Source organism: Equus caballus, chromosome 13 (genome assembly GCF_041296265.1).
Source record: "Equus caballus isolate H_3958 breed thoroughbred chromosome 13, TB-T2T, whole genome shotgun sequence".
In the NCBI taxonomy this organism is placed as follows: domain Eukaryota; kingdom Metazoa; phylum Chordata; class Mammalia; order Perissodactyla; family Equidae; genus Equus; species Equus caballus.
This window is the reverse complement of record NC_091696.1, coordinates 30,870,597-30,933,311: the sequence shown is the minus strand read 5'-3', so window position 1 is coordinate 30,933,311 and position 62,715 is coordinate 30,870,597. Positions and strand designations below refer to the sequence as shown.

At 53.7% G+C, this 62,715-nt stretch overlaps 5 protein-coding genes and 2 long non-coding RNA genes across 69 annotated transcripts in view; 4 read left to right on the top strand and 3 right to left on the bottom strand.

The window, feature by feature from the left end:
* The first annotated feature begins 2,415 nt into the window (after nucleotides 1–2,415).
* Nucleotides 2,416–14,039, top strand: RABEP2 (rabaptin, RAB GTPase binding effector protein 2). Of its 2 annotated transcripts, XM_023616070.2 has the most exons (13): nucleotides 2,416–3,092; nucleotides 3,593–3,802; nucleotides 5,762–5,919; nucleotides 7,883–7,993; nucleotides 8,081–8,434; nucleotides 9,332–9,427; nucleotides 9,519–9,617; nucleotides 10,885–11,040; nucleotides 12,127–12,304; nucleotides 12,426–12,437; nucleotides 12,524–12,579; nucleotides 12,839–12,955; nucleotides 13,395–14,039. In XM_023616070.2, exons 1-13 carry the CDS (start codon nucleotides 3,032–3,034, stop codon nucleotides 13,494–13,496), a joined length of 1,710 nt encoding a protein of 569 aa, XP_023471838.2. In that variant the 5' UTR covers nucleotides 2,416–3,031; the 3' UTR covers nucleotides 13,497–14,039. The 2 variants fall into 2 exon arrangements, with proteins under 2 accessions (XP_023471838.2, XP_023471839.2); XM_023616071.2 differs by lacking the exon at nucleotides 12,426–12,437.
* On the bottom strand, nucleotides 13,994–32,979 carry ATP2A1 (ATPase sarcoplasmic/endoplasmic reticulum Ca2+ transporting 1). The gene is made up of 23 exons (XM_001502262.7): nucleotides 29,409–32,979; nucleotides 28,969–28,986; nucleotides 28,486–28,568; nucleotides 27,003–27,107; nucleotides 26,148–26,286; nucleotides 24,104–24,184; nucleotides 23,140–23,225; nucleotides 22,691–22,988; nucleotides 22,302–22,468; nucleotides 20,329–20,417; nucleotides 19,962–20,064; nucleotides 19,587–19,718; nucleotides 18,220–18,342; nucleotides 17,875–18,093; nucleotides 16,869–17,204; nucleotides 16,421–16,641; nucleotides 16,117–16,319; nucleotides 15,842–15,927; nucleotides 15,614–15,747; nucleotides 15,362–15,479; nucleotides 15,029–15,146; nucleotides 14,713–14,757; nucleotides 13,994–14,288 (listed from the first exon to the last, which is right to left on the bottom strand). The coding sequence occupies exons 1-22, from the start codon at nucleotides 29,524–29,526 to the stop codon at nucleotides 14,753–14,755; spliced, it is 2,982 nt and encodes a 993-aa protein (XP_001502312.2). The 5' UTR covers nucleotides 29,527–32,979; the 3' UTR covers nucleotides 13,994–14,288; nucleotides 14,713–14,752.
* LOC111767516 (uncharacterized) lies at nucleotides 28,954–33,766 on the top strand. Its single transcript, XR_002799235.2, has 2 exons — nucleotides 28,954–29,068; nucleotides 33,436–33,766. It is a non-coding gene; the product is annotated as an uncharacterized lncRNA (long non-coding RNA).
* SH2B1 (SH2B adaptor protein 1) lies at nucleotides 33,737–42,393 on the bottom strand. Of its 30 annotated transcripts, none has more exons than XM_070232036.1 (11): nucleotides 42,249–42,393; nucleotides 42,057–42,141; nucleotides 38,864–39,891; nucleotides 38,493–38,594; nucleotides 38,157–38,248; nucleotides 37,877–38,052; nucleotides 35,994–36,197; nucleotides 35,588–35,799; nucleotides 35,277–35,448; nucleotides 34,710–34,809; nucleotides 33,737–34,529 (listed from the first exon to the last, which is right to left on the bottom strand). In XM_070232036.1, the coding sequence occupies exons 3-11, from the start codon at nucleotides 39,800–39,802 to the stop codon at nucleotides 34,511–34,513; spliced, it is 2,016 nt and encodes a 671-aa protein (XP_070088137.1). In that variant the 5' UTR covers nucleotides 39,803–39,891; nucleotides 42,057–42,141; nucleotides 42,249–42,393; the 3' UTR covers nucleotides 33,737–34,510. The 30 variants fall into 30 exon arrangements, 28 of the variants coding, with proteins under 28 accessions (XP_070088137.1, XP_070088142.1, XP_070088126.1 ...); XM_070232041.1 differs by having other exon boundaries at nucleotides 37,877–37,983; nucleotides 42,249–42,298; XR_011424690.1 differs by lacking the exons at nucleotides 42,057–42,141; nucleotides 42,249–42,393 and adding an exon at nucleotides 41,873–42,016 and having other exon boundaries at nucleotides 34,710–34,989; nucleotides 35,221–35,448.
* Nucleotides 42,394–52,385: 9,992 nt separating this feature from the next.
* TUFM (Tu translation elongation factor, mitochondrial) lies at nucleotides 52,386–56,833 on the top strand. The gene is made up of 10 exons (XM_001502226.5): nucleotides 52,386–53,395; nucleotides 53,499–53,693; nucleotides 54,158–54,324; nucleotides 54,576–54,680; nucleotides 54,769–54,933; nucleotides 55,081–55,213; nucleotides 55,298–55,402; nucleotides 55,518–55,669; nucleotides 55,767–55,886; nucleotides 56,463–56,833. Exons 1-10 carry the CDS (start codon nucleotides 53,356–53,358, stop codon nucleotides 56,634–56,636), a joined length of 1,356 nt encoding a protein of 451 aa, XP_001502276.1. The 5' UTR covers nucleotides 52,386–53,355; the 3' UTR covers nucleotides 56,637–56,833.
* A 713-nt stretch (nucleotides 56,834–57,546) lies between these two features.
* LOC138917142 (uncharacterized) lies at nucleotides 57,547–60,991 on the top strand. The gene is made up of 3 exons (XR_011424689.1): nucleotides 57,547–57,757; nucleotides 58,108–58,296; nucleotides 60,824–60,991. It is a non-coding gene; the product is annotated as an uncharacterized lncRNA (long non-coding RNA).
* ATXN2L (ataxin 2 like) overlaps nucleotides 59,049–62,715 on the bottom strand; it is a 12,322-nt gene continuing 8,655 nt past the window's right edge. For 8 of the 33 annotated variants that reach the window (XM_023616053.2, XM_023616052.2, XM_070232008.1 and 5 more), the window contains exons 16-22: nucleotides 62,043–62,189; nucleotides 61,845–61,917; nucleotides 61,565–61,752; nucleotides 61,080–61,209; nucleotides 60,869–60,990; nucleotides 60,488–60,700; nucleotides 59,049–60,353 (exon numbers count right to left, since the gene is read on the bottom strand). In XM_023616053.2, the coding sequence (XP_023471821.1) occupies nucleotides 60,021–60,353; nucleotides 60,488–60,700; nucleotides 60,869–60,990; nucleotides 61,080–61,209; nucleotides 61,565–61,752; nucleotides 61,845–61,917; nucleotides 62,043–62,189 (1,206 nt within the window). In that variant the 3' untranslated portion in view covers nucleotides 59,049–60,020. The remainder of the gene's footprint in view (nucleotides 60,354–60,487; nucleotides 60,701–60,868; nucleotides 60,991–61,079; nucleotides 61,210–61,564; nucleotides 61,753–61,844; nucleotides 61,918–62,042; nucleotides 62,190–62,715) is intronic. The other 25 variants (XM_023616061.2, XM_023616059.2, XM_070232014.1 and 22 more) reach the window with 10 other exon arrangements.

Genomic DNA, 62,715 nt, shown 5'->3' with positions numbered 1-62,715 from the left:
TTGGGTTGGCTGGGAGGGGGGATGAGTGGGGCATCGGGGATTGGAGAGGGTGAGATGGCAAGACCCCATTTGCCTTTCATTCCATGAAATCTCTCTAACCCGGTCATTGGCTTCCCAGCTGCCTCACGCGCAGACTCCTCTTGCTTAGAGCGTGTCAGTCCCCTGCTTAGAACATTTCAGTGGCTTTTCATCTACTTAAAATAAACACACTAAAACATGGCCTCCAAAGGCCTGAGTGAGGCCACCCCTATCTACGTTTCCCAGCTCTTCGCTCCACTGGCTCCTTTTCTTTACTCAGGTCTCAGTTCAAGTGTTACTTTCTCAGAGTGGCCTTCCCTGACCCCACCCCCTTACCCCCCCCCCCCACCTCGGGGTACTTTTGATCTCACACCCCTGTTTTATTTCCTTCTCAGCATTTGCCCAATCCAAAAGCATGCTCCTTTATTTGTTAGTCTTCTCATCTGCCTCCTGCCCCAGAATGTTCCCTCTGCGACAGCAGGGATCTTTACTGTCTTGTTCAATGGCATCTAGCAGGTGCTTAATAACTATTTGTTGTATAAAAGAAGGAAGTTAGGAAGAATGAAAGAAAACTTTCTTTTCTCTTCCCCCTGTGCCCTCAGTCACCAAGGCTAGCCCATTTTCTACCCTAAATATTTCCAGAATCAACTTTCTCCTCTTTTTGGTCTCTTCCCTTCCCAACCAGAACCATCTCAGGGGCTGGCCCGGTGGCGCAGTGGTTAAGTTCGCACATTCTGCTTCTCGGCGGCCCGGGTTCACCGGTTTGGATCCCAGGTGCAGACATAGCACCGTTTGGCAAAAGCCATGCTGTGGCAGGCGTCCCACGTTTAAACTAGAGGAAGATGGGCATGGATGTTGGCTCAGGGCCAGTCTTCCTCAGCAAAACAAGGAGGATTGGCAGTAGTTAGCTCAGGACTAATCTTCCTCAAAAAAAAAAAAAAAAAAAAACCATCTCAGCAGTTTCTTTTGTGGGCTATCTTCTCTCTCTTTTGCTTCCCACCTGCGCGCTACACAGAGAGAGCTTCCTCAGTATTAGTCATGTGCTCAACAGCCTTCAGCATCTCCCAGGGCCTCAGGATAAAATCTAAGCCTGATAGTTGACTGGAGCCTTATTTACAGTCATCCCTTCCCAAGACCCTGCCACATACACAGAGAGTGTGAGGACAGGAAACTAGCTACTGAGGGCAGTAAGCTACTGGGGATCCCTAAGCCAGGAGTTGACCTGGCCTGATTTGCATTTTCTAAAACTCCCCCTGGCTACAGTGTGGACAGGCAATTGGAGGGAGGCCAGAGAGATAAGTAAGGAAAGTGTTTGTTCATTCATTCACCAGATGTTTATTTACTACTATGTTTATTTATCAGGCACTGGGCTAGGAGCTGGGCGAACAGCAAGAGACAAGCAAGACAAGGTTCCTAATCTTAGGGAGCTTCGATTCAAGTTTTGGGGCCACAGAAGGGTTAAGCGGGACAAGTACTAAGCGAGCTAGCCAATGAACAGCTTCAGATGGTAAGAAGTCTCTGATATGCTTAATGGCAGACAGGTGACAGAGGTGGCTAATTTAGACACGGCAGTCAAGGAAGGCCGTGCTGAGGAGGTGACTTCTGAGCTGAGACCTGAGGTGGGGAAAAGCTTGGTCGGTTCAAGTAAGATCATGTTTAGTTTTGTTAGAGACTGTCATACTCTTTTCCAGAGTGGCTAGACTATCTTACATTCCCATCTGGAATGTATGAGAAACCCAATTTCTCCATATTCTCACCAGCAATTGGTATTATCACTCTTTTTTCATTTTGACCATCCTGGTAGATGTGTAGTGCTACCTCCTGATGGTTTGAATTTGCATTTCCCTAATGGCTAATGATGTTGAACATCTTTTCGTGCACATATTTGCCATCTGTGACATCAGTGAAATGCCCATTCGTGTCCTTCGCCCATTTTCAAATTGGATTGAACCAGAAGATTCTAAGCAGCTATGAGACACGATCTGTGTTTTACGAAGATCACTCTAGTTGCTTTGAGAATTAACTGAAGGGGCCAAAAGGCGACACAGGGGCAACAGTGAGGAAGCACTGTGGAAGTTCAGGAGAGAAGATGGAGACCGGGGCTGGGTGTTAGCGCTGGAGATGAACCAAAACGGACACGTTCTGGAATATGCAGTCCTCTGGAGGCAGAGCTTACAGGACTTGCAGGAGGACACGAAGAGTCAAGGACCTCCAGGCTCCTGGAGTGGACTTCAGAGAGGGAGAGACGGGTTTGGGAGAAGAGGAGTCAAGGCTCTGGGCTTAAGTTTGAGCGGCCTGTCGCCGGCCACGGGGGGATGTCAGGTCGGCTCTTGGAGGGAGAGGCCACAGCTAATGAGAGTTTGACCTAGGGCAGTGCCCGAGGTAAGAGGGATTTGAGAGGCGCTGGGAGTGGGGGAGGGACGAGCAGGGAGCAGTGACTGGTGGAACGTCAAAGTGGCAGTGGGGACGTGGAAGTTTCCGATTTCTACAACTAACTACGCGGAGACTCAGGCGCCCAGACAAGTGCAGCCAACCCAGCCCTGCGGCGGGGGGACGCTTCAGGAGGGCGGAGGCCACAGTTCGCTGTAATGTGAACCAGGCTCCGGCGGAAGGGCGGCCAGGCACCGATCAAGGGACCGGCTCCGGGGCTCGGGAGAGAACGCGAGAGCTTCGCCCTCCTTAGGCTGAGGCCGGCGGGCGTCCCGGAGGAGGTGTAATTTGAGTAGAGCTTCTGAGGTCACACGGAGACACCAGAAGGCCTTTGATGAAAGAATTTTTTCACAAAGCGCTGCCCAGGAAAGAAGGCAGAGAGGGGCGGGGCCTGGAGCTGCGGCCCGGAGTGCACTCGGAAATCTTCGGCTGAGGCTCGGCAATCCTCCTCAACTCTGGCTTCGGCCTGGAGCCCGGGGCTGATCCGGAAACAGCCGAGCGGATCCGGAAACAGCCGAGAGGCCCCGGAAGCGGTGAGGGCCGTCACCAAGGAGTGCGGGAACCCGCCGTTTGCGCAGAGGCGATGGCGGCAGCTGCGCCCACGGCCGCGGGCGAGGACGGCCAGGGATGGCGGCCGGGGGCCGGTACGTGAGGGTGCGTCCATGCACGCTAGGGGCGGTGAAGCCGGAGGCGGGGCCGAGCTCAGCAGCCGGCGGATGCGGGGAGGGGGGAGGGGAAGGGGAGGCTGGAGAGAGGGGCGGGGCCACGCCTCCGGGAAAGAGGGGGCGGGGCCGGGGGGGGGTACTGGCGGAGGGGGCGTGGTCGGGAGATTCAAGGGGTTGGGCCAGTGGCAGGTGAGAGGCGGGACCCAGCGCGGGAAGCAGCGGGACCGGGGGGTAAGGGGCGGGGCCATTGGAAGGAAGGGGGGCCGGAAAGAGGCGGGGCTATAGGCGACACTGCGCAGAGCTAAGTGACAGGCGGGAAGGGGTGGGGCCAGGTGAGCGGGGCGGGGCTAGGTGCAGGTTGGGATGGATGGTGGGGACCGTGGCTGCCGTACTAGATTGTAGGACCTGCGAATTTGGTGGCCTGAGGTTTTGGGGATCCGGGAGTGATGGGAAGAGAGGCTGATCCCTGTCCTCCGCAGCTCTGGGTCCCCAGCCCCAGGATGGGGCAAGGGTTGAGGCTGAGTCCGGGGAGCTCGGCCGGCTTCGGGCTGAACTGGCAGGCGCCCTGGCAGAAATGGAGACCATGAAGGCTGTGGCGGAGGTGAGCGAGAGCACGAAGGCCGAGGCTGTGGCTGCAGTGCAGCGGCACTGCCAAGAAGAGGTGGCCTCGCTGCAGGCCATCCTGAAAGGTGAGGTGGGGACTCCTCCCAGATCCCCCAGCAGCCCCATAAGGAGGAGTGCATGACGAGAAAGGGGTCGGGAGCACAGATAAGCTATGGAGTAGGTTAGCAGGGCTGCCTAGCACCGGGCCGGCCTCTGGGCCCAGAGGAAGGGGCGCCCTTTTCTAATTTGCATAGAGGCGCTGCCTGTGCTAGCAACAGCTCTGTCAGTTCTAGCTAAGTTTAGCTCGGAGCTTCTCCCTGTTCTTTTGCCCCGTTTCTTTTCTTGTCCCTCACTGATGACTGATCAACCCTGAAGATGAGCAACTTCTCAGTTCCCTGAACCGGTCTAATCCTCTGGTTTCCTTCCTTCCCCAGGCACCCCTTAATGGGCACCCCGCCCCCACATGCACCGACTTCCCTCCCTCCCTCATATCCTCTCTTGGTCTATGCACCAGCTCCGTTTGCCCCAGATCCTCCAGCTCCTTTCTGGAATTTTCCTTTCCCTTCTCCTCTAGTCAGGCCGTAGTCTCCAAAAGAGCTTCCAGTCCCGTTCCACTCCTCTGCTGCCACTCCCCTGGATGGTTGCGCCAGCCTTCTCACAGGTCTCTTTCTACAGTCTGGTCTTGACATTGGCTTCCAGAGTAAACGTCCTAAAACCCCATTTCACCATGTCATTTCCCTTTCTAACCGCTGTGTTTGGCTCTGGATTTCTCACATTTCAGACATCTGCGTACAACCTGTGCAGTGCGGTTGTCTCCTCGGACGACTTACCCTATTATCTACTTAATATTTGTTCTTTAAGTAGACCCACTTTTTAAAAACTTGTATACATTTACTTAAAGGAAATTCCTGTCCCTGTAAGAGAAACTGTGTCCTAAATATTAATAATAATTAACATTTATTGAGCACTTACTATATGCCAGGCACTGAGCTAAATGCTTTATGAGTATTTAGTCTTCATAACAATCTCTGTGAAGGAGGAACTATGGTCCATCTCCATTTTACAGAGGCAGCTCTAAGGCCCAAAGAGGTTAGATGATTTGCTGAGCTCATACAGCAAGAAAGCAGCAGAAGATTTGAACCCAGGAAGTCTGGCAGCAGAACCTTTACTTCTAGTGTTAGTACACATTAAAATAAATAATTAAGCAAATAAAAAAATGACTGCGTTCCACCCAACATCATCTCCACCTCCCACTGACCTGTAGGATAAATTCCAAACTCCTTGGGGTGACATTCAAGGCCTCAGGAGCCATCTCCTGCCACCCTCTCCACCCTTTCCAGCATCTCTCCTCATGCACCTTCACTCCAGCTCTGTCAACATGCCCACCGTGCCTCAGACATACCATCCACTTTCCCACCCCTGAGCCTCGGCTCACACTGGTCCTGTGGCCTCATGTGTCTGTTCCCTCCTTCACCACCTGCTGCTGTCCTCTCCTGGCCAGGCAGGCAGCGAGGGGCTCCTTCCTCTGGGATCTGCAAGCCCAGGAATGGTCCTCTCACAGCTCTTCTCGCACTGCCTCGTAACTATTTCCACAGCAGCCTTCCCCACTGGACTGTGAGCTCCTGGTGTCAGGGTTTGTGTTTGATTAATTTCTCTATTTCCAGAGCCCAGCTCAGAGTGTGGTCGAGAGTAAATATTTATCACTATTATTAGATATTGATTGTTATTGGTACATATTAATAGGAATAGATACCATATTTTCTACATTTATTATGTACCAGGAAGAGGGCTGAAAACCTTCCAGGTGTCATCTCATTTGATCCTGTAACCGCCCACTGGGGTAATCATAAATGTCCCCATTTTGTGGCTGAAGACACTGATGCAGAGAGGCTAACTGGTTGCCCAGGGTCGTCTCTCCACAAAGCCCCCTGTCTTAACTGCTATGGTAAATTGCCTTGTAGAGAGCGTCCGTGATGGAGAGCCCTCTACTTGCCCACACGTAGGGCCGGGGCACTGACTCTTCTCTGCCCTTCCTGCCCCACCAGACTCCATCAGCAGCTATGAAGCGCAGATCGCTTCTCTGAAGCAGGAGCAGCAGCAGCAGCAGCAGGATTGCGAGGAGAAGGAGCGGGAGCTGGGCCGCCTCAAGCAGCTGCTGTCCCGGGCTCACCCCCTGGACTCCTTAGAGAAGCAGATGGAAAAGGTTGGGGTTGGGATGGCCTACCTGCCCCACCCCCACCCCTCCGGGATTTGGAAAGATGTTGAGGCAGCCAAAGGTGACTGGGGGGCAGAGGGATTGTTGGTGTCCCTTCCCAGATCACTGGGAGCAGGGTACCCAGTAATAAATATAGTATAGCACATACCAGCTCCATACTCAGCAGGGTCCTGGCTTGCCACTTACTTGTCGGGGGGCCAGGTTTGTTTACCTCCAAAATTGGGGAAAGTCATGTAGGGGGAGGGGAGCTAACACTTAAGGATACCTCTCATGCACTAGGCGCTGTGCTGACCGCCTGACAGACCTAGTCTCCCCAGTCTTTCTCCTGATAGGGAAGTCCATTATATCCACTTAACAGATGAGTAAGGTGAGGCTCAGAGAAGTTCCGTCCTTCCCGGGTTATGCACATAAAAAGGAGCAGATATGGGATTTAAAAATCTAGGCAGTCTGGTTCTAAAATTCTTGTTCTTAATCTCTATGGTATATCACCTTTCTTATTGTTGTTGTTATTAATGATAGTGGAAAGGACATATTCCCAAAGTTCATCTTTCAAAGTGAGTTCACATCGTTCCCTCGTTTGATCCTCACAGCAGCCCGGTGAGGTAGATACTTACCTCATTTTATGCGTGAGGAAACTGAGGTTCGGAGAGATGGAGGAAATCGCCTGGTTGGAAAGACAGAGATCAAAACGGAAGCCCGAGAAAGGAAAGCTGCCGAGCCACGGCTTCCCAGCAGAGGCTGCTGCTTGCGTTCAGTGTTCCTTAGGGAACAGCTACACAGGGTGGTGAAGGAGGGGGCTCAGCTAAATTAGAGGCACCTGGTATGGCAGAAGGGGCAGCAGGCCTGGCAGCGGGCAGTGCCAGTCCTGGCCCAGCATCTGCAGGCTTCAAAGGTGTTCTGTTTGGGCCGCCTTACCCTGCCTGTTGTAACTGTTCACATAGGACAATTGGAGAGTTAAATGGAACTTGTTTGAGACAAGTTTTTGAGTGATTCAAGAGGTAGAAATGGCCTGAATTGGAAGAGGATGGGTGACTGGCAGATTTCTGCCCTGGACAGCTGGGTGGATAGCAGGGCCGTTCTCCCTGACCTAGTGTTTGTGAGAGAAATGGTGTCATGAACTGGTTCAGATTTGGCTGTATGGTAGAGATGTCCAGAGGCTGTTGGCTACGCAAGTTCAGCAAATTCCCAAACCTGAAGAGACCAAAAGGAAATGGCCAGCAATATGGTGATGGGAGTGTGGGAGGTCATATCAGTTAGGATGAGGTTTGAAAACCCAAGTCATCAGTGGCTTAGGTAAGACAGAAGTTTATTTTTCTAAAATTCCAGAGGTAGACATTTCCAGGACTGATGTGGTAGCTCAATAGTCATTAGGAACCCAGGCTCCTCATGTGTTGCTGTTTTGCCATACGTAGCTTACTGTCTCATGGTCCAAAATGACTGCTTGAGTGCCAGCCATCATGTCCACATTCCAGCCAGCAGGTGAAGGAGGAACAGTAAAGAAAAGCACACCCTCTCCCTTTAAGGAGCTATCTTGGAAGTTGCACGTGGCACATCTGCTTACATCTCATTAGCTGGAACTTAGTCATGTGACCATGCTTAGTTACAGGAAAGCCAAGAAAGAGATAGTAGTCTAGAATTTAGGTCATGTGTCCAACTAAAAACATGAGGTTCTATGATAAAAGAAGAAATGGATGCTGGGGAAGAAGTATATCATGAGCAAGTGGGCAACAGGAAGATAGTTGTGACCTTGGCCCCTTTACCTACCATGTGTCCTGGGGCAAGTCCTGCAAGCTCTCTGAGCCTCTGTGTTCTTATCTCTAAAATGGGGGTGGACAGTGCCTTCTTGGGAGGATTAGAGAGTTGATGTGCTTGGAGAGAGAGCTCTGAACAGACATGAGGGGTCCTGCAATCAGGGTGGGGGACTGTCACTGCCCAACCCCCCTTCCTCCAGGCCCATGAGGACTCGGAGAAGCTGCGGGAGATTGTGCTGCCCATGGAGCAGGAGATCGAGGAGCTGAAGGCGAAACTGCTGAGGGCAGAGGAGCTGATTCAAGAGATCCAGGTGAGGGGCCGGCCAGGGGCCACTGATGGAAGACAGGGTGCCACAGGACCCTGACCCCCCAGCCTCTTCCCTGCCCCCTTTCCCTAGAGACGGCCCCGGCATCCCCCTTCCCTGCACGGCTCCGCGGAGTTGCTGCCCCTGTCCCGGGACCCATCTCCCCCACTGGAGCCTCTCGAGGAGCTGAGTGGAGACGGGGGTGCAGCGGCTGAGGCCTTCGCCCACAACTGTGATGACAGCGCCTCCATCTCCTCCTTCTCCCTTGGCGGCGGGGCCAGCAGCAGCAGCACCTCCCTGCCCCGTAGCCGCCAGGGCCTGAGCCCCGAGCAGGAAGAGACAGCCTCCCTGGTGTCCACGGGCACCCTAGTACCCGAAGGCATCTACTTGCCCCCCCCTGGTTACCAGCTTGTCCCAGACAACCAGTGGGAGCAGCTGCAAATGGAGGTGAGTGTGTGGGTAAGTGGCCTGCCTGCACGCAGCCATCTCTCCCTGCACCAGATACTCACTGAGCACTGCTGTGTCCAGGCTCTGAGCTAGGGCTGGGGGTGCCACGGGGAAGACAGAACTCCCACCCTCTGGGAGCTTCCTCCGAGTGAGGGAGCCAGACCCAGCCATGCACATGAGCACGTGAGGAAGACAGTGTCCCTGGGTGGGGCGCCCAGAGAAGACTGAGTAGGGTCAGAGGGTAGAGACTGGGAGTACAGGAGACCGAGACCCGGATAGTGACAAAGCGGTGCTCTTCGAAGATCAGGGCCAGAGCAACTGCAAGTTCAAAGGCCCTGAGGATGGACAGACTATAGTATCTGAGAAACAGGAAGACCACAGAGGAGGAGGACAGAGATGAGATCAGAAAAGAAGGCAGAGTCCATAGGAGGTCAGCCCTCGGGCTGCTGTGGCATTTGCATTTTAGACAAGGAGCAGTGGGAAGCCTCTGCAGGGTTGAAGCCAAGGAGAGGCCTGCTCTGCTTTAGGCTTTTAAAAGATCACTTGGGTCTCTGTAGGAAAGGACTGTAATGGGGGGAGGGGACAACAGGAGAAGCGGGGCAGCTAGTTGGGAGGTGCTGGACAGTTTAGCAGAAGGTAGTGACTGGGCCTGGGAGACGGCAGCAAAGATGGATCTGGAATCCACTTTGGAGGCAGAACGGGCAGGGCCTGCCGATGGATTGGTTGTGGGGAGTGGAGGAAAGAGAAGAGTCAGCCTCAGTTCCTGGGCTTTTGGCTTGAGCAACTGCCTGGATGATGGTGCCACCCACTGAGATGCAAAAGGCAAGGCACGAGGGGCATGGTGAGGAGGGAAGGCCTCCCCTTGGAGGTTGAGCCTGAGGCCAGGGTCTGTGGCAGGGGCGGCAGCTGCAGAAGGACCTGGAGACTATCAGCCGTGAGAGGGACGAGCTGCAAGAGGGTCTGAGACGGAGCAACGAGGACTGCGCCAAACAGGTGGGTCCAGCCTCTGCTCCAGCCCCAGCAGGGCCTCTGGCCCCCTGTCTCCTCCTGGACCCCAATTTCACCCTTGCCCTTCCACACACAGATGCAAGTGCTCCTGGCCCAGGTCCAGAACTCAGAGCAGCTGCTGCGGACCCTGCAGGGGACCATGAGCCAGGCCCAGGAACGGGTTCAGCTGCAGATGGTGAGGAACCAGGGTGTGACAGGAATTGGTTGAGGGGGGCATATGGAGGGCTGAGGCACCTGTCCTGCCCCCAAGTCGCTCAGGCTTCACCCTGGAGTTGGTGCCAGGTGGATAAAAGGGTTTCCAGGGCACCTGGCACTGTGGCCAGAGCAGAGGCTCTGCATTCAGACAGAGCCCACCATGTACTCACTCTGTGAACTTGAGCTGATCCCACAGCTCTGAGCCTCAGCCTTCCCACCTTAAAAGTGAGATAATGAGACCTAGCTTGCAGAGTCATGAGGATTAAAAGCAGGGATTGCAAAATCAGATACTTCCCAAGGCCAGATGGAAGATGTAAATGATTGAACTGAGGGGCTGGCCCCGTGGCCGAGTGGTTAAGTTTGCGCGCTCCGCTGCAGGCGGCCCAGTGTTTCGTCGGTTCGAATCCTGGGCGCGGACATGGCACTGCTCGTCAGACCACGCTGAGGCGGCGTCCCACATGCCACAACTAGAGGAACCCACAATGAAGAATACACAGCTGTGTACCGGGGGGCTTTGGGGAGAAAAAGGAAAAAATAAAATCTTTAAAAAAAAAAAAAAAAAAAATGATTGAACTGAGCCAGGTGTGAGCCTGGAAGGAGCAGTGTGGCAAAGCAAGAGTGTGTGCAAAGGAGCTGAGCTGCTCCTCAGCTCCCCGAACTACAGCCTCGTGGGAATGTGGGCTTGGTGCTGCCAGGGTTTCTGACTTGTCAAGAGAAACCAGAAATCTGCGTGTTTGTGTGTACAGTAGTCTCCCAATTTTTAAAGTTAGCAGCAAATTTAAGGTTTTTTTTTTTTTCCTTTTTCTCCCCAAAGCCCCCCAGTACATAGTTGTATATTCTTCGTTGTGGGTCCCTCTAGTTGTGGCATGTGGGACACTGCCTCAGCGTGGCTCGATGAGCAGTGCTATGTCTGCACCCAGGATTCGAACCAATGAAACACTGGGCTGCCTGCAGCGGAGCATGCGAACTTAACCACTCGGCCACTGGGCCGGCCCCTAATTTGAGGTTTAACGAAACGTTTGACATGGCCTGTGGCTGCCACTGTGTGACCCCCAAGTCATCAAGGAGGGTGTGCTTGGGAGCCAAAGACGCTTCACAAAGGGTGTTTCTTCCTTTCTCAGTAGAGAAGGAGGGCACGGGCTTTCTGGCCATCAGCGGTGTCCGGAGGAGGGTTCAGGGTTTGGCCTCACAGGGGACTGGAGAAACTCTGTCCCCCTTATTGCCTTGTACTAATTGTCCGTCCCCAGGCAGAGCTGGCTGCCTCCCACAAGTGCCTGAGCCGCGAGGTGAAGCGGCTGACTGAGGAAAACCAAGGGCTCCGGGCTGAGCAGCTGCCGTCTTCAGCCCGCCGGGGCCTGGAGCAGGATGAGGGCCAGGAGGCATCGCTGCCTAGCTCCGTGCCGGTAAGGGGAGTGTGGGCACTGAGAGCCTGGGCACCACCCTGTCGGTCCTTCCTTTCTGCACGCAGCAAAGCATTGACCTGGGACCACTGGACTCAGGGGCAGACCCAGGCTGCTGTGTATTAGCTGTGTCACCTCAGCCAACTCAACTTGACTTCTCTAAGGCTCAGTTTCCTCATCTGAAAATGGGAGCATACTGCCTTCTCAACATTGGCATGAAAATGAGTTGACAGAATGCTTGACGTGAAAGGAAGCATTGATTTTGTTTGTTATTCATAAGTGACAGGAGAGCCACAAAACTGAATTCATCATAATCTTTGATTCATAACAAGCTGTCATCATTGATCTGTGCGTGGCCTTGGTTGATTGAATTTATTAAAAATAGGAAGATCACCCAGAACCATTGCCCACCATGAGAACTACAGCTAATTTCTCCTTATGTGCACCCCCTGTATTCCTTGGCTCTGTTTCTGCTGTCCTGAACTTTATCATTCCCTTGTTCTTTTGGGGGATCGTTTTTATTACATATACATATCTTTCTAGACAAGGGAGTGCTAACCTTGGGTGTTTTTGAGCTTTACAAAAGGGTATCTTGCTTTAGGTATCTCCTGGCACCTTCACTCTCCACTGTTCCTGAGGGCCCTCCACCCTAGGGGTGTGGCTCCTACCGAGCATTCACTGCTGTCCCAGTGTCTTTGTCCACTCTCCCCATGATTGTTTTTTTTTTTCTTTTGAGGAAGATTAGCCCTGAGCTAACATCTGCTGCCAATCCTCCTCTTTGTGCTGAGGAGGACTGGCCCTGAGCTAACAGCTCTATCTTTCTCTACTTTGTATGTGGGACGCCTGCCACAGCATGGCTTGACAAGCGGTGCCATGTCTGCACCCGGGATTTGAACCGGCGACCCTCAGGCCGCCAAAGCGGAGTGTGTGCACTTAACCGCTGTGCCACTGGGCCGGCCCCTGTTTCCTTTTAAAGTTTCCTTCTTCCTCCCTTCCTTTCCCCTCCCCACAATCTCCATCCAGCAGGTGGCCCCTGTGGCCTCTACTCCTCTTGCCCCACACCCAGCAGGTGATTTGCATCCGTTCCAGGAGCTGCAGCAGCTGGTGTGCCGCACGCAGCAGGAGGCACGGGCCCACCAGCAAGCCCAGGAACACGAGGCCGAGCGCCTACGGATTGAAATCGTGACGTTGCGGGAGGCACTGGAGGAGGAGACGGCGGCAAGGGCCAGCCTGGAGGGGCAGCTGAGGGTGCAGCGGGAGGAGACAGGTGAGCGAAGAGGAGACAAGCCACCCCACCCCTCCCAGGGAGGCTGACCTCCCCACAGGGCACCACCTGGGCACCAGTGCGCGAACGAGCCTTGACCTCTCTTTCTTTGCTTTCCACACAGAGGTCTTAGAGGGTGAGTATGGGCTGGAGCCTGGCCAGGGCAGGTGGGGAAGGAGAGAGGGTGTGGGCCTGATGGCTTGCCCCTACCTGACTTCCCAGCCTCCCTGTGCAGCCTGAGGACGGAGGTGGAGCGGATCCAGCAGGAAAAGAGCAAGGTGAGGCAGAACTCGGGCCAGGCTGGGATGAAGGGAAGGGGCGGCAGTGTGGAGAAGACCCAATCTGGCCCCTGCTGGCCTTTGTCTCCCTCAGGCCAGGTGGCAGGAAGCTCTGAGGCAGCCACCAGGCTCAGGCCGCACAGAAGAGGTCAGAGTCAGGGATGATGTGGAAGGGGCTACCCTGTCCAGACATCCCGTTTCTCTGGCCGCATACCCTCCCATCTGGCCCAAGGCCTCAGCTCTACATCCTGTCCCACAGGCCCAGCTCACAGACCTCCTCTCAGAACAGAGGGCAAAGGTGCTGCGGCTGCAGGCTGAGCTGGAGACCAGCGAACAGGTGCAGAGGGATTTTGTACGACTGTCCCAGGCCCTGCAGGTACTGCATGTCCCCTCCCCACCAGGCTGGCATGACTCCAGGTGACTTGTCCTAGCTCTTGTAAGGACGGTCCTCCAACTACAGGAGTCCTCTTCCTCTTTCTGGGGCTGGCATGATCCTTTCCTCTGAGCTATTGCTCAGCAAAAGTTGAAGATCTTGTGTGTCCATCTCTGCGGGCCACAAGAAAACCCTGGCACAGGGCCTGGCCCACAAACGTGCAGCATGCTCGTTACATCAGCCCCCCCTGCCCCAGCCCATACTTCCTCAGGCTGCTCTCAGGATGCATTTCTTTCCATGAACCCAGTTTCACTGTGCATTGGGGGAGGTGGGGCCCCTGGGTACACTGGTCCTGGGCCCTTGCCCTTTGGGGACTTGGAGATGGGGCAGGGGCTGCATTTCCCCACTGAGGGCCCTCTGCTCCCCTCGCTGGACCCCACAGGTGCGCCTGGAACGGATCCGCCAGGCAGAGAGTCTGGAGCAAGTGCGTAGCATCATGGATGAGGCACCTCTCAGGGACGTCAGGGACATCCAGGACACCTGAGGGCAGAACCACCTGCCCTGGGGAGACTGCCTTTCTCCACTCCCGAACTGTGAGGCTTGAGCTTGGGGGGTCTCAGAATGGAGTCTTCACCCTCTCTAAGCCTGGGATGGAGGTGACAGGGCCACCTCTGCCCTATCCCTCCAGCGCCTCCTCCCAGGGGTGGCTGGGCCTTCTGCTTCCAAGGATGACACCTGGGTGAGGGTCCCAAACCCCTTCTGGAACCAAAGGTGCAGGCTCAGCTCTGCGGCTTTCTGGCTGCCATGCTGCCTCCTGAGTCCCAACGCTCCTGACCCCGTCCCCTCCGGACTAACAGCCATGCCTGTCAGGAGAAGCCCATTCGCTTCCACGAGGCACAGCCGAGCTGTGAGTGGTGGCTGGGAGCCTCTGTCTGTGTCTGTCAGTGGGTGCCTCCACACGCACACCTTGGGACAGGCAGCTGCTTTCTGAACCGCATGACACTAAGATGCTTGTCCCCAAGATGTGCACGGAGGCAAGGCCAGACTTTTCTGTCATTTATTTTCAATAAATAAGCAGCTCAGCTCATCGGTCGCCTTGTCCCTGCAAGCCCCACGGGGTTGGGGAAGGGGAGGTTTTACAAGGTTTGAAGGGAGGAGGTGGGTTGCTGAGGGGGGAGGAGAAGTGAAGGGGACACTGTGTTTATAAACAGAAAATGTGGGGAGGAGTCAAGGTACGTGGGGGTCTGTGCCACAGCTCTGGCTGAAGATGCGTCGCTATGAGGGTGGGGAAGAAGGGGCAGAAGGACTGGTTACTTCCTTCTTTCATCTTCTGGATCTGCAAGGAGAGAGGGGAGGGATGAAGCAGGTGGCGGGGACAGGAGGGGAGAGGAAAAGTCCCTCCCAGGCTCCCTGTCCTCCATCCCCTGGCACACTCACCTGGAAGCCCCCCCCCCATACCTACCTGTGTCCCTAGACCCCACTCCCCAACCACTGCAGCCCCAGCGTCAGACAGCTCAACGCCCAGCCAGCGCAACGCAGCGCAGCCCAGCAGACACAGTGGTGCCCAGGGGCAGGGGCAGTGCTGACCCCTGGAGTAAGGGCGGCAGCCCACCCCAACTTAGAAGCGTGGCAGTGGCGGCGGCAGCAGTGGCTCCGGGTGGAGCTGCGAGCGCAAGTGACCTTGGGTGCCACCCAAGGGGGAAAAGAGGGCGGGCAGGGGGCACAGCAGCTGGGACAAGGGCAAGAAGAGGGGGCGATACCTGTGACACGGTTTCAAAGAGATGGAGGAGGGGGAACGGGTTATCCTATGGCCAGAGAGGACAGAGAGACAGCCGTTATCGAAGGAGGGAGAGAGGTGGGCGTAGAGGGCCAAGAGGGCTGAGGAGGTGGTAGGGGCACCGAGGACAATGTATCTGCATTGGGCATGGAGGCCTGGGGCAAGGAGGAAGGGCCTGTGGGCAGGAAGGACACCCACCTGAAAAGGAGGGGGGCAGGCGCCTTCGCAGCGCAGAGGGAGGGCCGTGCTCACGGCTCGGCTCAAGGGCTGACGGGGCTCAGAGGCAGGGAGCATCTTACCCTCCAGATAGTTCCGAGCAACGAACTTGAGGACTTCATCGAGCAAAATGACTGGAAATGAGATCTTGAGGACCATGAGCCAATGGGTGAGGTCCAGGGCCTCGAGCTTGAAGATCATCTGGGAGGAGGCAGGCAGTGGCAGTGAGAAGCACATGTGCCCCTCTCAGGACGGGTGGGCAGGAGCCAGAAGACCCGGCACTGCCCTAACCTGACCCCACCTCCCTCCCTTTGTCAGTGCCTCTAGTTGTAGTTGTAGTTGTAGTGGTCACAGACCCCTACATAGGCTCCCTGTGGAATGGGGAACAGGCGGCCCGTGCCTGGAAGAAGGCTCACCGGCAGAGGGTCGACGTAGAGGATGAGGAAATGGAGGGACATGGAGAGGCAGATGGAGCCCACCAGCCAGATGTTCACCCAGGGTGGCATCCGCACGAGGGACTGGTTCTCAGACAGGCTGCAAGGGGGACGCCAGGTGGAGCCCAGGGTAGGAGACACAAGAAGAAAGAAGTGGTGAGGAGAGAGAGCAGGGGCAGAGAACAAAGGCAGCAGCCTCCAGAAGGCAGCAGGGGGAGGGTAGGCAGGCCCCACCTGTTGAGAGCATTGCACATCTCGATGGTAACCAGCACAGACAAGGCCATGGTCATTGGCTCCGGGGCCTCAAAGACCTCACAATCCACACCCTCAAAGTCGGGGTTGTGTTCATTGCACTTCATGAAGTGAGTCTGCAGGAGGCGGGGAAGGGAACTGAGATGCCACAGAAGCCCCCATGCCACCCTCCTGCTTCCCACTTCTCTTCCCTCCTCCATCCTCCCCTACCAGCTGGCTATAGGTGACATGAGGCCCATCTTCAGCAAATAAGAACCACCAGGCAGCTGCTCCCACAGTGGCTGCACCCACGTAGCCTGTGGTAGAGAGAAGATGGGAGTCGGGGTCAGGGCTGGGGAGATGGGAAGTGTTAAGAGGGCCTCGTGGCCATGAAGAGCCGTGTGAGGAAGAGGGCCCAGCAGCGTGGCTGCACTGGGGGAGCCGCTGTCCCAGAGAGAAGGTCAATCCCAAGGGTTGGGAAAGATCATGGGTCCCATCCTGCTCACCCCCAATTGCCATGTAGCGGAAGAAGAGCCAGCCACTGATGAGGGGCTCCTTGGGGCTCCGGGGGGGCCGGTCCATGATGTCCAGGTCCGGTGGGTTGAAGCCCAGGGCTGTGGCCGGGAGCCCATCAGTTACCAAGTTCACCCACAGCAGCTGCACGGGGATCAGGGCCTCAGGCAGCCCCAAGGCTGCTGTCAGGAAGATGCTGCCAGAAGGAGGCGGTCACATGTCTGTGCTGCCTCCCGGATCTGTGGGCATCCGCCCCCCGGCCCTGAGCTCCTCCTGGATGCCCCCCCGGCTGCTCACCAGACCACCTCGCCCACGTTGGAGGAGATGAGGTAGCGGATGAACTGCTTCATGTTGTTGTAGATGGCCCGGCCCTCCTCCACCGCAGCCACGATGGTGGAGAAGTTGTCGTCGGCCAGCACCATCTCCGAGGCGGTCTTGGCCACAGCAGTGCCAGAGCCCATGGCAATGCCGATTTCTGCCTTCTTCAGGGCGGGGGCATCGTTGACGCCATCACCGGTCTGAGAGAAGAAAGACAAGGTGGAACCTGGCCCCTTCCACACACCCCTCCTTCAGACTCTTCCATGAGGCCTCCCTTCTGTGCATCTCCCCAGGGCCCCCACTCAGCTCCCCCCCCTCCCTGGGCACCCAGCTCCCCAAGATGATCATCTCAGCGGACTTTAAGCAGACCACCCCATGCCAGACTCCACACGGACCCCAGCCTGGGCAGCCCCCTTGGTCTCCTCACCATAGCCGTGATCTCGTCAAAGGACTGCAGATACTCCACGATCTTGGACTTATGGGAAGGCTCCACACGGGCAAAGCAGCAAGCACGGCGGCAGGCCTCCCTCTGCTCGGCCAGGGGCAGGTCGTCGAACTCCCGGCCCGTGTAGGCCCTGTCAGCCACCTCCTCATTCTCCCCAAAGATGCCGATTCGTCGGCAGATGGCAATGGCTGTGCCCTTGTTGTCCCCAGTGATCATGATCACTCGGATTCCCGCATCGCGGCACAGCTGGATAGAGCCTGTGACCTCCTTGCGGGGCGGGTCCAACATGCCCACCACGCCAATGAAGGTCAGGTCCGTCTGGGGAGACAGAGCAGAGATGACAGGGTCAAGGAGGGACTTGGAAAATAAGCCAGGGAGGAAGCTCTAGGGGAGATGGGGAGAAGGGTCAGCGGGCCAGAGGGAGAGCTGACCCTGGGCCTGGTGTTCAGACCTCAGTGGGGCCTTGTCAGCTCAGGGGGAGGACATATCCCTTGTTCACACGTATACTGCAGGCTTGGCAGTGCAAGGCCCATCGGCCTTTCATAGAAAGAATGCGAGCTGGAAGTTAGAGCACTGGTTTCTGCTTTAAGCAGGGTCATTCACTTGGTCTACAACTTTGGGCAAATTCATGTTACCTGCTGGGCCACAGTGTCCCCTCTGTCAAATGAAGGGAGCGGACAGAGTCAGACCTCTACAAGAATAGGAGCTGACATCCACGTGAAGGTCATGCCCTGCTTCTTGCATCAAGAAGATGTCACTATGGAAGTATGTCAGCTGAGTATGCTTAGTGACCTGGTTGACATCTGTTCTGGTGCAAGCACCTCACCCTGTCGCAGACAGGTCCCCGAATCGAACTAGAGGATTCCTAAGGTTCTCTCAAACTCTAACGTCCTGTGCTTCTGGGACCCGTGACGAAGTAGGCAATGACAAGGGTGGGAGAGGGTTGAGGCGAAAGACTCTGGGACAATTCAAGGCTCCATCTGCTCACCTCGTACTCCATGAACCTGGCAGAGTCATCCAGAATCATATCCTCTCGCTTTGGGGGGGTGTCCCGGGTAGCCAGGGCCAAGCAGCGCAGGGTGTCCCGGCCAGTGCCCCACTCCTTGATCACCGACAAGATCCTTTCCTTCACGGGCCCTGCCATGGGCACCCGGGTGGTGCCAACTCGCACATAGTTACAACGGTCGAGGACCCCCTCAGGGGCACCCTAGGAGAGCAGAATAGCATTCAGAGACTACCATCTTCCTTCCAGGGCACAGTGAGGGGGCAGGGATAGGAGAGGGCTTCAGCATTTGGAAGAAGAGGCGGACTGAGGCACATTCCGATTTCTGACCTTGACAAACATCTTGTTGCCCACAGCAGCCCGGGATTTGGCGGGGGAGCAATAGACAGACATGGACTTTCTGTCTCGGGAGAACTCCAGGGTGAATTCCTTCTTCATTAGCTGGCGGATGACCTGGGAGAGAGGAGACAGGGAGGGAGAGGCCAGACGTGAGATTGGTGGGAAAAGAGCGACAGTACTGTGCTAGAAGTGAAGAGTCCCAGAGCCCTTAAAACATAGTTAAAAAGGATCTAGAGGTCAGAGCAGACCCTAAGATGAAAGGTAAGTCTGGAACCTACAGCACAAACGGAGAGAATTCCAAGGCTAGTGCTGCCACTGTCTTACAGTGTCCAGTTTAAGCACAGCAGAAACAGGACAGCATAGTACAGCACCATCCAGACCTTCCAGTGCTGATGGGAATGTTCCGTAATCTGAACTGTCCAATATGGCACAATTGAGCAACGGCTGCTGAGCAGGGGAAATGTGGCCAGTGCCACTGAAGGACTGAGTTTTCACTCTTATTTAATTTTAATTAATTTAAATTTAAATACCATATGTGCTTCTAGAGATACGTGTTTGTTGGACAGTGCAGACCCAGTGCCTGGCACGCAGTAATATGCTATAAAAATGAATGAGAGCCTTTTTTCACCAAATGCATTATGGATATTTCTCCACAAAATAAAATAAAACTAAACAGAAATAACAACAAATGAAAAATAAGTTGATGCTTATCATTTGTAAGTTTTTTAAATGAATCCTCTATTGATACATATTTAGATTGTTTTCCTTATTTTTGTTATATTAAATAAAGCAGCAGTGAGCATCTTGGCTATACAAAAAAAAGAATGTGGGGAACATAACACCCCAGAGGAATTCAACAGAGACCAGAGCTTAGAGAGAGAGTAACAGACTGGGCTTGTTCATCTGGACAAGGGGAAGCAGAGGAATACACATTAGTTATATTTCCCAAATCCTAAATCAGGTCTTCAGATCTGATAAAAACAAGTATGCTTCTAGAGACAAAGGGATAATAGTCGAAATCGGGGCTGCCTCGGGATAGGTCACTTGTGGTTTCTCTGTCCAGCTCTGTTCCTTTCACCTAGCGACACAACAGGAAGAAGTGATCTTAAATTCATTAGGGATGTTGCAGCTAGGCAATAGAAAGAGCCTAGTATAAGCTTTGGTATAAATCCAGGGACAGTAGGTCCCAGCCAAACTCAATCCGGCCAACAAAGCTCTGGAGAGGCCGTCTGCTTGTGCTGGTTGGGGTCCCAGCATGGGGCGGGAGGCCCTGCCCAGCCCAACTTGGGGGCCTCTGCCTCCTGAGGTTCCTTGGGTCCTGGTCTGTGTGATCCTGGGGAGGGGGCACCCAGACTCACTGAGTTGCAGGCATTGGCTCTCTCCACCTTCGAGAGGTTTCTCACATCAGTGTTGAATACATTCATCTTCTCCACCAGGGTGGTGAGTGCCGTCTCAGTGGCCTCACCTACCTTCTCATAGACACCTTTGGCCTGAGAGGGCAGAGGAGGAAGAAGTAGGTGCCCTGGGCTCCTGGCCCCTTGTTGCCCTATCATACCCACCTTCCACCTAGAATGGGAAGGGAGCGAGCCACTCTCTTCCCCGTACACCCAGGAAAGGACTTGGGACAAGGGACTTTCTTCCCATGACCCCTTCCTTATGGCCTGCTGAGGAGGCTTAGACTCTGAGCCAGTGGGAAGGGGAAGGAGGGGCTGCCTCAGGAGTGAAGAGGTTACCTCATTGAAGTCCAAGGAGGAGTCATTGCAGAGGGCACAAATGGTGGCCACCTCCACTAGCCCATCATACTGCCCTGCCCGGACTGGCTTATCATTCTTCAAGCTGGCAGTGGGGTAGAGGAGGAAGGAAGGGAAACAGACAGGTAGAGAAGAACAGGGAGTGAGATGCAGAGAGAGCGTGGGGAAAACAGTGAGGGACAGGCCAGGGAGACGGCAATCAACTTGGAGATCAAGTGGGAGAGAGAACAAGGTCAGGGAAGGAAGAGGAGAGAGAAAGGAAGACAAAACTAGGGAGGAGGGTGCTAGGGAAAATGTAGGGTGAGGGGGGTGCAGGAGGAGCTGGGGAGAAGACTCGAAGGAGACTTACATCTCCCCTTCCGGAGCATAAGTGGAGCCAGTGATAGAAAACTCGTTCAGAATGCAGAGGTCCCCATCCACCTTGTCGACGATAAACATCTGCAGGGGAAAAGGGCGTGCACACAGAGGTCTAACTCCCCCCATCCCTGAAGGCAATCTGCACCGAGGGGAGGCCCGTGCTCCTAAGCTCCCTCTGCCCAGCCATGTGCACTGACTAACCGAACTTCCTACCACCGCCCCCCCAACCCCCACCAAGCCTTTCCTTTGTCCTCCCTGCATCCTCCCCTCTCCCCTACTCCCTTGCAATCATTCTCCAAGTTCTGTGTTAGTGGCCTTAAGACAAAAGTGACTGCAGGTCACACTCAAGACTCCTTTAGATCAGTTAATAAAATAAGACGTGCACAACAAGGTGTGCTGGGGACGCAGCTACCAGTCCACCTGTTAGCACATGGCCCATCTACAGCTCCAGCTGCTCGTGGCCAGATCTTCCAGTTCTGCCAGTTTTCCAGGAAGAGCTAGAAAGTCAGGTTATTTTCCTATGAAATCTCTTGACTTTCAAATGTGGGCAATTAATTCATTTTCGTGAAACACGACAGGAGCCAGTTGCACAAGCCTGCAGCCTGGCCTTGAAGCTTGTGCTTTGGAGGGATGTAGAGAAGGCAGTGCCCAGAGGAGGGCAGCCCACCCTGAAGCAGAGCAAGTGCGGACAGGACTGGCCTTAAGACGTGTTCCAAGACAAAATGATTCTGTGGTCAAGTACGTTTGGGAAACTCTGGGTTAAACAAAGCAGAATCCAACCTCTTTTCGATCAGGCTTCTTCGAGCCTTTCAAATGCCAACAGACACGTGGGTCTACCCAAGGGGCTAAGGGTATAGCCTTTCTCACCCTCATCTGACCGCACAGCCCTTGCTTCTCATAACAGCAATTTACATTTCGTGGACATGCTATTCCACAGAACTCTGTTTAGGGCAGGGGTTCTTTGCCTGGGGTCCATGGACAACTGCCCTCCCAAGGGGTCTGTGAACTTGATGGCAAAAAAAAAAAAAAAAAAAAAATCACATCTTTTATTTTCTCTCTAACTGACATTTAGTATTTCCTTCCAATTATGAATGGACCACACAAGTATTTGCAAAACCTGTGACTCTGCCACCAATATAACCACAGATACTTTCCTATCACATCACATTGTCACAGAGCCCTCAAAATAGCATCTGCCCTCATCACTGATTCAACATTGCAGTGGTTCTCAGACTGACCACTAGAATTTGCTATTTAATACATTAGTAAAGAAGCATATGTGCTACCAAATCACAAATTTGTTTTTAAAATATTTGATAACTGTATTTTAATCATTGGTTTCCTCTGTAATCTGATATATTTTTAAAACAGAATTCTATGTATTTAATCTTATATGTTTAAAATACTATACTGAAAAAAGAAAATACTATACTGAGAATAGGCCCAGACTGCCAAAGAGTCTGAGGCACAGAAAAGATGAAGAGCCCCGGATTAGGAAATGCTGTTCAAGATTAGTGTGGCTGGGTGCCCAAGCCTGTCATGGATGACCACGCTGGAGCGTGGTCTGGTGCGCAGGCAGGAGCTCTGGGGCCAGAAAGACGTGGGTTTGAAACTCAACTCTGCTACCTGCTAACTGCGCACTGAATCTCCCAGAGCCTCAGTTTCTTCTTCTGAAAAATGGGGTTAACGAGACCTTCCCGTGACGGGGCTGTTGTGAAGGATTAGAGGTAACACATGGCAGTCAGCATCTGGCACACGGACAGTGGCTAGAGGGAGCTATCTGGCCAGGGTGGAGGGGCCTCTCTGATCCCTTCATGGCTGACAGGATGGCAGTCGATCTGCCCTCTGAGCATTTCCAAGGCCAAAATGAGAAGCTGCCAGTGAGGAATAGGTAGCCCCGTCTTTGGAGGCTCGTTTCACCCCAGAGGCAGTCTTCTGAGTGGGGTGTTCCCCACACTCCCTGACCTTGCAGACAGACATCTGGTTGGTGGTGAGGGTGCCTGTCTTGTCGGAACAGATGACAGAGGTGCAGCCCAGCGTCTCTACAGAGGGCAAGCTCCTCACGATCGCATTTTTCTTTGCCATCCGGCGGGTACCCAAGGCCAGGCAGGTGGTGATGACTGCAGGAAGGCCTGTGGGGAGGCAGGAGAGAGAAGGAAGGAAGAATAATGGAGGCGGGAGGGAAAGCTAGTGCGACAGGCTGAATAATAACCCCAAAGACGATCAGTCTGAATGCCCGGAATCTGTAAATGTTACCTTATTTGAAAAAAAAAAAAAAAAATGTTACCTTTTTGGAAAAAGGGTCTTTGCAGTTGAGATTGGCAAGTAGGAGGAGAAAGAGAGGCTACAAATACCTTCTGGGATTGCAGCGACAGCCAGGGCCACAGCAATCTTGAAGTAGTAGATGGCGCCACGCAACCAGGAGCCCCCGTGGACTGGGTCATTGAAGTGGCCAATGTTGATGAGCCAGACAGCCACACAGATGAGGGAGATGACCTTGGAGAGCTGCTCCCCGAACTCATCCAGCTTCTGCTGCAGCGGGGTTTTGTCTTGTTCCGTGGCGGCCATCTGGTCACGGATCTTCCCAATCTCCGTGTTCACCCCAGTGGCGGCCACAATGCCCAAGGCCTTGCCGGCTGCAATGTTGGTGCCCTGGGAAGGTGAAGAAGTCAAGTAATCAGGCAAGAGGTAACCATCATGCTGCATTTCCCTACTGTGGGCCTCATCTCTTCTCAATCGCCATGCCTCTCCCAGAAAAGGGCCTCTGGCTTGAGCGCATGACAGCCGGCCCTGGATGGCTCACCGAGAAAAGCATGTTCTTCTTGTCCTGGTTGACAGCTCGGGGGTCAGGAACAGGTTCTGTGTGCTTGATGACGGATACAGACTCGCCTGTGGAGAAGGGGCCAAGGGATTTTCAGATGACATCATGTCCTTCTCCCACACTTCCCATCCCTAACTCCCTCCCTGCTTGGCAGGACAGGGCCAGGTAAGGACCAAGCAACAATCCTGGACTCTGGAAGAAGCCACTGGAGGCAAATGGGAAATCCATTCATTTAAAGTAAAAAGACTTTGCTTGACTACTTAAAAGCTGCATGACTCTGGGTCACTTAACCTCTGTTTGCTCCTCTATAAAATGGGAACAATAATACGTACTCTTCAGAACAGGGTCTTGGTGAAAGTCAGATAAGTTGATGTATGTGAAAATGCACTGTCAACTGTGGAGCACATTCCTGGGAGGGAGAGGCCCACACCCTTGGGACCTTACCTCCCTCACCCACATGGCGGGGGCTCAGGCAATCATCCTGGGCCAGCCTAGCCTTGCTTCCTTGGACCATGGGGAATGCTCACTGGCTCTTCACCCTCTCTCTCCCAGAGGAGAAACAGAAGCAGCCATGGTTTCAAGTACATGCGAACCTTCCATCTTGTCCTAGAATCTATGGTTCCTCACTTGGGGACTTTTCAGGAGACAGGATAGTTCTCTGGGTGAGTATGTTCATATGTCTGTGTGGAAGGGATGGGTCAAGAACCATCTGGAGAATGGGTTCAACTGTCTTGCCCTCTCCCATGACCCCTGTGCCAGGCTTGCAACAGAATGAACAAAGCTGAGCAGCGCTGACACGGCTGCCGCTATGGAACCAGGAGGGGGCCCTATTGCTGAGTGTTCTCTTTTATCCACCTGGAATTTCATCCCTGTGCACCCAGCCCCTCCCTCACCAAATCCTCATCCCACACCCCCTTGGTGCGTCTTCCCACCCAGGCCACCAGACCTGTCAGGATGGACTGGTCAACCCGCAGGGTGGTAGATTTGATGGAGAGGATGCGGATATCTGCAGGGACTTTGTCTCCCACTGTGGAGAGAGTAGAGAAGAGTGAAGTCAGCTGAGAAGGGGGCTTCCTTCCTTCCTAAGAAAACCCCCAGTCTTTGACTACTTCCCCTTATCCTTCAGGTCTTGGAGGGGTCACCTAGGCTGGGTGCCCCCCTGGGCTTGAGTTGGGTCCCGGCATGTTGCCCTGCAGCCCCAACAAGCATCTCCTTCTTAACACTCCTTCCAGTTGTCCCCCTGGTTGCATGCTTTTCCCCCTCTGGGCTGGAAGCCCTGTGAGGGAGGGTCTGGCATCCCGCCTGGACATAACATATGCTCAGTAAACGTGTGCTGAGTGACTGACGGGGAAATCAGGAACAATCTAGTTGTATAAGGAGAAAATACAACTGAGAATGGATGACAGCAAAACAGAGAGGGAAATAAGAGGGAGAAAGGTGAGGAGGGCAAGGCAAGAACAGAACTAAGGAAAACAGGGTGAGTCGGAGAGAAGTGTGTCGGGGGAAGAGAATGAAGGTGAACAGCTGGGGAGGCAGGAAGACACAGGAGAAACTAGGGGAAGCGAAAAAGTCATTGTCACCCAAGACAAAAGGTGGAGCGCGAAGCAGGAGAGAGTGATGGAGAGGGAGATACAAGGGTGAGGACGCTGGAGAGGGAGGAGCGGCTCAGGCAAAGGGCGCAGGTCTGCACATCAGAAACCTGCCAGGCCCTGTCTGAGCATTTGAAGGAAGGCCAGGAGCCCTGGTGAGTGAGCTGGGGAGTTGCGCAGGAGAGAAGGGGAGGGCTGCAAGAAACAAGGAGTGGGGGGGCAAGGGCAGCGACACAGCCCAGAGAGCTGAGAAAGAGGGGGGAGGCCAAGGGAGAAGCACAGAAAGAGTGGGTCAGAACAGAGACCATGCTGGGGGGAGGCTGACGAGGCAGATGCCCCGCCAGACTCAGAAACCTTTGAGGAGGTTAATCACCTCCCAGGGCCTCTGCTTAATCCCGCCTGCTCCCATGGATAGTACCGGGGACAGGGTTTGATCACTTTCCTTTCTCTGTTTCTAAGGTCCCTCCTCCTGTGCCAGAGGAAGCTGACAGAGGGAGCAGGTTGGCGACAGAGTTGGGCGGGACACCCTTGTCACCCAAGCTGAAGAGATATTTATAGAGATTCATGGCGCTGATTCCAAACCCTCACTGTGGCAAGATGGCCCTGTGATGGCCCACCAGGGTCTTCTGCCTGCCTTCCCTCCCTCTCCCCAAGCTTCCCATGATGGTGACTTGAGTGTCTGGTGGAGGCAAGCAGGCCTAGAAAGATATATTCCCCGATGCCAGGGGCCTGGAGACGGGGGAAGGCCTGCACAGGGCAAATATAAAAACCGCTGAAGGGGGCAGAATCCCAGTAATCTTAGCCCCCGGCCCCCACCCTGCCGTCAGGCATTAAGTGTCCCTCAGCCCAGAGGCGGGGCGCTCCTTGAGCTCTTCTGCTCCCAGGTCCCGTGCTCTCTGCTGGCGCCTGAGTTTCCCTTACATGGGCGGGGGCTTGAGCCTTCGGCCCCCCTTTTCCCTTCTACCCTCGCTCCTTCCCCTTTGAGAGGCCTCAAGGACACTGAGAGGTCAAGATTTAAAGCTGACCAAGCTTGGGGGTGGGTGGAAGGAGAGGGAAGCCAGGCTCAGGAGGGGGGTGGAGACAGAGCCATTGGCAGAGACTGGGTTCCACCTGTTGCTTGCAAGTGCTGGGCGAGAGGAGGGGAGCAGGGGGTCTGCCTGCAGCTTCAGGGACAGGACTGGCTGTTCCTGCTGAGACTCTGGCAGGGAGGGGGTGCTGTGGCCACAATGCCCTGGGGTGACCTCCTGAGGAGTCTGGGAAGGAGAGGCAAAGACTCTGCCGTCCTGGCTACATCTTGGACACCACGACCAGGGGCTGGCCAGCCCCGACTCCCAATATACACATCTCCTTGGCCTCGAACCCAAGGCCTTCCATCCTGGACCACTCATTTCCATCACTCACCAGCCACTTCCACAATGTCCCCAGGGACAATGTCCCGAGCCTTGATCCTTTGCACTGACTTGCGGTCAGCCCGGTAGACCTTTCCCATTTCGGGTTCATATTCCTTCAGAGCCTCAATGGCGTTCTCTGCATTACGCTCCTGGGGGACAGGGTGGATGAGAGGAGGGTCATCAGAGGAAGGAAGTTGTGGAATGGGAGGGGACTGGTGGGGGAGGATTAGGGGGTGTGGAGATGCAGGAGCAGGGGCAAGAGTCTCGGGGGAAACCTTCCAGGCATCACAGGGGAGGAGGCATGTTATACAGCCCAGGCTCCTGACATGGGGAAGCAGACAAACCCCACACGAGGGTAGGTGTATTTGTGTTGAGGAAACTGTCCCCTATGGCTGAAAGTGGGTAAAGGGTTTGGGGAAGAGAGGAAAGAAGAATCAAAGGAAATCAGAAAGCAGGGGACAGGAAAAATAGAGGGTGGGAAGGGAAGAGAAAGAAGGAAATCAAACTAGCATTTATCGAAATTCTACCGTATGGCAGGCACAAGGCTGGGCGCTTCCACACTCACCATCTTGTTAAATTTCCCCACATCTCTGAGGGATAGGATCATTAGCCCCATTTTACAGATAAGGAAACTGAGGCTCAGAGAAATGAAGGAAATTGCCCAGGGTTATATGGCCAGCAAGTGACAGTGGGAACACCAGTCTCCCACCTCTTTCTAACACTCTGTCCCATTTCCCAACTGGGCAATAGGACCAGAGAACGAGTCTAGCCCAGGGCAAGTCATGGAGGAGGAGAAGACAGGGAGGGAGGCCGGCTTCACGGTCGGTGTCAGGACATGAAGGAGTGAGGCGGGGTCAAAGCTAACCTGCCAAACCCCCACAATGGCGTTGGCAATGAGGATCAAGAGGATGACAAAGGGTTCAACAAAGGCAGTGACGGTCTCTTCACCTTCCTCGAACCAGGCCAGCACCTGGAGAGCAGGGGAAGGGAGAATAACAGGTAAGAAAGCCCCTCAAATGGGTAAAGAGAGGAGATGGAGGTGAGAATGTGTGGACAAACAGGGCAGGGCACGATGCGAGTGCTGCAGCCCCACGTGGGTGTGAGGTTCTCCATGCTCCAAGGCGCATACTCACATAGGCACTGCCGCTGCTCTTATTCAGCGGGCACAGGCGGGCACAGACATGCACACCTTAGGGATTAACTGGGAATGCTTTTAGGTTCCCCTGACTGAGTTGCTGGCTTGTAAACAAACCTCAGGGGACACCCGAGCCAACTACCCCCAAAGCTACATCCATCCCATGGGAGCCAAAACTCCATAGGAAAAACCCTGTGGTCCTTGCAGGCGACTGGCCCACCCACAGCCCTCCCCCATAGCCCAAGGCAGGGAAGCTCTGATTTCATGAGGGAGCAGGAGGTGGGGATAGTGTTACGGGGCCTCCTGTACACACCCCACCCCAGCTGTTGCCACTGCCAGGCAACAGCCACAGGCAAATGTCAAGGAGCAAATCTGAGAAGGGAGGAGGGAGGCCCTGCCAGCTAGGACTCAGGGGCCTACAAGGCCTCCATTAAGGAGACCAGGAGACGAGGAGACTTCTTTTGCCTCTAGAGTCTCGTCTTCCGGCAGGAATAAGATGTTAAGGAAGAAACTCCCAAATGCAGGATGGACTGCTGGGATGGTGGGTGCTGAGGGAAGCTCTGGGGCCGAGAGACGGCAGGGCCTGGAGAGTGGGCAGGCAGGGCTGAGGCTGTGAGGGGCGGGGGAAGGAGAAGGTCAGGCCAGGAGCGTGAGGATGGGGACCCAGGAGTTCCAGTCCTCATTGGAGGGAGGGTGGCGAAGCTGGGAGACAGATGAGGGGTTTGGGCTTTCGGGGGCATTTGGAGCCATCCTCGCACCAGGAGCTCTTTCCCGCCTCTAGGGGGGAGTATTTGCCTCAACCAATCAGTGTCAGGAGGGCGGGGCATGGGCGTCAGGATGCTCAGGGATTGGTGGAGCAGGGCGTGGTGTGCCCCGGGGCATGCTGGGAGTAGTGGTGGCCAGGGAGTCTCTGGGCTGGGGAGCCGGCTCTGGGGGTAACCTGAGCCCTCGAAGCTCTTGAAGCTGCAGGGGTGGCTTAGCTTCAGTGTTTTGGCTGAGAACACCCTTAAAGCTTAAAATAAAACCTGCCTGCAGGGTGTGGGGGAGGACACAGGAAGATGCAAATCAGCGCCTTCCCACCTCCCTCAGTTCTGGTCTGTTAGAATAGGATGCTGAGGGCAACAGGTTAATTCGGAGCATTCTGCCAACAGGCCGTCCAGATCTCCTGCAACCCACACACCCAGCCAGCCCCCAGATGTCCTACCACACTCACAAAGGAAATGCAGGCAGCCAGGAGAAGGATCCGCACCAGGAGGTCTTCAAACTGCTCTACCACCAACTCCCACAGGGACTTCCCTGGGGAAAGAGGCAAGAGGAGGCAGCCCCACTCCCAGGGTTAAGGTCTGGTGGATGGATGGATGAAGCGCTGGGACTCCAGGTGCAGGCTGGGGTCCAGGGACTGAGAGTGCCCTGAATTACAGCCTGGAGCAGGAAGGTTCTGGGGTGATGGGCAAGGCCACTTGGTACTGAGAGAAGGACTGAGGGAGCCACCAGGCTCCTCAATGTGGTGGGCAGTGGTTCAAGGGCTGGATGCTTCAAGGAGAATGTGCCTGGAAACTTCTGCCTCCAGCCAGACTCTAACCTTTGGGGAGGGATATCTGCCCAGGAGTGGGTAGGATGAAGGCAGAGAGAAAGGAGTGGGGCCCAGAGCAGAGGGAGGGTCATTTACCAGAGCTCAGGGATTCCAACAACTTACCTTCCTCAGTAGGGAGCTCTACCCAGGGAAAAAGAAGAAAAGGACATATTCATTTGAGGTTCAGTCTAATGCCCCCCGCATCAAGGACTTTGTGGCTAAGGTAAGAGAATCAGGCCACCAAAAGGCGATCTGAGGTTCACCAAGGTCATCCCATAAAACCTCCTAAAACTCTGGGTCTCAGGGACCGTTTTCTCAGGATCCTCTTCCCCCCTGCAGTCATTGGACCATGGCCCAGCTCTTCCCTAAGATACCCTTAAGGGTGAGGCTCCAGTGTGTGTGTTTGTGTTGCAGGGGGCACAAGAAGTTGTTACCAGTCTCTTCTCCAAGGGACACTTATCATTAAGGCCATATTTGTGTGTGTGTGTGTGTGTGTGTGTGTGTGTGTGTATTGTAGGGGGCACAAGAAGTTGTTAGCAGTCTCTTCTCCAAGGGACACTTACCATTGGGGCCGTATTTCTCCAGATGCCGCTTAACTTGTTCCGGGGTGAGGCCAGCAGTCTCGCTCACCCCAAAATAGGCCAAACATTCTTCTGTGGTCTTGGAGTGTGCAGCCTCCATTATGCTCCCTTCCTGGGGGCCAGGGGGCGGTGTGTTCCTTCTGGAGGGTTCTCACGCGTGGGGAGCCTTCCTCAGTGAGTCCACCTGCCTGTTTGTCTGGGTTTCTTCTTTTTTCTCTCCTGCCCCCCCCCCAGGTTCTTCTTCCCTCCACAAAGCTCTAACCCAGTCCCACTTGCAGCAGCCGGCCACCCCCCCAACCCCCAGCTGGTCCTTATGAGAGAGTGGGGGGGCAGGCTCCCCCCTCCTCCAGATCAGGGATTGGCTGGCTGAGACTTCAGCAGGAGGGATCAGAAGAGAGAGATATTTCTGCTGACAGAGGGGGAACAGTGGGGCTGCAGCCTGAGATGTCACTCATGAGGGAAGCTAAGGTGGCCCCAGCCCCGGGGCAGGGGGGGCAGGGAGAGACTTCACTCTCTGTCTTCTGCTGCTGACCCCAATTGCTTTGACTTCCTCAGTTGCACTGGATTTCCTATTCCAAACTCACGCCCCTAGTTCTTCCCGTAAGCATGCTCCACCTCTCAGGCCTTCGCCTTTTGCTTTCCTCGCACCTCTCTTCCCGTCTCATCCACCCTGGACCTGTTTCTACTGTCACAGTCTTCTTCTTCCTCGCCTATTTTGTTGAAAGGGCAGCAGAGATCCTCCAAACTTCAGGGGATTGAAGAGAGGAGAACATCCTTTGGGGACCAGAGGAAGTGCCTCTAGAGGGACAAGGGGAAGTCAAGAGGGGAGAGGGTCAAAGGGATAGGGCAGAAGATGGTAACCCTACCCCAGGGAGAGGTTGCTAAAGCCAACAACAAGGGATTTAGTGTCCAGGCCCTGGTGAGCAAAGCCAGGACTGTCTGTCTCTCCCCCAAGCTTCCCCCTCCCCATCGCTCTAACTCGGCCTCTGGGAACATCGCCTTCAGGGCCCCCCATCCCTGACAAAGAATCCCCCCCACCAAGAAAATGGGATACCCCAGCAGCAGGGTAACCCAAGAAGCTACAGAACGTGCTGATGGCAGAGGGGGAGGGATAAATGTTTCAGGATCGGGGCAGGGGTCACCCCAAGACATGAAATGAGGGTCACCTCATCCCACACTGTGCTCTCTTTAACTCAAGGCAGACCCCACTGTATGGTCCGCACTCCACCCTGGCTGTGAAGAATCTGTCCTCAAGGGGAGAGAGGATCAGAGCCATGTGCTCAGGTGCTGGGCGCATCCCACCAGAAGAGGCATGAGGGAGGGGGCATCCAGGAAAGAGGCCTGGGTGAGCTGGGTATGACCGAGGCTCCAGACAGAGGAATGGGGAGCAGGCAGATGCATGGGTCAGGTCTAGGGGAAATGAGGACAGAAGAGAGCTGGGAGAGCAGAGACGGGGGTGCCAGGGTCAGAGGGAAGTCTGAGCAGTGGGAAAAGGGGACAGCAGAGAGCAGGCATGCAGCAGCCAGGGCAGCAGGGGCCCAGGGCTGGGTGCAAAACCACAAGTTGTTGCTGAGCGGCTGGCCTTGGTGTCAGCTTCCTCAGAGAAGCAGCTGTCTGAGCCCCCCACCCCCACCCCTACTCCAGGACGGGGGCGTCTCTTGATTACTACCAGGGCAGCTGCTGGAGGAGCAGACGGAGGGTAGCATGGGGTGAGGCCAGAGGAAAGGAGGGCAGAGAGAAGAGAGAGGTTCAGTAAGCATAATGGTGAAAGGTCAGCGAGGGGAAGAAGGAGCGTCATGACCCTGGTCTCAAGTCCTTCCTCCCTCCAGGCCTCAGTTTCCTGAGATGAACAATGAGAAACATGGACCACTAAAAGGGTTCTCAAGGCTGTTTTCCTCTCCGGCGCTCAAGTTCCTAAGCAGACAATGCCATAGGAGACAGCGGGGCAAAGGAAAGGAAGCCCTACTTTTGGGGAGTAGGACAGCAGGGGTAGATGGAACTTAAGGATTTATCCCCCCATACTCATCCCTTCCTATGCCTGGACTTGGGGGGAGGGGCAGCTGCCAGGGTGAGTTGAGGACACCGTGCTCCTTCCCTTCCCCTTTTCATGGTTCTAACAAACCCCTCCCCTGAAGCAAAATCCTGCTGTGACCTGGGATTGGGGGGGCTTAGACAATGGGGTATGAGTGTCGGGGGTCACACTGACAGGCACCTCCACCTGGCCCAGCACCCACTTTCTTAGGCCAGAGTCAGGCTTAGCATCTGCCAAGCTTTTTGGCGCTGGCTGGCTTCTCCCTACCACCACCTGGAGGAGTGACAGGGGCACTGTCTTAAAGGAGCAGGAATGCCCAAACATGGAGAACGGGGAGAAGACTGGAGAGATCGCAGCTTCAAGAGAGTTGAGAGCAAGAAGCCAGGAAAGGAGGCAGGATTTACAGGATGTCACTGCCAACGGGGCCCTTTAAGGTTATTCATTTCTACCTCCCTCAACTTCCGAGAGGGGGAAACTGAAGCCAGAGAGGGAAAGCCACCAGCCAAGAACTGCAAAAGGATCAGCATCAGGGAGGCTGGGGGTGTGAACTGGGATGGAGGAAGGCTGCACATAAGGCGCTCTCCTGGACTCCCCCACTGGGGGTCTCCAAGCCCAGAGCTGGAAGACATTCTTCCTCTTCTGCCTGATGGCTGATGCTGAGAACAGTAGAGGCCTAGCTCTGAAGGACATAGAGATAGAGCCTGGCCAATCTCTGACCAGTTCCAAACTTCAGTTTAACAATTCATAAGGAAAGGCTTAGAGGGGAGTAGTAGTCTCTTAGGCTCCTTAAGCCAAGAGACACAAATCTTGGGGGCTGAGGGAATCCTCCTACCCCTCCCCCACTCATCTTCTGAAGGCAAGTCCCTGAAGGCTGGCAGGGTTTGGGGGCGGGGGGAGCCTCACAGCAACAGTTGCTGCTAGATTAGGAGAGGATCAGGTCCTGCTTACCCCAGAGCACCACAGCCTTCACTCACCATCTCACTTTGAGAACACAGCACCCAGATCCCCAAACCATCCCATTTTTGCAAAGCCGATTCTATTCCCAGTCTCCTGAAGCCAAGGTTTGGGGGAGCCCCAGGGATTAGACAAAACCAGGAGAGCCAGAAGGCTTCCCCCAGCTAGCCCCCAGCGTGGGTGGCCTATGAGCCCAGCTGTCTCCTGTCCATCTCCCAACAGGACACAAGGCCCAGAATAGCAAGGTCATAAGCATGGGTAGGGCCTCCTGGAGGTGGGGGGAGAGGCTGAGGGGCATGTAGGCTCCATGCTGCCTGGGAGGGAAAGTGAGAGGCAGAATGGTAAGAGGCAGAGCTGGATGGAGGTAGGGAGGGGAGAGGGCCAAGGAAAATACGTGAGAGTCTTCAGAACCTGGCTCCTCCTTGTTGGCACCCACCACCCCCAGAAAGGAAGCCCAGGGGTGCCCTCCATTGGAGCAGGGCAGAGCCACAGTTCAGTTCAGAGAGCAGAGCCTGGGTCTAAGGAGGGGAGTGTGGGAGGAAGGGAAGATGCTGCACTCAGATGCCCATAGAGCCAGGCACACCATGTGAGTGAAGTGGGCTGGTGGGAATGGAGCAGATGTAGAAGGTAGACTCTGTGAGGCTGTCTTCTGATTTTCATGAGAAGCCAATAATCTGAACTTTTATGTGAACTCCAATGGGAACATTATCCAGGTCAAGCAAATCATGTCAGCAGCTCCAACCTAGATGAAAATTCCCATTTTACAGATGAGGATACTGAGGCCTGGAGGGGCTACACCTTGACCGGGCCTCACAGCAAGTGAGAGGCAAAGCCACGACTGGAAGACAGTGCTTTTGGTCATCCATGCTCCAGCTTCCCAGCTTGGCTCTGGGAAGGAGGGCAGTCAGCCTGCCCTTGGGCCCCTCTGCAGCCACTCTGTGGCTGCCACATTAAATCTCTCCTAACACAGCCACCATGCCCCCGGCCCACTCCCATGATCTTTCTCTGCCTGCTTTCCCCCAGGATAGGAAGGCTTAACTGAAGAATTCAAAGCAGGAAAGGCCCTTGGAGAACATCAATCCTGCTGTTAATAATCCTGTCCCATTAAGAGAACTTCGCTGGAAACCCCAAGAAGCACTGTTTGGCTCTGCACTTACCACTCGACCAACAGGACAACCCACAGCGGAGCGATGGGCCGACTGCACAGGGACTCAATCTGACCCAGCCCTCCGGCCCCTCCGGTCTGGAGTTCACAACGCTGAGTGGGCTGCCTTCCTGACCCCCACCTCCCAGCCCCCACTGCAAACACTGGCCACAGCCATCATGATGGAACTGAGATAAACCCTTTTATTTATTTATGCTTCTCCATTTTGTTTAAAACAACAACAACAACCACCTTAATATAACTGACAGCCCTTCCCCCTCACCCTTTCTTGGGTTAGGGGGTGGTTAATGGGGGAAATGGCCCCCAGGGGTGGGGCTGACCATAAGAGCCCCTTGGGGAGGTAATGGAGCCCGAATCCCCTGCCCAGGGGATGGGGCACCTGTAGTGTATCAACTGGGGAGTTAATAGGGCTCTTGAACCTCTTCTTGTACCAACATACATGCCCTTGGCCGTCAAGGGTCAGGAAGCATGTGGGGAGGGGATTCCTACCGCTCCTCTATGTCCCAGCCCAGCCCCAGTCTCAGGAACTGAGGGCTAGGGAGCCAGAAGAGTGGAGAAAAAGCAGGGTGGGTGTCTCACACGAAGGAGTACTGGTTATTAATGGCTCTGGGATGGCCCCCTTCTTCTCCATCGCCCCCTAGTGGTAAATGCTGGAGCTGCACCATCGGGGTTGCCCCAGGGTCCCCACCAGATCCAGCGCCTCCCTGGGCCTCGTTTCCTGGTGCTATGGCCTCTTCCAATTCAACCACGGGGACCAGCTCAACCACGGGGACCAGCTCTTCCTGGACCCCTCCAGTGCCCGCTTTCTCTTTCTCTTGCCTCTCTTTGGCTGCTGTGGCTGTTGCTGCCGCCACTTCTGGCGCCCCCGGCGCCTCTTCTGCCCCAGGATGTGGGGGATCTGTCCATGAAGGGGGTTCAGGGGGCTGGGGTGGGTCATGGGAGGTGTTCGGTTCTGGATAGGAACGGTAAGAAGACAGACTGATTGTGGAGAGAGGCAAGCTCTTGCAGCGGCCTCCCCTTCACTCATCCCCCAAGGAGCCGTGTGCTATCTCCCCCACATCCCATCTCCTGAGCAACCCCCCATCCATGGAAGATGGATCATGGGCGGTGGTGAGAGGAGGACCACACTTACACACAGTCACTCGCTCCGAAGGGCATGAGGGTGGAGGAGGCATCGGGGTAGCATCGATCTCCCTCGCACACCCCTGCATGGCTCCCGGCCTGCTCCCGGCCTGGGGGGGAGGGGCAACGTGGGGACAGATGGGACGTTGGGGTGGGGAAAAGGGAGAGATCAGACAGGGGAATCAGACATCAAGGGAGGGGGGAAGGGGATCAGATCGAGCATCCCCAAGAAGGGCAGGCACAAGGCAAGGTTGTGACGAAGGGCAAAGACAAGGCCGGGGAAGATGGATCTAGGAGACAGACAAATGATGGAACAGAGGAGTCTGATGGAATGGGAATGCACCAACCCAACTCTCAACTTCCTCCCCGACTCCAGCAAGGAGCCCTCTGCCTTCCTACAGCTTCTCAGTGTACTTCCTTCCCTTCGAAACCCCAACACACAGGAACCTTCTCTACTCCGCTCTCCCTAACCAAGCCTCTCCTCCTCATAGCCCCCCGCCCCGTCTTTCTGGCACACACACCTCCTCACTTCTTGGGTGCACGGGCACCTCCTCCCCTGCAGACCTGCTCTGCTCACCCTGCTGTTGCTGGGAGGACACGACATAGCTGACAAGGACAACGTCACTGGAGCCTCCAGACTCCAGAGGGATGGGGTGCACCCGGAAATGCTCGAGCATATCAAAAATGGACTGGAACCACAGGTGCTGGACCCGGCACTGACCCTCCTCATTCAGCGACAAACGCAGGTGCTGAGGGCAGGAGGAGCAGGGTGAAGTGGGAGGCCACGCCCCTGCCGATTACAGAAGCCGTCTCCCTTGGACGGCAATGTTCCCCGACTCCACCCGCAAGCTTGCTGCGTAAGATACAGCCTTTTACTCAGTCACTCACCTTGGCCTTGCCCTGGAAGTTGAAAGTGAGGACATACTCGCCCCGCCTTGTCTCACTCTGACGTACCAGGAAAACACCATGGGAGCCGGGGCCTCCGGCCAGCACTAGCTGGGCGGCCTTGAGTCGAGAGAGCATCCCGTGGAACCAAGGATACCCTGAGAGGGGCTGGTCCCCCTCACGTCCCTCTGACTCCCCCTGGAACAGGAATGACCCTTCAGGAAGGAGAGAGGGAGGGAAACCGGGGTGTCAGGGAAGCCTCCCCCATCCTGGGAGAAGAAAAGACTTGCTTTCCCCTCACGTGTCACTTCCCTCCCGCTGGGTCAGATCCCTCAGGATCCCAAGACAAGAGCTTCAAGAAGGTGGGGAAGTGGGCCTGGAGGCAGACATACACTCACACCCCTGGTACCTGTGGCTGTTTCCGGAGTGTCCAGGGGCGGGTAGGGGGCCGGGAGGGGATGAACTGTCCCTGCTGGGGGTCCCTCTTCAATAGGGATGCGGGGGGGCAACTCTGGGGGAAGCAGTTCCATTGAGTCAAAATGGGAGGCGTTAATGGAGGCAGAACTGGGGGAGATAGATGCCGAGGGGCGGTCTGAGAGGCCCCCATATGCCCCTGGAAAAAAACGGAGGGCAAAGTTGAGAATTTGAGAAGCTACTCTCTGGCAGGATTGGTCTGCATGGGTTCACTTCCCCACCAGCCATTCTACCCTGTGTGCACTGGCAGAGTCAGCTGCCTGAAATGCTGGATCCTTCTTTAGTCAGTGACCCCTGATGGTTTTTACCAATGGCTCCCAACTTATGCTTCATGCACTGCTGAGGCACTGCAGAGTTACTGCAAGGAGATCCTACAATCCAAGCGTGCCTATATCTTTTCTGAATCAAGTGCTGAAATTACAGCCATTGGTGCGGAGGTGGGGGATAAGCACTCAATATTTTTACATTAAAAAGGGGTTCTTTTTTGGCCTATAGGACAAAGCCCCCAGCTCTCAGAGGCATCAAAGATCCTCTTTCTACTAATCCCTCCAACCTAACCAGCTTGATCTTCACGTTCACCTGTATTCATGCATCCTCCACTTTAGCTCAATTATCCCACCCAAGTTTCCCAAATCTCCTGGGCTCTCTCCATGTGTGGTCTCTGCTCTTGCCATTTGCTTCCTCCAAGCCGTGTGCTTTTCTCTCACTTTCTCTGTGTAGTATTCCCTGTCTATTCCACCTTCTCCGATTCTCTTCCTCCTCTGAGCTCCCAAGGTGCTACTGGCTTGTGCCGCTCAGAGGACACTGAGCACAGGCTCTCCATTTTGGTCCTGCTTTTTAGATGGAGTGCCATCTTGTCAACTCAGCTGACTGTGAGTCCATGGAGGGCAAGGAGCTCATCTCAGGCATCTCTGGGTGCCCCCATCCTGCTCCAGAGGCTAGCACAGGGTCTGCTATGTACCAGGGCATTCCTGAATGTCTGCTGAGTGGCAGGCCGGAGCCTATAGGAAAGTTGTACATGGGCAGTGCTCAGAAGACAGGTATATAGTGCAGAGAGCAGTGGCTCAGGTATCAGACTGGCATAGCCCCTATCTTTGTCCATGACTCTCAGGTGACTTCAGAAAAGCCACTTCCCCTCCCTTGTCTTAGTTGCCTGAGAAACGAGGGGATTGGAACTGATGACTTGTAAAGTCCATTCTAGCTCTAAGATTCTATAATTCACTTGTTTACTCTCTGAATATAGCCTTTGTGCTAGGTACTGTGAATCTGAAACTCAGAATGGAAGGTGGGGAGGAAAGGGTGTAGTGGAGTCTAGAAAGGTGAGCTGGGGCCAGGTAGACATGTCTTGGTGTGTTTATGTCGGGGGAAGGGTATGTGTGCGTGTGTTCAGTCAGGCTAAGAAGTACAGAGAGTCAAAGGAAAATTTGGTACCATTGACATATGCACAGAGATGCAGGGTAAGAACAACCCAAAGATGTGTACAAAGTGTTCTGGATGCTTGGAGAAGAGAACCATTATCTCCAGCCAGAGTGCTGGCTGGCACTCAGCTTCTGTAAAAGGTGACAAGGCTCGGCACAGAAGGTTGGACAGGAGTTTTCCTGGGGCTTGTGTGGGATTGTGATGGTGATGGTTCTAAATGGCAAACTGTGGCCTGGCATGTTCAGGGACAAAAGATAAACATTCAGTGGGCGGGGGTGGGCAGCTGAGGAGCAGGAATGGGGAGCACAGTAGAGTCTGCAGAGAAGGCCTGGGCCTGACAGCAGGGGGTCTTGCGTGGCAGGTTCTGAGGTTCATAGCTCTCTAAGGCTCCACCCTTACCCTGCGACAGGCGGTCGTTGCTCTCACTGGGTCCCAGCAGCAGATCCTGGCTGGGCAGACTCTCTGAGTGATTCAGGCAGGGCAGCTCCAAGCTGTCTATGTTCTCCCTTGTAAGGAATGAGGTCCCAGGGGCCAGAGGGAGGGTCATGGGGTGGGGACTGGTAGCAGGGCAGGGTCTGCAGACACAGGGAAAATGGTGCTGGGAGGAAAGTGAGAGGCACAAGGCTGCTCCCCATCCCCACGCCTGGGTCCCCTCAGTGACAGAAGTCAGGCTCCTCACCCCGGGCTCAGACATTCTTGGATGTCAGACACCCAAGCCTTCACGTGTAGAGCATCAGCTGTCTCCAGGATATACTCCGAGGGGCCTTCCACCTAGGGGACAAGAGGAGGCCCACAGGCCACTTCCAGGTCCTGAGGCCTTAATCCACCCCTAAGGAGAAGAAAAACAGCCTCCCTCTGTCCCCTCCTCCCAGAAAAGCCGCAGCCCCAGGGACATGCTCACAAAGCACCTGACACACACACACCTCCTTCCACCAGCGTCCCTTGCTTAAATGTGCAAGGAGCTTTCTCCCCAACACAAGCGCTCCAAGGGGGAAGGGGAGCTCAGGGCTCCTACCTTAACCACAAATGTGTTCTCCCGGTCAGGCATCTCCAGGGCTGTGGTAGTCCGCACATCTGTGATAGTAGAGCAGGGAATGCTGAGTCGAGGCCGAGACGCCTAGGTCAGGAGAGACAACAAGATCCAGATTTTGGGTGTGCAGAGACCATCTTTCCCTTCCCTCCAGAGATTCATCTTTCCTTCTACATCCTAAGGGAGTTGGACAAAAGGTACCAACACTACTTTTTCAGTCCTGACCACAGCTCCTGACCCAGAGTCAGGAGCTGGCTTTAAAAACCAAAGTAAGCAAAGCTATGTGTGTGGGCGGAGTTACCACTCTGGCTGCTCAATCACTTGCTCCCAGTCACCCACCCTCTTCTGGGCCTCACCTTGGGTGGTACAAAGAACTCCAGACGACTTCCTCCTCCTCCTTCTCCTTCACTTCGAAGCAGTAAGCGACACTTCTGCCACTGAGGTTGCCCTCCTCCCCCTGACGTAGGCCCAGCTGCCCCTCCTCCCCGGCCCACTCCAGCTGGGTCAGGGGCTGCCTCTTCAGCCCCCATGAAACTCAGCAGCTCTTCCCTCTGTACCATCCCTGCTCCATCCTTCAAGGCTCCCCCTCCCCGACTGAGTCTTAGCCTCTCAAAACGGTGAGTCCATCTGTCCCCAGGGGATGTTGCATCACTAACCAGTCCCCTGCCAATGGTCCCAGCCCCACCAGAGGAGTTGGAGTTGCTGTTTCCACCTAGGACTGGGGGGCCTGATGAGGTCTCTAGGGGCCCAGCTGGGGAGGGAGGGTCAACAGTCCCCCGCCACTGCAGGATCCCACGGACTGAACCGCGGACGGAGCGACCCACTGAGCGGAGGGAGAAGCGTTTCTTTAGCTTCGGCTTCGAGGAGGTCGTAGAAGAGGAAGAGACTGAGGAAGGGAGGGGGCCGGCCAGGTCCTCAGATGATCGAAAAGGGCCCAGCACAGACAGGGGCCCGCCCACCCTGCAGCTCTCAAGGGACAGGTCATGTGGCGGGATCTCCACACTAGGACTCAGAGGAGCCAGGACGGGTGGCGAGAGGGAGCCGGAGGCCCGGGCCACCTCAGCTTCAAAGTGCTGCAGGAAGAGCTCAGCAAAACGGCGGGAGAAGGCAGCCTCAGCCCCGGGCCCTGCATATTGGGGGTGGGAGGCCAGGTAGAGGCGAAAACGGCGGGCAAAATCCAGGGCAGCAGCCCGGGCATGGGACTCACAGAACTCCCGCCAACTTGGGGGAGGGGGTGGTGGCAAGGGAGGAGGAGAGGGGGAGGCCCCATCCTCTGGAGGAGGGGCACCATTCATGATGGTCCCCAAGAGGTGGAGAGGGGGAGCCTGTGGGGAGGGGCAGCAAAGAGGGAAGCAGCCAGAAGACACGGGGTGAGCGGCAGCAGCTGCAGAAGGAAGAGAGGCACATACACCGAGTCACTGCTGAGGTGGGACTGGGGGCAGAGCCCCACCCCGAGCCAGACTCCCTGTTCTGGTCTAGACTCCTCAGAACGCAATGGGGAAGCACATCAAACTGCCTCCCTTCCCCTTCCCAGATCCTTGCACCCCACGAGCCCCAGACGACCAGCTCTCCAAAGTCTAGCCTGCACCTATCCTGCTGCCTTCCCAAGCCGCTTTCCCTGGCTTTGGTTCCAGAAGCGACAGCCGGCTGTGGAGCACCTTCCCCTAAAAACGAATCTTTCTCACATCACCTCCCTTCTCTAAAGCAGATCCTTCAACATTACATGCTTTCCACGTTCTGTTCTTACCTTTCCCCGTGAGAGATTTTAATAACCTCTATAATAGATGGGGAAACTGAAGCTCAGAAAAGTTTCAGAACTCCAAGTCTACTGTTTTTCCCACTGCATAGTCCTTGTCCCCAGTAACTGGCCGGGCCAGCCTGTCACAGCCCTTCACTGCCCTAGCTCTCAGAAGAGTTAGGCCTGCAGAGCTTAGAGACCCTGCCTTGTGCATCCTGAGGTCCAGCTCTGAGGGAGGTTGTTCATACGGAGGATGGATGGATCACAGATTGAAACAGCAATTGTCTTGAAAGCTGACCCCAGGGCCCAGCACCCAAGCACCGTGTGAAGGAAGCTTGGAAAGGCCCCAGCCCACTTCTTTGGTGCCCCTTCAATCTGGAGCCCAGAGGCAACAGCACCAGGCGAGGAATGACCGTAGGTTGGGTCAGGGCAAGTCTTCGCTAGCCACAAAGTAAATAAAACATAACAGGGAGCTGGGACCCTAAGATTTTCCACCTTCCTCTTCTCTCACTGGGGAGTGCGCCCTAAAGGCTTGTTAGCCTGGTGCTTAAGGTGATGGGTTCTGGAATCAGACTTGGGATGAAATCCCTGCTCTGCCACCTATTAGCTGTGTGATCTTGAACAAATTATATGTCCTCTCTGAGCTTCAGTTTTTGTATCTATAAAACAGAGCTAATGATCCCTATCCTCTAGAATTGTTGGGAACATTAAATGGAACATGTCAGTGCTTGACACAAAGTAAGCACACAATAAATGACTGCCATTATGACCATCTTTATGGGTTCCAATTTCTAAAAGAAAAATTAGAGAAGCGAAGAGCCTTCCCAAGGTCTTACAACTAGCGACTGGCAGAGCTGGGATTTACAATCCATGGCTCTTTTGTTAACGCTCCTCTCCCATATTATATGGAAGATGATTGGCACCAGGACTGGGGCAAGGGCAGCTCAGGAAAGTCTCCCCAAATCTCAGACTCCTACCCACAGTCAGCGACCCCACCCCTTCCTCCTTGGCCTAGGCCCTACACACTTAGATAGCTCCAACCATAAGGACAATTCCAAACCAACAAGAAGAAGCCAGGAGACGCAAGAGTCATGGAGCACAGGGAAACCGAGCCAAGAGGTGCAGACACAGCAGAGACCAATCTCCAGGCAGAGGCCACCTCAGCTCACACAGGCCCACCCAACTCTCTGCACCACAGGCAGACCCAGCCCCTTTCAGGCCTGCTGACCCTGCGGCTCCCGAGCTGGTGACTCAGTTTCTCTTCTGCCAAGCAGGACTCAGACACATTTTCCCGATGCACCTGCCTCTTGGCTCAGTTCTGCTATTTCCCGAAGGGCGGGTGGTGGAGGGTGCAGGCTCCGCTCTCGGCTCGGACCCTCTGGGCCCGGTGGTCAATTCACTCCGACCCTACTCTCCTCTCTGGACACGCTCTACCAGCCCATTCCCCGGGGCCAGCCCTGTCTGCTGCACTCCCCGGGCCCGGCGTCCCTCCTGCCTATGGCGCTCCGCACCCCACCCCCCCACCCCGCCAAACCCCGTCCCCACCCGGGGCTCCTCTCAGGCGCCGGGGCCGGGGCGCGGAGAGGGAAGAGGGACTTGAAGAGGGGGGTTCCGGTTCCGGTCCCACCTGCATCTCGGTCCCCGCGGTTAGCTTCGGCGGCGGCGGCAGCTCCCGCTCCCTGCCCCCCACCCCCACCTCCGCGACTAGCTCCCAGCTTAGTTCTGCGCAGGCGCCGGGACCCCTTTTCCCGTCATCGAAGGAAGAAACCATAGAGAAGAGCGGCGACAGGGAAGGACACCTTCACACTCACTTCCGCCATCCTCCCACTCCGGGCAACCCTTCAAGAGCTAAGAGGGTGTGAGTCTCGGAGGGCTCAGTGACTGCCCCAGTTGCACCTAAAAGGAACCACAGAAGCAGCCGTAAGGAGGGGCTGGATCCCACCAGAGTGTCCAACCGGAGGAAATTCCGGACAAAGGAGAGAAGTCAACCATAGAGAAACCACCTTAGGGGATAGAGTCCTGAGGCCCTATTGAAGGCTAGAGTAGCCACCGGGTGCTGGGAACCAGCGAGATGGGAAGGTTCTTTGAAGGACCCGCTGCAGCCTAGAGCGCCTGGCCCGGCTGCTGGGCGGACACCGCCCCCAAGGAGCTGGGCGAGGGAAGACGCGGGTGACCTTGGTGAGGCCCCGCGAGGAGGCGGGGCCTGAACTTAGACCTTGGCTTCTCTGAGGAAAAGGACTGGAGGTTCTACCAGGGCCCATCTTAGAGACGGGAAATAAAGATGGGGACAGAAATAATAAGGTCAGTTTTGGACGTGCTTGTGAGACGTCAGGAGGCACGTGGACATACAGTCGGGAGATCAGGAGAGACATCAAGGCCAGATACAGAAATTGAGAATCATTAAGGTATAGAGGGCAGTTGAAATCGTGAGCACGATGAGATCCTCTATCAATCGGGTCTCTCACTGACCCAGCTCCAACTGCCCTAAGCAATAAGCGAATCTATTGGCTCGAGCAATTGAAAAGCCCAGAGTGGACCAAGCTCTTTCAGGAACAGATGAATAAAAGGGCCAAAAGATAGCAGGAACCTGTGGTTCATCTTCTCTAGCTCTGCTTTCCCCCATGCATTTGGTTTCACTCTAGGGTGGGCTCTCCTCTTTTAGCGGCAAAATGGCTCTCCGTAGCTCCAAACTGAAGTCCTAATGGCTTAGCAACTCTAATAAGAAGGAGCATGCCTCTTTTCTGAGATTTGCAATAAAATTTCCAGAACTGACTTCAGCTAATTAGCTTGGATCAAGTGCTCATCCTGGAACACAAAGGCAAGTGACTGAAGAGATTGGAGATGGATAAATGCCCTCACACAAGAATGTTTGTTCAAGGCTGAGGCAATGGAGTTGGAAAAAGTCACTGGGGAAGGGCAAGTTCTGGCCTAGCCAGCTTTAGTCCCCCAGCTCTACCCCGGCTCTAACCAAACTAACATCGGCTCACAGATGGCCTTTGTTAAGGTCTTCATCACCATCTTTGTCCATTAATCTTCCCAGTTCAGAGGAAGGTGGCAATGGAAAGGACTCTAGTTCTGTGGTCACCTCCCTCCCCCCGATACCCTTACAACACCCTTTCTCTGTAGTTGGCCCATTGTTGAGAGAGACACAGTTGAGGCATACAGAAAGGCAAGGCCCTGGTGATGATGAGTTAGGTTTAGAAAGGTTGTGTCTGAGCTGTCCAGTAAGACTTTCTGCAATGACTGAAATGTTCTATATTGGCACTGTCCAATGTGGTAGCCACTAGCCACGTGTGGCCATTGAGCATTTGAGATGTGGCAAGTGTGACTAAGAACTGGTTTTAATTTTAATGAATTAAAATTAAAATACTGTAGCCACACATGGCTAATGACCATGGTATTAATGCAGGAGGTGGCCATGGACAAATATGTGGAGCTGTCCAGCAGAGATGGAGCTACAGTCTGAGCTGCACAAAGTAGTTTAGTGGTGATCAGACATGAGTAGTGGTTGAAGCCATGGATATGAATGAGATTGTCCAGGTAATAGATGTAGAGAGAAGAGGCCTCAGGACCTAATTCTGGAGAACAAACCTCTTTTAACAAGTAGGCAGAGAGAGGAGCAGAAACTGCTGAGATGATGTCTCAGGTTTCCTAGAAGCAGACGCTGTGATGATTTGTGTGCAAGTGATTTATTTAAAAAGTGCTACCAGGAGGAACCAGTAAGGGAGTAGGAGAAGCGGGAAAGGGAAGGAGAGGAAACCAAGCAAATGTGATCTCAGGCAGAGAGTAGTTTAGCTTGATCCTGCAGGGGAGCTCTGGATGTCAGTTATGCTTCAGATTTGTCTGGAAACAAGGGAGCTTGGCCTTTCACATACCAACATCCCTCAGCTGTGGACTAAGGGCTACCCCTGGGAGATGTCAATTCCCAGGCACTTCATGGAGGCAAAGCATCCACTAGCCTGAGGGCATTCCCCCCACATACCAAAAAAACCCAGAAGTTCTAACTGTTGGAAGAGAAACCACACACCAAAGACCAGGGGGTGTGGCAGTATAGAGTGTATGTGTGTGGGGTGGGTTGGGCAAACAAATCACACAAAAATGATAAAAAGGGATCCATGGCACTGCCATTGTCTCCTATAGAAAACATTGATGACTAAGATTGCTTAGTGACTTTGGTGGGAGTAACTTTAGGGAAGTGGTGGAAGCAGAAGCCAAATGGTAGTGGACTGAGGAATGAATGGCAGGTGAAGAAGTGGGAGGAGGAAAGGGGAGAGCTGTCCTACACGGTTTGGCCAAAAAGGGAAGGACAGAGATATGGAGGGTTGTAGTTTGAGAGGGTTGACAGGTTTGCTTGTTTATGTCCTGAGGGAGACTTGATTATGTCGGAAGTCTAAGGGGAAGGGAACCAGTGGAAAGGATGGTAATTGAAGGAGTGAGATTTGGGGAAGGTGGGAAAGATGGGATCCGAGGTATTACTATGTTAATATGAAAGGGAGAAACACTTCTTCCTCAGGAACGGGGGATGCAATACTCAGGATTCTTTCAGCTACAAGTAACAGAACTCCTACCCCCAAGTTAAGGTAGTTTAAACATGAAAAGGGGAGTTTATTGGTTCACAGGATTGAAAAATCAGAGGTAGAATGGTTTCAGGCATGGCTGGAGCCAGAAGCACAAACAATGTCCATTTGAACTTGATCTCAGTCTCTTAGCTCTGCCTTCCTCTGGACTGTCTTCATTCTCAGGCAGGTTATCCCCTCATAGGTAGCAAGATGGCCATGAGCAGCTCCAAACGTACATTCTATCAGCTTAACAATCATAGCGGAAAAAGATCATAGCTTTCCCAATAGCTCCAGCAAATGCAACAGGATTGAGTCTCAGCTCAGCTTGGGGCACCCAACTACTATCTGTTGTATAATGGAGAATTTGGTCTTTGTCCCAGGTTCCTGTCCAGGCACAGAACTTTTAAAATACTTGGACTTTCCCAAGTGACAGAAGTGTCTGTTATTCATGAGCCTCTTAGATCACACCTGAGTTTTTGTCAATAATGTGACTAATGGCAAGCCCCTAGATGGCTTCAGGGTGGGAAGCTGGTCACCAGAAAGACCAACCTTGTGATTAGAGGGTTGGTATTTTGAACCAGCTCAACGTCCAGGCAGGGAAGGAGGCCTAGAGATTGAGTTCAGTCACATGGCAATCATTTAACCATTGTGCCTAAGTAATGAAACTCCAGTAAAAACACTGGAAACTGAAGCTCAATGGGGCTTCCTGGTTGGTGAATACATTGGTGTGGCAGGAGGGTGACATGCCCTGACTCCATGGGGAGAGGGCAGGGACGGTCTGCATGTGGACCCTCCCTGACCTCACCCTGTATCTCTTTTCATTTAGCTGTTCCTGACTTGTATCCTCTATTATAAAACTGTAATCAGGGGGTCGGCCCCATGGCCGAGTGGTTAAGTTCGTGTGCTCTGCTTTGGCAGCCCCGGGTTTCGCTGGTTCAGATCCTGAGTGCAGATGCGGCACTGCTCATTGAGCCATGCTGAGGCGGTGTCCCACATGGCACAACCAGAAGGACCTACAACTGGAATATACAACTATGTACTGGGGGGTTTTGGGGAGAAGAAGAAGAAAAAAAAAGGACTGGCAACTGATGTTAGCTCAGGGCCAATCTTTTAAAAAAAAATAAACCCAAAAAACTATAATCATAAGTATCGCACTTTCCTACATTCCATGAGTTGTTCTAGCAAATTATCAAACCTGAGGAGGGTCAGAAGTGCAGATAGCTGGGGGACCGTTGGTCAGAAATGCAGATGGTGTCAGCCTGGTGGCTGTTAAGTTTACATGTTCCACTTGGGCGGCCCAGAGTTCTCTGGTTCGAATCCTGGTGTGGACCTACGCACTGCTTGTCAAGCCATGCTGTGGCAGGCATCCCACATAAATAGTAGAGGAAGATGGGCACAGATACGAGCTCAGGGCCAGTCTTCCTCAGCAAAAAGAGGAGGATTGGTGGCAGATGTTAGCTCAGGGCTAATTTTCCTCAAAAAAAAAAAAGAAAGAAAGAAAAGAGTTTGGGTTGGCCCCGTGGCCTAGTGGTTAAGTTCACTGTGCTCTGCTTTGGTGGCCTGGGTTTGGACCCACACCACTCATTGGTGGCCATGCTGTGGCAGCCACCCACATACAAAATAGAGGAAGATTGGCAACAGATGTTAGCTCAGGGTGAATCGCCCTCAGCAAAAGAAACCAGACAAAACAAGTGCTGATGGCTGGGGGACCCCATTTGCAGCTGGCATCTGGAGTGGGGGAAGGCTTGGGGAGGAGTGAGGTCATAATTTGTGGGGTCTGTTAATTCTAGGTAGTTAATGTCAGAACCAAACTTCAGTACACCAGCTGGGGTTGAAACAGAATACTAACCCTGAACCAACACTTGTGACCAAGAGGGATAGAATATGCTGATTGTTAAACACCGGATCACAGACCCCTCCTCTGAGATTGGAATGGGCCCAGCGCCGACCAACCTCCACGGGCTGAGCACAGCAGAGGGTGGCTCCTTAAAGGAAAACCCGGGTCTCTGACCGGAGGGGAAGTGGTTGCTTGTGGGATTCTTCTGGAGGTCATCTTGACCCTCCTCCACCTCAAGAGATGGGGATTTCTCCTATTTTGTCTTCTTTTCTGGAATATCAAGTTCAGCCTTGGTACTTTGGCTGGGACCTCCTACCCCTCCACATCATACTCTGCTCACTCGGGACATTCTGACAGCCTGAAGTCCTCCGGCTTCACTGAGGCTCTGCCTCTGAGCCTACACACACCACTTCCCTCGCTCCTGTCGGTCTTCCTCCCTTCAGCTTCAGGCTTCAAAGTATGGCCTCCTCTAGGAAGCCATGCATGGCCAACCCACTTAGGCCACCTCTCAAGTACCTTTTACTTAGTAGCTTTGTGTGACATTCACAAAGTGTTTCCAATTGGAATGTCTCCAGTCACAGCTGAGGGACATGAGTGTGATCGGAGTTCTGTGTTTGGAGGGGCATCCAGGGCCCGTATGAGGGGAGTGTGGGGGAGGACTGGAAGCAGAGGAGACGGGTGCAAGGGTCCTGGAGAGGGCTGACGCCACCGGGCCAGGGCAGTGCAGTGGGGTTAGTACCAAGGAGAATGTCCAGAGAGATTTCTGAGGAGGCATTGCCAGGATGGTTGGTGGACACAAGAGTGATGGATGCCCCTGAGCTTCCAATAAGTCTGTTGAGTGGCACCGAGGACAAAGCTCTGGGTCCTAGTTGCCAATTTGCTACTAAGTTGCTAGACAGCCCAGGACTCATTTCAATTACGCCAGACCCCACCCTCCTTTTAGAAGTTAGAGCTACCACAAATCTTAAGAGATCATAAAGTTTAACCTCGTCCCTCCATCCCCATTTTATAGATAATAAAGCACAGGCCCCAAAAGTTACAGTGATTGACCTTTATTTTTAAAATGAATGTGAATATAAAATTTGTTTCCCATAGAAAACACCAGGAACTTAAGCCCAACACAAATGCTCAGCTGAAATGATTCGACACATAATTCCTTCAACAAATAGTTCTTCACCTAAGTGTTAGGCACTGTTCTTAGGGTAAAAAATAAGTTCTTACTGTTACGAGCTGGTGAGACAGAAACAACAACAACAACAACAAGCAAGCAAACTAAGAAGATAATTTTGGATGCTTAGGTGCTATGAAGAAAGTCAAAGAGGACCATTGGTAAGAGGGTGACTTGGGGCTACTTTATTTTTATTTATTTATTTATTTTTTTGAGGAAGATGAGCCCTGAGCTAACTACTGTCAATTCTCCTCTTTTTGCTGAGGAAGACTGGCCCTGAGCTAACATCCATGCCCATCTTCCTCTATTTTATATGTGGGACGCCTACCAGAGCATGGCATTTGCCAAGCGGTGCCATGTCTGCACCCGGGATCCGAACCAGCGGTCCCCGGGCCGCCAAGAAGCGGAACGTGCAAACTTAACCGCTGTGCCACCAGGCTGGCCCTGGGGCTACTTTAGATAGAAGAGATTGACACTTGAGGTAGGACCTGGGTGAGAAGGAAGCCATGGGGAAAGCTACAGGGAAGAGCGTTCCAGGGAGAGGGAAGAACATCTGCGAAGACCCTGAGGTAGAAACAATCATGGGATGTTTGCAGAACAGGATGGCCAGTGTGGCTGGGAGGCAGTGAGAGGAACATCATACTAGATGGGGCGAAAGAGGCGGGCAGGGGCAGGTGATGCACCTTGTGGGCCACAGCAAGGAGTCTGGATTATTTTTTTTAATAACAGCTTTATTTAAAGATAACTCACCTGCCATACAATTCAGCCATTTAAAGTAAGAGTTTGGATTTCATTCTAACTATACCAAGGAATCATTGAGGGAGGATTAATTTCTGATCCACTTTTTTTTTTTGGTAAGGAAGATTCACCCTGAGCTAACATCTGTTGCCAATCCTCCTCTTTTTTAGCTTGAGGAAGATTAGCCCTGAGCTAACATCTGTGCCAATCTTTCTCTATTTTGTATGTGGGACGCCTCTACAGCATGGCTGATGAGAGGAGTAGGTCCAGGCCTGGGATCCGAACCCGTGAACCCTGGGCCGCTGAAGTGGAGCACGTGGAACTTGACCCACTTGGCCATGGGGCCGGCTCCCTCTGATCCACATTTTAAAGATGGATCTGGCTGCTGTGTGGAGAATGGATTTGACAGGTATTGAGCATAAGAACAGAAGCTGGGAGACTCACTGGAGAGGTTTGTGAGGGAACCCAGATGAGAGATGATCCCAGATGGAACCACAGTGTCGACAGTGAAGACAGAGAGAAGTGGTCACATTTGAGACAGATTTGGGAGAGAGAACCAGCAGGACTGGATGATGGGTTAGATGTAGGGGTGAGAGGAAAGGAGAAAACTGGTGCTGCTTATTCAGACATATAAGGAGAGTGTGGGAGAAAACAGAGAGTCCTGTTTTGATATGTTAGGTCGGTGGCACCACAGTGGTGGCACCCTTCTGTCTGGAACACTCATTAATAGTTCAAGGGCAAACATTCACAGAGGCCTGCTGTGGGCAGGCACAGAGGATAGAGATAAAGGAAGCCCAGTCCTGACCCTACTCAGGTCACTGTCTCAGACAAGTGCAGCCAAGAAATATGTCTCAGGGTACCAAGGGCTGTAAGACAGAATCTGTTTGGATGTATCTGGCTGCAAATAAGAGACAACTCTGACACAGTCCAGCTTAAACAATAAGGATCCCCGTCGTCACACACTACAAGGAGTCCAGCCTTCTAAAATCCTCTTTGCTTTGCCCTCTTCTGAATTTCGGCTTCATCATCGACTGGGAGCAAGGTGTGCACAGTAGTTCCAGGCTTCCCATCCAGACCCAGCAACATCCAAAGTCAGAATGAGGTCCATCTCTTCGGTGTCTCCTTAAGAGTGAGAGACCCTTTCCTGGAAGGCCCCAACCCACCCGCAAGCAGATCTGCTGCCAATCATTGGCCCCAAAGGAGTCACACACCCAACCCTAAACAAGCCCTCTGGCAGGGAGAATAGGACCACCAGAAGTGTACTAGACCTGTCAGGACTTATTCCCAGAACTGGGGAAAGGGCCACCCTGAACAAAATCAGGGCCTTGCCTGCAGGAAGATGGAAAAATGGCTGTTCAGCAGGAGCTCAAAGTGTTTGTCACACAACAGAATGAACGGACTGCTGGGAGGGCGGGGGAGGGGTGGGGGTGAGGGTGGGCGGGTGACCCAAAAGGCAGTTTGATTTTTAACAGCTTTTTTTTTTTTTTTTTAAGATTGGCACCTGAGCTAACATCTGTTGCCAATCTTCTTCTTTTTCTTCTTCTTCTTCTGCTCCCCAAAGCCCCGAGTACACAGTTGTATATTCTAATTGTAGGTCCTTCTGGTTCTGCTATTTGGGACGCCACCTTAGCATGGCCTGATGAGCAGCGCTAGGTCCGCGCCCAAGATCTGAACTGGTGAAACCCTGGGCCACCAAAGTGGAGCGCGTGAGCTTAACCACTCAGCCACAGGGCTGGCCCCAGCAGTTTGATTTTAAGAGCATCTTTTTTAAGACTTCAAGATTCTGCACAGAGAATTTTTCTTTCACTGTAATCACATAAATGTTTGAAAGAGACAAAAATCTCTCTTTCTTGAAGCAAATTCACAACCTCTTAAAGCCATGATTGTTTTTGACTTCCTTTGTCCCACTCCCCACTCCCACCTTGTACGCATGCTATTTTTCTATGGTAGCCAGCCTTCCTTCTTCATTTAACACTTCTCCCAAGCATTTTCACAGGTGGTTGGCTCCCCTTGTCTCTGCAACTCTGTGCCCACTCAGTTAATATTTAGTGGCTAAGCCAAAATTCATGCTACCATATCCACATACTGGACACTTGTGTTCATTCCGCTCTTTCACTGTGATATTGGTCTTAGGCATGGCTGGACATCTGGGCAAACTTCCTGCCATCAGTCCTGCTCCCCAACATCACACTTAGAATACATCTCTCAGCCTTCTCTGATACAAGGACACTGACATATGATGATCCAGGCTTCTCCAATCAGACACATCCATGTGAGACTTTGAATTTGCCTGGCTTTGGGGGCCAGGGGAGAGAGAAGGTCATTTCCTTGATGCAAAAGTGGCTTCAGTGCCACAAGCTGTATTTGCTGCAGACAAGACTAAGTCCTGGCATTTAGTGTTTGGTGGCAGTGGCAGTAGCAGCAGTTTTCTTAACAGGTCAGATCAGTTCTATGGCTTGGGAGCTATTTCTCCAGCCCGCCCCAGAATTCTGTAAGCTGCCTAGCACCCTTACACAAATCCCTCTTCTGCTTAGACCAGCCAACGTAAATTCTGTTACCTGTCAATCAAGACTCCTGACTTTTACAGAGGATGCTGAAGTCAACAGCTCTACAAAAAATTCTCTCCCTTTGGACTCTTTTCTGAGCACTGTGTTTCTCAAATTTCACTCATTCATGTCCTCTAAATTTGCCATATATTCATACCACCCATAATATCATCTACCAAATGCCATTTTTTTAAACTGATTAATTTTTAAACACAGTATTTACTATGCTAGTCTTTTTTTTTCAAACTAATACACATTAAAATAAATACAGCACTGGGGCTGGTCTGGTGGCGTAGTGGTTAAGTTTGTGTGTTCCGCTTCAGCGGCCTGGGGTTTGCCAGTTTGGATCCCAGGCATGGATCTACACACCACTCCTCAAGCCGTGCTGTGCCAGCATCCCACATAAAATAGAGGAAGATTGGCACACATGTGAGCTCAGTGACAATCTTCCTCAAGCAAAAAGAGGAAGATGGATAGGAGATGTTAGCTCAGGGCCAATCTTCTTCACACACGCACAAAAAAACAAAACCAGCACCACTAAAACAGAAAGCATTAGTTCAAGTACCACCCCCAAAAATCTCACATGCTGGTAGTGGCCAATAGTGTCTCAGGATAAATTCCCAGGAGTGGAGTGACTGAGGTACAGAGTAGGGACAAAGAAAATCCTTTCCTTTTATACTATACTAACCCTTCCTAAGCAGAGGTGATGGCCTAGAAGTCTTAGCAAGTTCCTCATTTTATCTGAGCAGTAAAATGACAAATTATAGCACAGTGCAGTGGTTAAGGGCACACTTTTTTGGAGTTTAGCTGTGTTGGGTTCCTTAATCACCTTGATGCTCACTTTTCTCGCCTGTACAATGGGGGAAATAATGGCTTCTACCACACAGAATCACATTGGGAGCATTGAATGCGAATGAACATGAAGCATTTGCACAATGCCTGATCCATAAAAAGCTCTAGTTCTGAATTTCTCAAACTCCTCTGAGCTTAAAAAAGGTGTGTGTGTGTTATAAATAAATATAGTTTTCCTGTCTCTGCCCAGACCCTACTGAATCATAATCTCCAAGGGAGGAATTAGGAAATCTATTTGAAACAAACACCAATTTGAGTATTAGGATCTGATGAGTTTCGGAAACACTAATCAGAGTCAAGCAGCTGCTACCATCATCCCAGGGAGATGAGATGATGGATGTTAAAGTTAAAGGTCATTCATTTTGCTTGCACTCATTCATTCAGTTAGACATTTACAGAGCACTAACCGCGTGCCCCGCCCTGTGTTCGGTGCTAGGGACACAGAAGGCACAAGAAAAACTCAGGCTGCCCTTACAGGCATTCGAGGCTGGTCCCTCGCCCTCAGTGTCATCTGTAAATCTGGTGGGTAGGTGGGTCGATGATCAAGGGAATTACTTCCTGAGCTGCTGAGGGGCTACAGGGGTGGATGGCAAAGGTTTGTCTGTCCCCGCAGGCTGTGAGCCAAGAGGGCGGGTATTTGAGGGTCAAGGACTGTGGGTCTCAGGACACCATTCCTACCTCCTGTCCAGCCTATTTCCTCTCAGAGCCAGGCATCGAGATCTCCCTATGAAGTAGATACTATTTTCATCTTACAGATAAGAAAACAAACACTCAGGTAAGAGATGTGTCACAGGTGAGCCCCACTCTCGAAGCGCGCCTAAGATCGTCTTCCTCCGCCTGGCCACAGTGCCTGGTCCAACCTCCAGCGGCGGCACAAAAGCCTCCAGATCTCTCGCCAAACCTGCGCAGTGGGGTGGACTCTAGGGAATTCGGGACCAGGACGTTCCTGAGCTGTCCGAGCCAGGGCCGCCGTCTCTGCCTCCCTGAGGCCGGTACCCTCCCTCCGGACTCGGCAAAGCGCACCTACCTCCCACGCTAAGTGCAAACCTAGCCTGCCGCCCTGGGAACTACAACGCCCATGAGCCTTCGGGGCGTGGTGCATTATGGGACGCCCCACGTCGTTCTCCAGCGCCGCCAGAGAGAACTGCGTCGCCTGCCTCGGCCCGCCAGGTCCAAGTGCGTTATAGACAGCTTGTCCATCCTTCCCCGCCCGCGAGATACCAGCACCTTCCATGACGTCTCTGTCCTGTGCCCGGAAGTCGGCGGAGATGACCATGAAAACTGGTGGCTAGAGGGGCCCACACTTTCCCTCCCAGCCCTCACTTCCGCCGGAAGTGGCCTCCGGTCTCAAGTGCCCTTTCCTTGTTGCACGCGCTGGCCCCGGCTGCTTGGGGTGCGAGTACAACCACCATGGCGGCCGCCACCCTGCTGCGCGCGCCTCTCTTCAGCGGTGAGGGGGCGAGGAGGGCGATAGCAGCCTGGGGTCACGTGGGTGTCTGCGAGAGTGGCCGGGCTTGGACCCGCGTCCTGACTCCAAGCCTCTGCCCCGGCAGGTCTCGGCGCCGGCCCAACCCCGCTACTGCAGGGTCTATTGCGGCCGCTGAAGGTCCCAGCACTGTCCCACTTGTGTCGCGGCCTGGCCGTGGAGGCCAAGAAGACCTATGTGCGCGACAAGCCCCATGTGAACGTGGGTACCATCGGCCATGTGGACCACGGCAAGACCACACTGACCGCTGCCATCACTAAAAGTAAGCGGGGTTGGGGTTGGGGCGTCCAGCAGCATCTGCTTTGCTGGCGGGGTCTGGAGCCAGGGAGATGGGGCCAGCAGAGTGGCTGCTGGAGGTGCTTCGTGTGGCCACAGGAGCCAGAACTCGGGCGGGCGGTGGGTTGGAAGATGCGGGAGACAGATTTCCACTAAACTTGAAGAACTTTGTAATGCATAAATTGGGGACCCGGAATAGCCTCCTCCTAGCCCTCGCCAGTGCCTTGTGCACTGTGCAGAGGCTTTACCCTAGGGAAGTCGCACGGCTTGACCTTGAGGCCCTTTAACGTTTCTTTCCGACCCGAAGTTACCTCTGCTGGAGGAGTTGAGGGAGCTTTATTCTCCCAATTGTCCTTTGTTTAGGTGAGAAGGGCCCAGGGGTGTAGCTCGAGCCCTGCCTCTATCTCTGGAACTTTAGCTGAAAGGTGTGTTTTCTCTTCCCTCCGTTAGTTTTAGCTGAGGGAGGTGGAGCCAAGTTTAAGAAATATGAGGAGATTGACAATGCCCCGGAGGAGCGAGCCCGTGGTATCACAATCAATGCGGCACATGTGGAGTACAGCACTGCTGCCCGCCACTATGCCCACACAGACTGTCCGGGTCACGCAGATTACGTTAAGGTGAGAGAGTTGCTGGGGACATGGCCAGGAGCTGCCTTCTGTCAGGAAAAATGTTAGACTTGTGGGGAGGAGATTAAGATAATCAATTAAAGATGTATGAGTTTGGGGTCATGGATTTGTGGGCATTGCCGGTCATAGTGAATGGTAACATGGTAGCTGAGAAAAGTGGTTCCTAACTGTTGTGCTTGGCTAGATGGATGTGGAGCTGAGGTGGTTGTTGAACTAGGCTTTTCTTCTGCTCCCTCTACCAGAATATGATCACAGGCACCGCTCCCCTCGACGGCTGCATCCTGGTGGTGGCAGCCAATGATGGCCCCATGCCCCAGACCCGAGAGCACTTACTGCTGGCCAAGCAGGTATTCAGAGCCTGGGTCGGGATGGAGAGAAGAAGAGTGGGGAGTTGGGCCGCTCAAGGCAGCATCTCTGTCTCTTTCCCATCTATAGATTGGAGTAGAACATGTTGTGGTGTATGTGAATAAGGCAGATGCTGTCCAGGACTCTGAGATGGTGGAGCTAGTTGAGCTGGAGATCCGGGAACTACTCACTGAGTTTGGCTACAAAGGGGAGGAGACCCCTGTCATCGTAGGCTCTGCCCTCTGTGCCCTCGAGGTGAAGATGGGGTCAGGCGAGGGCTGCTGCTGGCAGAGGATGGGGTTGGATGGGCATCCAGAGCTCAGCTCTGAGTCTGGGGAGTGGCTCTTGGTAAGTAAGTGGAGCAGAATGGAAATTTCAGAGTCCTGTCATCTCCACCCATAGCAACGTGACCCTGAGCTAGGCGTGAAGTCTGTGCAGAAGCTGCTGGACGCTGTGGACACCTACATCCCAGTGCCTACCAGGGACCTGGAGAAGCCTTTCTTGCTGCCTGTAGAGTCAGTTTACTCTATCCCTGGTGAGGACCGTGCTCATTGGCATTCTCTCCCCCTAGCAATAGCCTTAGCCAGGGTCCCTGATGTCCTGTCCTGTTTTCTCCCAGGCCGGGGCACCGTGGTGACAGGTACACTAGAGCGTGGCATTTTGAAAAAGGGAGACGAGTGTGAGTTCCTGGGACACAGCAAGAACATTCGCACGGTGGTGACAGGTATAGGAAAGAAGCCTTGGCACCCAGGGGCTGGCTCCAGGGTCACCTCTCCCCTTGCAGATCCCTCGGGTCTTCTTGCTCCCCCAGATCTTCCTCTCTTGTCTCTTCCTCCTAGGCATTGAGATGTTCCACAAGAGCCTAGAGAGGGCAGAGGCAGGTGACAACCTTGGGGCCCTGGTCCGAGGCTTGAAGCGGGAGGACTTGAGGCGAGGCCTGGTCATGGCCAAGCCAGGTACCATCCAACCTCACCAGAAAGTGGAGGCACAGGTGAGGGCTCCAGGTGATGGTGGGCAGGGCTGAGGCAAACTGTCCCCTGCAGAGAGGCAGTGCTTCCAGCCAAGCCCAGCTCTACGCTCTTTTTCAGGTTTACATCCTCAGCAAGGAGGAAGGTGGCCGTCACAAGCCCTTTGTATCCCACTTCATGCCCGTCATGTTCTCCCTGACTTGGGACATGGCCTGTCGTGTCATTTTGCCTCCAGGGAAGGTACGGTGGGTACAGGAAAGGTGACAGAGTAGAAGGGGCACTTATGATTTTAGCTCTGCCTCACTTACGGTTCCCCAGATGTGACAGTGTGGGTGGCTTTCCCTTGGTCAGGCTGGAGAGAGGCTGGCTAATGATGTAGATGAAGCTAGTGATGGAAGGGTGTGGACCAGTGGATTTAGGGGGTGAGTCTTCCAGTATCCCTTGGGCTGAAGCAGGTTAAAGACTTAGCTATACTAGCATTTACCCACAGAAAGATTTCCCAGAAAATGAAGGTGGTTCCTGTTGGCAGTTTGACTCTATACAAGGGCTCAGAGAAGTCCTGTGACTAAGAAACCTGCATAACTCTCTATTTCCTCAATATTTTTTCTCAAGAATGTACCTTATCACTGATCACCGGTCCTTTTCCGCCTTTGCATATGCCGTTTGCGTCTGCCTCACAGCTGGGATGAGGCTATCCCCAGAAAGAATCGCCCTGTTGCATTTTCCCCTAAGTTTTAACCTCCTTGATAGTCAGCAAACTGTTGGAGTGAAGGCACCCTGAAGGCCATGTGTGTTCCCTGTCTCTGCTCCCTCCAGGAGCTTGCCATGCCTGGGGAGGATCTAAAGCTCAGCCTAATCTTGCGGCAGCCAATGATCTTAGAAAAAGGCCAGCGTTTCACCCTGCGAGATGGCAACCGGACCATCGGCACCGGTCTTGTCACTGACACGCCAACCATGACTGAGGAGGACAAGAACATCAAGTGGAGTTGAGTCTGGACCTCTGCTCAGGCTCTCTTGTGTTCAGGGCTGCACTGGTCAGTGTTCTCTCCTTCTGGTGCCCCCCCTTCCCAGGGCACAGGCTGCAACCCAGCATAGTGCAGCTAGACTGACACTTTCCCTGGTCAGAAGGGGCCACATGGCCTGCCAGGTGAGGTAGGTCAATAAACTGTTCCGTGAATAGTAAACTAGTGGGTGTGTCTGGTGTCCTTTGTGTAAGGTGGAGAGGACTGAGGAGTATAAAAAGTGGAGCTGAAGCCCAGGACAGAAGAGCTTGTGAGATATCCTGAGAGTTCATCTCTGTCTTATAGGCTGGAAAAGCTCCTGTCTTCATAAAGCTGTCAGCACTGCTGTGACACTTGAGAAAGGCAGAGAAGCCAAAGAAGAAAGCCAGTTTAGTGAGCTTTGTATAATTGCCTAGCAAAATGCTACAGTAGGATATTGCTGGACATCCTACTGGGCATTAGTGGGAAAGGATTTGGTTATCACTTGGAGTCAGCATGGGCTCAGCTCAGATGCCAAACCCACCTCATTTCCTCTCTCTTACTAGGCTGTTAATGTCTACGTACCCTTGTTTAAGCTGATAATGTGGACTGTATCTTTCTTCTGAACTAGCACATAAGAAGTACTTAATAAATAGATAATCTGTGTGCTTAATGGGTAATCACCACTGTGTCACCAATTCCAAATACAGGAGTGAGAAGTTACAGACTGAAGGTCTCATTTTCAGCATTTACTGGGATTTAAAATTAAGAAAAGGGCTGTCTTTTAAATATGCAGGGAGTGAAATGCTGAGTAGATTTTTAAAGACTTGAAATGACTGGCCAGGATGCTGACCCCAAACAAAAAAGGTAATGTTTGGCAAGGATTAATGGACACTGCTTTCACTCTTGGATCCTGACAGAGGAGTATACTCAGGACAGACAACCCACTGACAAGCAGCCCAGAGACAGGATGCTCTTGAGCCCAACCTGAGAGCTGTTTTGAGAAATTCAGAATCTGACCTGTGACTGCAGAGCAGAGGCAAACAGTAGGCTCGAGGGAAGGACGTAAGGAAGAACTTCACGGAAAAGTGTCGTCCAACAACAGATTTGTTTTACCCTCCAGTGTCCAAGGTGAGGCTGAAAGGTTTCACGGGGAGATGCCTGACTGCATGAAGGCTAAACTCCCTTCCAACTTTGAGATTTCTGCAGTCCTTCCAGAAAGCATCAAAAGTAACACCTGCAATTATCTCTCTCACCGTATTAAGGACCTGTCTCTCCATTTCCACTTGAAACATCCTGAGCCTAGTTGAAAGGTTCCCTGCACCTGCCTCTTCCATCACTGCCCCCCAACCCCAATTGACGTCCCCGAAGAGAGCTCTTCCACTTGGAATCCCAAACTCACCCCTTTTTAGCTGTCAATTGGCTGCTGTAGATAATCCCTTTTCTCACCTCTTTATGTACTTCTCCCCTTCTTCCCCTAGCCCAGGCCTACCAATTACCAGGTCTCAGATTCACAGCCTAGGAATTCTTCCCCAACATCTAACCTTCACGGTTCCTGCCCTGGTCTCAGCCAATTTTCTGTGGCTTTGATCTGAAAAACCTGTGCCTACCATGGAACACCAGTCGCATCCTCACAGTCCTCTAAGGGTGAAATTATCTCCATTTTATAGGTAAGGAAACCAAGGCCAGGTCACAGAATAAGAATTCCAAACTGCTGCCATGGTGGTGGGGGGGAACCCTCCTCTGAAGTCTGTTATTTCTGCATCCCATGCTTGGCTCTTTTGTCCTGTCCATAATCCCGTTTAATTCCTGCTCCCTTAACCTGGCTCCTCAACCCAGCCCTCTCCCGTCTTCTCCCACTAGTAGCTTCCTCTTCATAGCTCTCACCCAACACGTTTCAGCTGTGCACCATTCAGGCCTTTACCTTCAGTAGCCAAGAACACTAAAGCAATTTTCAGTATAGAGGTAGAGATCATTCATGAAGCGCTTATATTAGAAATGAAAACTTAGGGGCCAGCCCCATGGCCCAGTGGTTAAGTTCTCGTGCTCCACTTCGGCGGCCCAGGGTTTCACTGGTTCAGATCCTTGACGTGGACATGGCACCACTCATCAAGCCGTGCTGAGGCAGCGTCCCACATGCCACAACTAGGAGGCACAACTGAAAAAATATATATACAACTATGTACGGGGGAGATTTGGGGAGAAAAAGCAGGGGGGAAAAAACACTTAATATCACACCTCAAGATGAGGCCAATTTTGAGGTGAGAAAACAGTGCCTGGGAGGTTGGGTGACTTGTGCAGCAGTCAGAGCCAGAAGGGCAGCACCTGTGGACCGTGCTGCCACCCTGCCCCATCTTGGGAACCACACAAGACTGCCAGCTAAGATCTTACTCTATTCTCCAAAGAAGAAATTACAGGCAGGTTAAGTTAGTTTAAAATTTTATTTTTTTAATTTTTTTTTTAAATATTTTTATGTAATAAAAAGTAAAAGTCCTTGTCCAACCATCCTTGTGGGGCATCTGTCTGTCTCTCAGGCAGGTCACTCAAGTTAATGGGGAAGAAAGAACAGGGGGCCCAAGTCTGAGGTTATAAATAATAGAAAATAAAAGATCTTCTGTCTCCAGTGGGGAATAGATGAGGATGGGAGGGCAAGATAGGGTGTGGATGGGCAGGGCCAGAGCAGGAATCCCCCCACCCCCACTGGACCCTGGCCCTGCCCACTTTGAGGCCCCTCCCATTCAAGGTGCTTGGCAGGAATTCCCCAGCTCCCCTGGGGAAAAGGGGCGGTGGGGGGCTGGGACTGGTCCGAGCTGCTGGGGGAAGAGACATAGATCACTCTTCCCTCCACTCATGGAGGTCTCAGGTCGCGGCCAGGACAATCTTCAGTTCCCCGGGGGGTGGAAGGGGAGCTGCTGGGAGGGATGAGATTGAACTGGTTGGAGGGGAAAGAGAAGAGAGCAGGAGCATTAGAACCCAAGCAGCTGTCCCTTCCTCCAATGCCATCCAGCGTGGGGTGTGGGGGAGTGTCTGGGTGGAGCGGCTTCCTCAAGGTGTCTCATGGGGCTGTCAGAGCACAGATCAATCGCTGTTTCCCAGTGAGCCAGAGCCCTTACTCGTGTGCCCAGCTCAGCCCCCCACACCCCAGCCTGGCCCTGTCTGCTGCGCTGACCTTACCTCGGCTAAGTCAGGAGACAGTCGGGGTCACTGAGAGCTGGGGAGGCAGTGGGGAGGGGGGCTGCTGGATCACAACTGAGCGAGGACGGAGGGAAGCAAAGGACAGAGCCAGGAGCAAGCCCCTGGCGGCGGCGACTGTGGCTTCTGCCCACCCTACATACTTCACAGACAGGTGCAGGTCGGCGGGCGCCCTGTGGGACAGCCCTGCCTCCAAGACCCCTCACTCCCCACCCAGAACCCGTGCATCCTGCCCCACCTGCAGCCCATCAGCTCTTCCATGCCAAATTCCCCCAGCTAACGAGAACTCACGAATCCTGTCATCGGCTCCTCCTGGAAATCCAGGCGCCTGGCCAGGCTGCTCACCTTGGGGGTGTCCGATGTAGGGGTAGGGTGAGGGTGTGGAAGCTGAGAGTGCAGGCACCCCACTCTGGGGCACCGCGCCTTGGGGGGGGCCCCCATGGCTCTGGGGTGGGTGCAGCAGCATCACCTGGGGCGGGTGGGGAGCCCCAGGGTGAGGGGGCGGGGCTGCTGTGATTCCAGTTTGGACATGGGCCTGCAGAGAACAGAAAGCAGCTGGGAGCATCACAGAAGCCTCACAAGGGCTCTGAGTATCCTAACATCAGGAGCACTAAGTAAGGGTGGCACCAGGAATTCAGGAAAGAGGAAGTAGGTCCCTTGGGTTCTTACCTGGGTAACGTGGGCCATGTTGGTGAAGCCGTGGGGCAGCTGCTGGTGGGGATGGATGGCATACACAGCGGCTGGTTGGGGGAAGCTGCTCTGAGGGGACTGGGCAGAAGGCCCCGGTGGCAGAGAAGGCGGTGTGCCTGTCAGGGCCCCTGGGTGGTACAGATTCTGCTGTGGCTGTCCACTGCCCAGGTGTGGGGCCTGCCCCGCCTGGTGCTGTTAGGGGGAGGGGAAGGGTGAGTACCACCCACTTCTCCAGTACCCAGGCCTACCGCCTGCTGATTGACCCCTGATCCTCCCCACTAGGAAATGACCCCGAGCTCTATCCCTCTCTTCCAGCAACCCGTTCCTGCCCCAACCACTCGGATCCCACATAGCAGGCACCTGGACGGGACTGGGGGCCGCATGCTGGGACTGCGGCTGGCTCCCAGTAGGTGTGGTGGCCGGCTGCGGCTGGTGGGCATGGAGCTGCGTGGCATGGTGTGGATAGGACTGGTGAACAGTGGCTACAGCAGGAAAGAGGGAGAATCAACGCTGAGCACACCAAAGGGGGCTGAGGAGCACAGCCTGAAGGGGAGGCCTGAAGAGAACTCACCATAAAGGGCTTGGGGAGTGGGCTGCTCTGCAGAAGGGTACTGAGGGGTGGAGGACGACACAATGGCCTGGGGATGACTCCCTGACGTCAGCATGCGTGGGCTGCCTTGAAGCATGGGGGCAAACACCGGCTGGAGGAGCAAGGAGAGGAGCAGTTGACGTAGCAGAGGACTTGAGAGGCATTCCCTGCTGCCCAATAACCTTTGCACAGCACTACTCTGGCCTTGTCATACTTACCTTGTTTAACATTCACAATAATCCTACCAAGTACATGCTGTTTTAAACAATCTACACTTCACAGAAAGAGAAAAAAAACCACTAAGGCTCAGGTGTTCAGTACCTTGCTACAGCCCTAGCAGAGCCAGGACTGACACAACCAGCCCAGGACACTGCCTGCCTCTCACCCAGCTCGAGTCTAGGAGGTGGAAAAGATGGGGTCCCTAGCAGGGGCTCAGTACCCCGACTTCCCTCCTGTGCCTCAGTCACCTGTGAAGGATAGTGGGCCATGGGCTGCATCATGGCGGGCTGGCCTGGGAACTGCTGTGGGTTGTATGGGATGTAGGAAGAGTAAGGTGTGGCAGCCACCAGAGGTGGGCCAGCAGCGGCAGCGGCCTGCATCATCGGAGGGGCTGAAGCTGGCTGGTGTTGGTCCGAGCGCTGTGGGGGCAGGGAGCCTGGGGGTGGGGAAAAATAGCACCGAGCTCAAGCTCCATCTGCCAGAAGTAGCTGGGCAGCCCTAGTGACTGAGCCTCCCAACCCTGCTCACCTTTTGCTCCCCGGTACTTGCCCTGCTGTCCAGGCACTGAGTTGGATACAGGATATGGATACATCTGAGGTGCCTAAGGACAAGAACACGGTTGACGCTGAATGACCTGTTTATAAATGCCTAGAACAGGCCTGACTTGGCCCCTTGGCGAGCCCAACCAAACCTCTTACCCTGGGCCCATTCAGTCTCCTCTCTTACCTGAACAGCTGGTCCCATGTGGATTGGAGGTATGTAGGAAATGTACTGGGGGCTATAGAGCCCACTCTGGCCTGCTGTCAGCACCGGGATGGAGGGAGTTGAATGAGTCCGGGGCCCTGGAGAAGTTGGGGTACTGGTGGATTTATTCTGTAAGAGACAAAGGAGGACAGGTATAAAATATTTTATGATTTTTGTATCCCCGCTCCCACACCTACTAAACAGCAACAGCATTCATGAAATGCATGTGAAATGAAACATTCTATGCTTTATCTTGGTTAAGCCTCACATTAAACCCTCTGAGATGGGCATTCTCACATTACAGGTGAGGAAACTGAGGCAGAGAGCTTAAATGGCTTATCCAAAATCACCAAGCTTATAAGTACAGGGGTTCAAGCCAAGTCAGTGAAATGAAACCTATGCTCATAACTACCCCACTCACATACTCTCTGAGCCAAATACTAAGTCCCAGGAAGGAACTCATAACTGCTTGTCAGACACATCAGGATCCCTTGCCACCCAAGCCTGAGACTTGTCTCTTTTCCCCAAACCAGTCCAGCTGCTGCTATCCCTACACACTTACACAGTGTCTCCTCTCACTGCCTGACAGTTAGACGCTCCCCCGTCCTGTGCTCTATTAACCCGCTCCCAAGTCTCCCTCAAGGAAACCAAAGTC

Excerpts from the sequence above, each read along its gene's own strand:
- RABEP2 (XM_023616070.2), top strand. The coding sequence starts at position 3,032 with ATGGCGGCAGCTGCGCCCACGGCCGCGGGCGAGGACGGCCAGGGATGG. Across the intron at positions 7,994-8,080 it reads AGCTGATTCAAGAGATCCAG|AGACGGCCCCGGCATCCCCC; the intron begins GTGAGGGGCCGG and ends CCCTTTCCCTAG. Across the intron at positions 8,435-9,331 it reads GGGAGCAGCTGCAAATGGAG|GGGCGGCAGCTGCAGAAGGA; the intron begins GTGAGTGTGTGG and ends GGTCTGTGGCAG.
- ATP2A1 (XM_001502262.7), bottom strand. The coding sequence starts at position 29,526 with ATGGAGGCTGCACACTCCAAGACCACAGAAGAATGTTTGGCCTATTTT. Across the intron at positions 27,108-28,485 it reads TGGCTGCCTGCATTTCCTTT|GTGCTGGCCTGGTTCGAGGA; the intron begins GTGAGTGTGGTA and ends CCTGCTCTCCAG. Across the intron at positions 22,469-22,690 it reads TGTCGCTGCAATCCCAGAAG|GCCTTCCTGCAGTCATCACC; the intron begins GTATTTGTAGCC and ends GCCTCCCCACAG.
- SH2B1 (XM_070232025.1), bottom strand. The coding sequence starts at position 39,802 with ATGAATGGTGCCCCTCCTCCAGAGGATGGGGCCTCCCCCTCTCCTCCT. Across the intron at positions 38,595-38,863 it reads AGTTCTTTGTACCACCCAAG|GCGTCTCGGCCTCGACTCAG; the intron begins GTGAGGCCCAGA and ends CTCCTGACCTAG. Across the intron at positions 36,198-37,876 it reads CAACGACCGCCTGTCGCAGG|GGGCATATGGGGGCCTCTCA; the intron begins GTAAGGGTGGAG and ends GTTTTTTTCCAG.
- TUFM (XM_001502226.5), top strand. The coding sequence starts at position 53,356 with ATGGCGGCCGCCACCCTGCTGCGCGCGCCTCTCTTCAGCG. Across the intron at positions 54,325-54,575 it reads GTCACGCAGATTACGTTAAG|AATATGATCACAGGCACCGC; the intron begins GTGAGAGAGTTG and ends TCCCTCTACCAG. Across the intron at positions 55,403-55,517 it reads CATTCGCACGGTGGTGACAG|GCATTGAGATGTTCCACAAG; the intron begins GTATAGGAAAGA and ends TCTTCCTCCTAG.